This window comes from Humulus lupulus, chromosome 6 (assembly GCF_963169125.1).
Source record: "Humulus lupulus chromosome 6, drHumLupu1.1, whole genome shotgun sequence".
Taxonomy (NCBI): Eukaryota; Viridiplantae; Streptophyta; class Magnoliopsida; order Rosales; family Cannabaceae; genus Humulus; species Humulus lupulus.
The window spans coordinates 207936036-208007524 of record NC_084798.1 but is presented as its reverse complement, the minus strand read 5'-3'; the positions used below and the strand labels follow the sequence as shown (position 1 = coordinate 208007524).

General features: G+C 38.8%; 5 protein-coding genes and 2 long non-coding RNA genes across 7 annotated transcripts; 2 read left to right on the top strand and 5 right to left on the bottom strand.

The window, feature by feature from the left end:
• Positions 1-3360: 3360 nt before the first annotated feature.
• LOC133784433 (uncharacterized) lies at positions 3361-5690 on the top strand. The gene is made up of 3 exons (XR_009871344.1): positions 3361-3736; positions 3844-3942; positions 5458-5690. It is a non-coding gene; the product is annotated as an uncharacterized LOC133784433 (long non-coding RNA).
• A 5672-nt stretch (positions 5691-11362) lies between these two features.
• On the top strand, positions 11363-12853 carry LOC133784432 (EG45-like domain containing protein). The gene is made up of 2 exons (XM_062223781.1): positions 11363-11468; positions 12576-12853. The coding sequence occupies exons 1-2, from the start codon at positions 11363-11365 to the stop codon at positions 12851-12853; spliced, it is 384 nt and encodes a 127-aa protein (XP_062079765.1).
• Positions 12854-45094: 32241 nt separating this feature from the next.
• LOC133784431 (uncharacterized) lies at positions 45095-46512 on the bottom strand. The gene is made up of 2 exons (XM_062223780.1): positions 46013-46512; positions 45095-45348 (listed from the first exon to the last, which is right to left on the bottom strand). Exons 1-2 carry the CDS (start codon positions 46241-46243, stop codon positions 45250-45252), a joined length of 330 nt encoding a protein of 109 aa, XP_062079764.1. The 5' UTR covers positions 46244-46512; the 3' UTR covers positions 45095-45249.
• Positions 46513-51251: 4739 nt separating this feature from the next.
• LOC133784430 (uncharacterized) lies at positions 51252-53525 on the bottom strand. Its single transcript, XM_062223779.1, has 8 exons — positions 53345-53525; positions 53075-53222; positions 52755-53009; positions 52343-52680; positions 52091-52261; positions 51908-52012; positions 51647-51815; positions 51252-51567 (listed from the first exon to the last, which is right to left on the bottom strand). The coding sequence occupies exons 4-7, from the start codon at positions 52567-52569 to the stop codon at positions 51659-51661; spliced, it is 660 nt and encodes a 219-aa protein (XP_062079763.1). The 5' UTR covers positions 52570-52680; positions 52755-53009; positions 53075-53222; positions 53345-53525; the 3' UTR covers positions 51252-51567; positions 51647-51658.
• LOC133785916 (uncharacterized) lies at positions 52755-55059 on the bottom strand. Its single transcript, XM_062225130.1, has 6 exons — positions 54914-55059; positions 54546-54705; positions 54382-54434; positions 53398-53502; positions 53075-53222; positions 52755-53009 (listed from the first exon to the last, which is right to left on the bottom strand). The coding sequence occupies exons 1-6, from the start codon at positions 55057-55059 to the stop codon at positions 52755-52757; spliced, it is 867 nt and encodes a 288-aa protein (XP_062081114.1).
• A 233-nt stretch (positions 55060-55292) lies between these two features.
• LOC133784429 (uncharacterized) lies at positions 55293-56910 on the bottom strand. Its single transcript, XR_009871343.1, has 3 exons — positions 56841-56910; positions 55573-55618; positions 55293-55482 (listed from the first exon to the last, which is right to left on the bottom strand). It is a non-coding gene; the product is annotated as an uncharacterized LOC133784429 (long non-coding RNA).
• Positions 56911-57140: 230 nt separating this feature from the next.
• LOC133784428 (probable isoprenylcysteine alpha-carbonyl methylesterase ICMEL1) lies at positions 57141-60015 on the bottom strand. The gene is made up of 6 exons (XM_062223778.1): positions 59453-60015; positions 58572-58648; positions 58400-58469; positions 58229-58309; positions 57853-57927; positions 57141-57241 (listed from the first exon to the last, which is right to left on the bottom strand). The coding sequence occupies exons 1-6, from the start codon at positions 59740-59742 to the stop codon at positions 57211-57213; spliced, it is 624 nt and encodes a 207-aa protein (XP_062079762.1). The 5' UTR covers positions 59743-60015; the 3' UTR covers positions 57141-57210.
• Positions 60016-71489: the final 11474 nt, after the last annotated feature.

Here is a 71489-nt window from a genome sequence, read left to right as displayed (position 1 = left end):
TACTTAGCATCTCCTCAAAACTAAATAACACAACTAAATTCCAATTCATATACCTTACTAGAATCAGGAATAATTCACAAGTCATACACTTCGCCTTGAACATGAAACCTTAAAGAAAACTAGATTGGACTAAACTTGGAGAAATCCAGACATCGGATTCCCATCCTTCTTGGTATCCATCAATCTCAAATTGAGCATTTTCTTGGAAGAGATAAATAGTGGTGAGCTTATAAAGCCCAATAGGAAGACAACTATTCACAAATGACCCATAGTTTTAATAAATATCTCTCCATGGTTAGCTTTTAAAACAAAACATATCATCATCATGTGTAAACAAAAATGGAGAGACCAAAAATAATCACAAGAGTCAAACTACACATGCACATCACACCGTCCACTAGACCCCTAGTTCCCGATAACCACCATAGAAAAACCGACATCCTAAACCAGGTAGTCGGACCTAATAACCACCACGAGAGGGTGCCTCAGACTTCATGTATACAGATGCTAGGTCTTTACACCTACATGTGTGTGGATACCTGACCTACCTATGATGACACAGAGACTAGGTCTTGAAACAACAACATGCATAAATCATGATCAGTGTGGCTTTCATCAATATAACCAAATGCAGGTAAACGTGAATAGCAAGAAACATATTCCCTTAAATTTTAAAAAATTGTGCAGTATAGCGACTGCATTAGAATAAAACTCAAAAATCATAACCTGCATCAATATGTATATAAATATATAATTGGCACACAGTGCCCTTAGAATAATCTAGAAAAACACGCAGATTATGTTTTCAATTTTTCAAACATTTTATAAATATCAAAATTAGAATATGTTTAATTGAATTCAATACAAATAAAATAAGTACAATAATCTATTTTGTTGACTGTGTTTTTAGCCAACGACGTGAGAACGTCAATAATGACAAGCTTTCAAGAGAAATAAAAACGACAACAGACGGTATAAACAAGAAAAGTAAAGAACACAGGAGATTTTTATAGTGGTTCAGCCCCGATTGTCGGTAATAGCCTAATCCACTTAGAGTTGTGATTTATAAATCTATACTCAAGATCAGATGGACTATGCCAACTGAGTTTCTTCAGTATAAATTGTGAAAATACAAGAATTCTCTCTAATTTCAGCACTTTCTCTCTCTAGAATAGACAGACCCAATTTTCTCTCTCTAGAAAGAAGAAGCCGAAGAAGAAGCTCTCTCATCCCATAAGTTCTCTATTTATAGACCTGGGATCCTCAACTGATATCCCCTTATAATAGGGATATTTTATTATATTTATTACATTTATATTACAAATAAACATTCAAAATTCGAAATGTAACAAACCCCCAATTTGTGGGAAGAATGAGAGATTCCCGCGTATGTTGTTGAAGTTGTGTCTGACTTAGTCTCCTCTAGCTAGTTGGTCCACCTCCTACTCACTACCCATGCAAGTGCTGGTTGAACATGCATGGTGGAAGGATATGCATGGTGGTAGGACATGTTTTTGGTGGGTTGAACATGCATGGTGGTAGGAGATGCACTTCTCTCCTCTAACATGCACTCTCCTCTAGCATGCCATGTTCCTCCTTGAACCAATCTCCTTGGCTTCTCCTCGGACCAAGGTGGTCCGAGGCAACCTCCTTGGCACCTCACATTGAACAACATTGAGGCAACCTCACCTTGAACAACATTGATGGAACCTCACCCTGGACAACATTGAGGGAACCTCACCCTGGACAACATTGAGGCAACCTCACCCTGGACAACATTGAGGGAACCTCCTTTAGCATCTCCCAAACATGTCCGATCGAACATTGTATAGACTTTCCTTATGAAAGTCTAAGTCTCCATTCTCTTGCATGAGACTCCTCCTCCTTAGCTATTTACCTTGGACACGTTCGAGCCAACACTTAGAAAACCTTGGGAGGCTTACCTCCTACACACCCTTGGGGTCTCCTAGGACCACACCCTCCTTGGGGTCTCCTAGGATCATTCCCCTTAACTCTCCTAGAATGCACCTTCCTATTTTTTGGGTATAACATATTTGAGTCCCTACCTCCTTATAATTGTCAATCTGAGTCCAAAGCGACACTCCTAAGCTTAGCGATGATCCTAGAGTGATTTAGTCCAATTTTAATATCACGTTTTTTCTACGCGCATAAAATGAGAAACTGATTATCATCAATGCATTCCTTATTTAAAATTATGTCCAATGATATATATAATATAACTATATTTATAATTTCAAATTCTGAAACCTCACCCAAACGTTGCATAGTGGCGCCTGGTGGCGGCAGTGAGTGGTGTCGTCGGAAAACACTCCTAAAGGGGCAGAGATACCCAAAATATCACCAGAGAAAAATAGAGAGTTGACCCAAATGACTTAGTGGGCGACGTTCCTTTCTTAACGCTGATTCCAATCATGCCAACCAGTCACTGAATGGTGGTCGGAGTAAGCTGGAAAGCCACCTCAAAGTTTTGACGATGAAACTTCGACGTGGTCATACGTGCAAGTTCTTGCTCTGATGGTCACTGAATTTTGGGGTTATTGTCATCGTCGACTTGTGATTCTAAAGATCCGGCGCGTGTAAAAAAAGGTGGTGGTTGGGTGGTTCATTTAACTACTACAAAACTGGGCTTTCCAAACACCCAACCACGACAGTCAACTCTGTTGACTGTCGTAATTGCTTAGTGTGACTCTACGCCGATAGTTAATAACTGTCACTGTTGTTTTTACTGTTGCTATTGACCTCAATGCCGACAGTTAATTCGAGATCAATGCCAACAGTTAAAAATTGTTATAGTTGACCCCAACGCCGACAGTTAATTCAAGACCAATGCCGACAGTTAAAAATTGTCGTTGTTGACCTCAATGCCGGCATTTTGTGTAAGGTCAATGCCGACAGTTATAAACTATCATCAAAATCCAAATAAAAAAAACCTAAAAAAATATAATTAATCAAATATATTTTAAAAATAAACTAAATTATGTAAATATATTTATAAAAATATGTATTAATCAATTTTTAAAATTAGATTTTTTCCTAAAATTCTCTCTCAATCTCTTTCAGAATCACTCTCATTTGTAATAATTATTTAAAAACTCTATATGTTTAATAGTGTAATTTTTTATTATACTGTAATTTTTAAATTAAATATATTTCAAATAAATAGTAAAAAAAACTTTTAAAAATTAGACTTATAATAATATTTTTTTCATAGTTAATTAAGATATTATAATGCCTGTAAAAATATATTATAATAAAATGATTTTTAAATATTTTATTCAAGACTTATAATAAAAAAAAGCAAAGCTTTGTAAAATAAAAATAAAAATAAAAAAACAAAGCACTAGTGAATTTTAAAAGGCCACCCGACTCCTTCAAAAAAAAAAAAAAAGAAACACACCCGACCAAACAAAAAAGAACAGAATTTTAAAAGCCTAAAAACATATTCTCACCCTCTCTCTCTCTCTTTCCCCCGTATACCAGCCGCCTATCCCCCCTCCCCTCTCTTCTCACCATTGCCTTCTCTTCTGTCGTCTCTCTGCCTATTCTTAAACTTCTATGCGCACAGAGGTGCTTCTCCTCGGTGCACAACAGAGGCACTCGGCCTCTCCTCCTCGGTGCACGGGCAGCTTCGATGGCGTACAACAGAGGCGCTCGGCACACAAGCACACCCAGTTTCTCCTCTGTCACAAACAATAGATATACTTTGGATCTTTGGGTGGGAGTCCTCCACTTTTAGTTCAGACATATATTTATATATGTGTGTGTCTACCCTGAAATCTTGTTGGCTTGTTCTCAATGCCTTTTTGACTCTCATTTTTACAGATCTTGTCCTAGGCAGAGGTTCTTGGTGGAGACGGGGGTGCTCGATAGAGATGTCGTCTGTGGGGTTCAACGGTGGGGGGGTGGCCGTGGGGTTCAAAGGTGAGGCTGGTGGTCGTGGGGTTCTTGTTTGAAATTAATTCATTTGATTTTGTTTTTCTGTTTTAGGTTACTATTTTTATGTTCACAAATGCAACTTTTGGATATATTTGTATTTACATCATGTGCATATATGTATATATATATATATATAAATTTATGTATATCTGGTTAAGAAATTATATGTGTATATATATATATATATATGTAATTATTCATAAGGTTAAGGACCTCTGCTCTTGGAGTAATTTTACAGAATATTGAAACCGTTATAAATGTTTCGTATGTGTCTCAGCTTACAAGTTAGTTTATTTCTTTATTATACAATATGATGTTTGTTATCCCCTACCTTGTGGTCTATATGTTTATTAAGTTTTTACACACACTTTCTATTTATATATTATATATATTGAGACATATCACAATATTTTAGTCTATAATATCATCCATAATCTCTACATATATATATTTATACTGATATGAGATTTGAAAGATTTACTGTTTAATTCATAAATTTGGCTATATTTATCTAGGTGTTTTTGAAATTGGTGGAGCATTATATATAATATGTTTCTCAATATGTTGTACTCTTATTTTTCTGTAGTGTTTGATTATATTTCTCATGGAGTATATTGCTGACTAAAACTTAAGTTCTAGATTATGGGCAATGAGCTTACAAACCAATAATGACTATTCTCAAATCTATCAGGGTTAATAATATATTCAGCTCATTAGGCACACAAGACTCATTCCTTGTTCTGTTAATGAGTTGTTTCAATTATTAGTGTGTTTATATATATATATATATTTATTTAATTATAATTGATTTGTTGTTAATATGCAGCTAGATTCTGTTCATTAATATGCTCTGCCACTAGATATTTGATTTTGGACTAGCAAAATGGCTGCTATCTCAATGGACTCATCATTCAATTGTTCCTATAGATCCAATAGCTCCAAGCATGGTTTCTTTGCCAATAGTTCTGTAAAAAAAAATGCAGTTTTAATCTCCAAACCATTTTTTTCATTGCTTAACTTGTATTCCATGCCCTATTGTTGCTGCTGCCTATTAAAAAATGTTGCACGATTGTGTGCAAATATATTATCTGATTGCTGAAGTATGTTGCACAATCCAAGCATTGGGAAGCCTAGTATCTCATCATTTGCTTAATTTAGAGGCCTAATGTATGGTCAATAAGAGAATCCGAGGATCATCTCTTTAATTTAGACTTTGTTATTTATTTATTTTTTGTAATTATTAGTTTAAAATTCCTTAGACTTATGTTTAGGGGCTTAGTTATTATTCAAATGTAATGCAAGTGAGGTTCATTTCATATGTTTTTCAAGAGACCAAAAAGCTGTCAAAGTTCAAAGAGAAAACTCAGTAGATCTAACTACAATTATTTGACATAAAAAAGTCTCACTTTTGTAAAAATATGGAAAATGACTTATGCTCATTTCTTATTAGTTGTTTTGGAATATAGTTCTGATTTCATATCGAATGTTCAATTTTTGCAGGAGTTGGCGAGTGATGTTGCACACTAAGTTCATGATGTCAAATTTGCACAAGAACTTGTGTTTTTGAGATCTTTTGTGAAGTTGTACTATTTTTTTTTATCATACTTGTACACACTTTTCTTTTAGGGGATACGTTCATTATCTTATTACTCATGATATATGATTAAGTATTCTATGTTTACACAATTTTTTTTTAATATAAGTAGCTGAGTTTAAGGATTACCTTTGTCGTATTATTTTCTTCTGTATTTCTGTTATGCTATTGAAGCTTAAGGATTACTGAATGGTGTGGAGGATTTTTAAGCGATATTTTAAAAAAATTTGGTATGATTTTTAACGACGGTTAAAAACTATCGCCATAGAGAGCCAACCACGACAATTATTAACTGTTGATGTTGCCAGCAACGACGACAACTCATAACTGTCGGCGTTGCCAGAAACGACGACAGCTAATAACTGTCGGCATTGCCAGCAATAGCGATAGTTTTTAACTGTCGGAGTTACTACCCCTACGCCGGCATATCCAAATATGATAGTTTGTCGACTGTTGTCGTTGCTTAATAGCGATAGTTAAAAATTGTCGGGAAAGCCTATTTTTGTGGTAGTGTTTGTGTCCTAAGAAGAAAAAAGAAAGAAGATGGCCATTGGGGAAGAAGAAGACTAAATCCATTTTTTTTTAATAAATAAAGAGTGGACCCCACCACTTAAAATAAAACAATATTTTATTATAAAAAAATGATGGGTTTTATAGGAGGGGTATGAGCTGAATTGTTGGTGCCAAGGTATCACATGAACAATCTATTGATTTGCAGGAACTGATATTTGATTTGGAACGCGCTCTTGATTTAGGTTTACTTGGTTTCGAGCATTTTTAGCCAAAGGTCCAGCTCGGATGAGTGTTTCAATTTCATCTTTTAACTGACGGCAGTCATTAGTGATATGTCAGATGTCATTCTGGAAACGACATAACTTGGTCGAATCGCGTTTAGCCCGTTGATTCTTCATAAGCTCAGGTTTCTTCCATGGTAGTCAAGCTAAATTCGCCAGGTAAATATTTTCCCGTGTATCTGTCAGTTCAGTATACACAATGAAGACTGAAACATACTTCTCTCCAACCTGGTTGCCCTCGACATTTCTTTTTCTTTTATTATTCCCAACCTGATTGTTACCAGTTGTAGGGGCACACTTACATGTGTACAGGGAGTAGTGCCCACAGGCTGAATGACAATTTTATTTGATGCAACCATCGTCGATTGTGCTTCTTCTAAGTTTATCCATTTTTGAGCACGAGATAAAACCTCGTGTGTATTCTTGATTCTCTTCTTCTGGAGTTCTTTCCAAAATTTCCTACTAGAGTGATTCCAGTTCGCATCGCTATAAGCTTAGCATTGTCATCAAAATCTGCAGCTCGAGTTGCAGCGTATATAACTTTGCTCGCGATAGAGATTCTGTTGCCTCCTCTGTGAATTAAGATTTTTCGTGTATGTCTGTTGGAGAGCTGTTACGGTAACTATGGCCCGAGTTCAAGTTATCAAGTAGGTCGGACTCTTACCTTCTTCGTAATAGAGTGTTATAAACACTCTCTCGTTTATTCTCGTGATGACTCTCCGTCCAATAGCTACCCTCTGCAAAACTCACAACTTGCTGATGAGGGTAATGATGATGATCATTCACTTGAACTTTGATTCTAGCATGGAAAGATAGTGTAACATATGTACCTTCTCTTGAAGGTGCTTGATTTTTTCGCTCGTTTCCTCGTAAGGAAGCATTTCCATGAGCTCTATGTTGGGATACTCGAGCTCGAGGAGGTGATGGATGACGAATAAGTGAAGGAGGATAATATATAGGGGAGCAGCTCGCCGACCGTTTCTCAATACAGTGTGAGGGCGTTCCACATCTATTTCTATCTCTCACTATACCAATTTTTACTTTTGATGACTTCCTATTATGTCTTACACATATGGTGTAAGATATTAAAAATTAGAATGAGTATTTAATGTATTATGGTGGAAGACATTGAAAGTTTTTGTTTTTGACTTCAATTGTAAGTCATTAAAAATTTGGGGAAGACGTTGTAAATAGACTGGGTGGACCCAATTTGACATTACTTCTAACGTCTCCCTAAGGGAGACGTTGAAAGTCTTTTTTTCTAAAAAAAAAATAAATTAAAATTGCTACGAACATCTCCCTTAGGGAGATGGAGAAAAGTCTTTCTAAAAAAAAAAATAAATTCAAAAAGGAAAGAAGCTAGCCCACAATTTTAATTGCTCATCACACAACCAATTCACTTCATTAATTATTTTATGTAAAAAATAAATAAATTAATAAAAAGTAAAATCCTTAACAAACCCTAATTAGTTGCCTTTTTCTATTCCATTCAAACCCTTAACTTCTCTCTCCATATTTATCTCGGCTTTCTTCTCAAAACTGTTCGTCTCCTACATATAACAAAAAGAAAATCCATTCATCTTCTTCACTTCTCTTGTCTCATTCTTTTCCAATTGATGACGACTGCCTCCCAAGACGCACAGCCTCCTACGTCGCGACCTCCCTTGACGCCGCCTCCTTTTTGTCTCCATGCTGCCCTCAACGTTGCCTCATTCGTCTCGGCCTAGCTCCCCTGACCCCGGCTCTGCCGTCACTGCACCTCCCTCATCAGTGTGCCTGCGCCTCCTTAATGTCGCCTCCCTTCAACGCCACAAGCCAAATGTCGTCAAAGACTCAATAGCTTAACAATTTTGGCCATTTTGTTCTCTTTTTTTTTTTTGTTCATAATCTATTTTTTTATATATATTTTGGAAAACTCTTTGTATAGATCTGAATGTTGGTGTTAATAAATTATTTTTGTTGTTCTTTTGACTTTTGGTTTGAATTTAGTGTTGATGCGAGTTTTCTTTTCAGATTGTATAGAATAATATTTTAGAAAAGTGTAAAAATATGTTTTGGCAAAATGAAAATTACCAAAACACTGAGAAAAATAAGTCAATATAATAAATTTATTCTATGAATTAATATATTGAAAATATAAATAATTAATTTTCTATTTTTTTAAATAGAAACCCTACGATGACTCATAGGAGAAAACTTTGAATACATTTAACATCTGCCCCCCTGGGAGACGTTGAATGTATTCAAAGTCCCTTGCAAGTCATTGTAGGGCCACATAAGATGGCTCCTACAACAACGTCTCCCGCAAGGGGAGACATTGAATATCTACAATGTCCTCCCCATCTAGTCATCAAACCCCTATTTTGTTGTAGTGTTTCTATCCTCTGGATGGGGTGCATCATCCTGGTTTTCTCTAGGTGAAGGGACCTGAGCTAAGGATCCCATTCTTGTTTTCTCGAGCAAAGACAATCTTAGTTCAAGGAACTCGCTGTCGTTCATTTTGGGGAACTTGACTTGAAGGTAATTGCATGCTGGGAGTAGCATTCCTGACACAACGAATGACACTCGTACGAGAACGTCTGTGATATTTGGTCCCATGAGATTCATTCGCCCTTCTCCATGTGTATGGATTAACTCCATGAGGCAACCTTGCCATTATTTCATCAATGCGCCTGTTAGCGCTAGCTAGCTGGCCTCTAAGTTGAGCATATTCTGTGGCTCAACTTGGCCGACATAATACGAGGAAACACGTGCTTTCCTCTGTGGGTGTGTTGATGAGCTCCTAGTGTCTTGGTTATTCCTGGCATTATGTTGAGGATGCTTATCATCACATCGAGATGCCCTTTCCCCTGTTGCGATAGGAGGCCCTACTGTTTGTAAACGTCTATTTCTTTGTAAACAGGTATCATCCATTATGAACGAGTTCAACAATATTCTCAAGAAGATTTTTCCAAGACTTTCTTCGGGAGAAAGAAAACACTCATTAACCTTTGAAAGAATTTCAATAGCGTTGGTGTTTCATCATCAAGAAACTGGACTTGTTGAAGGGTGTACAAAAACTTTCGGCATACGTATAAAGAAAGTCTATCTATGTATCATTAAATTGTGATTTTTTACTTTGTGATACCTGACCAATCAATTTCATCTATGGGTATGGCCCCGTGTACTAGATTTTTTGAACCAAGTAAAAAATCTCTGGTGTTAATTTTTTAATACTCGTTTTTATTTCTGTAATAATCTCTTCAGACAACTGACTTAGTTGATATATTAGATTTTAATTATGTCAAAACAACTTAATTATTATTCCGTATTCTATTAACTTGTTTAATTTAATCAATTGGTAAACATTAAAAACAGAATTTTCAGTATATAAAAGCAAAATACATCAAAACAGAACATGAAATAATTGATGATATTAAGAATGCAATAATATCTAGCATAGCACTAATTTGATGTGTACTTATAACGGATGATATTAAAATAATACTATGAAAAGCGTTTTTTTAAAAAAGGCTTTAATTAATAACGAGGGTTGTTATATAGTATATAAGGGCAAATGCTATAAAAATATATATATATTTATATCAATAATTTGCCCACTCTTCTCTCTCTCTTTTTTGGCTGCAGTGATGGCCTGTTATATATGTTGGTTTAGCTTTGTAGCATTTATTTCCGTCATTGACAAGAACATATATATTTTAGATGGTAATAATATTGACAACTAAAGTTGAAAGATACTTTGATATTTATAAAGAAATTAAATGTATATAGGCGATAGAGGACAATAAATTTAACAATATTATATATAAACATTGCACAATTCTTCTAAAGGGCCTTTGCATTAAGCTCTATTGGTGGGACTCTCGGTGTTCTCAACCCGTGAACAGTTTTCAGCGCGATTATTTTTTATGACCGTGTATATTGTAACTATTTAGAGCATCCTGCAAATTTTCAAAAAATTCTAGATAATTTACAGTACCAAAAACTAGGTTCAAATATATTTTCAACGCGCATAAAAAAAAATTAGTCACATGTGCAACAACATGTTTGAACTTAGTTTTCGGTACTGTAAACTATTCGGAATATTTTAAAAATTTATAGGATGTTCTAAATAGTTACAATATATATGGTCATAAAAAATAATCGTGCCGAAAACTGTTCACAAATCGAAAACACTTAGAGTCCCACTAGTAAAACTTAAAATAAAGTCCTATAAAAAAATTCTCCAATAAGTATATATATGGCGTATATATAAGACGAATCAGCCATCAGAAAAATAATTAAAAAGATGAAGAGTGAGACAAAAGATGAGATTACATATATATACTATGATCCAAAAAGTAAATTTCTGAGTAAATTAAATTAATGCGGTTACATAAGGAACGCCATTTCCCTACTGATCATATTCCAATCATTGTCATCTATTTAGATTTGCTAGTAACTTTCCTCATAATAATTGGCGCATTAAAATAATTGGAATTGAAGTTTTTTATACTAGTGGTTTACAGTTATATTAATATCAAAGGTTCTAATACATGTACGTATATATATATATATATATATATAAAGATCTAGAGAGAGAGATTCAAATGAACGTCTTTTATGATAGTATTGTTACTTTGGTTTACTATGTACTGTTAACCAACACGTTGTACTGATTTTCCTAGAATGAGTTAATTCATTAAAAAAGAAAAATTGTATTTTTACCTTATGGGAAGGCACACAGGACATAATTTGTTTTTTATTATAAAAAAATCAGATTAATGATTATTAAATTATCCAGTTGTCCTAGAAGATTTTACAGTCTTAAATTAATGTAATATTTGTCTACGTGCAACTCCAAAACAAAATTATTAACAATGTGTAGTTTTTGGCCTCCCAAACTCACTAATGATTGGCTTAATATTTCTTCCCTCTATAAATTAAGAGGAAACTTTCGACTTGTAAGTACCACACAAGTAAAAAGAAAGAAAACATTATAGTGCTTTTGTTTTTGATATATTGAGCTTAAAGTAAAATGGAAATGAGAGTACTAATAGTTTGTGTAGGCATGCTCATATGCCAGTTCTTAGTCGCATTTGCTCACAAAGGAACCGCAACTTTCTACACACCTCCCTATATCCGTAAGCATATATTATAAATAATATATATAATGCCAATTATTAATAAGTTCTCTTTGATAAGTTTTATTCACATTATTGTTTTATATACATGACCAAGTATATTATAATTATATAAGATTTTTTACAAATTTTTGAAAAATTATGAATAATTTAAAGTGTTGAAATCAGAATTCAAATAATTTTTTTACGCCATTATAATAAACAAAACTGATACACATACAACATGTTATTTGAATCTTAATTTTTACATCTTAAATTATTCAAAATTTCTTAAAAGTTAGTAGGAGTTTTTGTATAACTACAACGCACACCATTATGTAAAAATATTTGGGTTACAACTTATCCATGTGTCAAAAATAAAAAACTTATCTTCTTATTGGTACAAAAAATAAGGTCCCTCCTATAATAGAACTATAATATTAGCCCCATAACACTGCTGACTGCATTTTATAAGCAGTTATGCTGAACCAAAAATATAATTTTTTTTTTGGTGATCTTCCATTCCAAATTTCAAAGTTAATTACATTTTTTCCCTTCTTCTTCATAGGTCGGTAGTTTACTCTACGGAAGGATTTATTAACTAATTGAAAATTAATCTTAATTTTGAGACAAGCTAACATTTCTGTTTTGAGGCCTTTGTTAGAATAACCTTTATATTATTTTATAAAAAAAATGTCTCTCGTCGTTTATATTACTTGGCCTACGTAGAGAGAAGTTTCATCAAAGTGTGGATCAAATAATAAGCTAGCATAGTAAAAATAAAGAAAAATGAGATGATTATTTTTCCTTAATATATATATATATATGTTGAGTATCCGTTAATGTAACGTGTCCAAAATATTGTATGATATGATGACTCAAATTTTCTTGTAAAACTTTTTTCTTTAATTTGTTAAAATTAAATCCATATAATGTGGATTTATGTTTTATTTTTTTTTATCTCTATAACAAGTCTACAACAATGGATTTTGGCCTAGGAAGATAAATGGTATGGCATAATAATTACCTAATAAAGCAAAAAATTATAAAATTTATACTTTCTATGACAATCCCAAATTAAAAAGAAGAGCAGGTACTAAAAATATTGGTATTAATAATTAATTACAGCGTCTGCATGCAACGGAAAGAAAGAGGAAGGAGTTATGATCGCAGCAGCAAGCGAAGCCATATGGGATGACAAGGCTGCATGTGGAAGAAGGTATAGGGTGAGATGCATCGGCGCCACCAACCACGGCGGTAACCCATGCAGAGGTGGCTCCGTCGTCGTCAAAATCGTCGACTTTTGTCCCTCCGGTTGCCAAGGAACCATTGATCTCTCTCAAGAAGCTTTCGCTATGATCGCTGATCCTGACGCTGGCAAAATCAAGATCAAGTTCACTCAGTAAGTAAACTACCTAATATATATATAATAATTTTGGAATTATTTAATAGTATCGTATATATTAATTTTGTTTTATATGTTTCTTATCTGTGAATTTGTAGGGTTTGAAGTTTCCAGATATATCTTATTATGACAAGGGTACGGATCGAGCTTATAATTAGAGATATATAATATAGGAATAATATTAATAATATAATAAATATCCATGAAGTGCTATACATCAATGTATAATTATAGCACAGCACCATATATGTAACACTTTCGAAGTTTCTGAAACAAATAAAGGACCCTTGATTTATTTTCTTTTTTTTTTGTTATTAGTTATTGAAAATGTGAATTTTGAGAAGTTATATGTAAAAAGAAAAATATATGGGTTATTTGAAAGAAAATATAAAAATTGTACACCTTTAAGGGGTTTTTTTTGTTAAAATTTAGAAAGAATTGGCGATTATTTTGAATAAATGAAAAAAATAATTAGGAGCTACTGTCCCTAGGGCCATAAGTTCTTCCCCATCTACTGACTACTGGGATTGTAATTATAAAGGAATATGTTTCTATCTAAAAAAAATATTAAAAGATTTATTTTTTTCTTGTTTGGACTCAAACAAAAAATTAAGAAATCTTTTCTTTGGATAAAATAAAACTTAAATTTAATATATTATTTTATGTAATTTAGAACAATTATAAATATATTACAAAAAATCTTATAGGAAAATACTTTACTCAATCTTTCCTTACTAATTTCTATCACAAAAAAGTTCCAAGCCTTTAACATATCGAGTAAAAATTGTTAAAAATTTCTTACTAATATAAGGTGTAAATCCTAAAATTGGCATATTTTATAGAAATATCATTTTATTTAAAAAATAATTTTTATTTTCATATTATTGTAATTTCGGAATATTACTTTCCCATTTTTGTAATTTTCGGAATATTATTTTCCCATTATTGTGATATTAAGTTTCATATTATTCCTTATTTAGCTTAATTTTGTCACAATATGATTATAAACGGAAAATGTATCTTGTTTATATAAAGCAAATATTCTGTATTTACTCAAAATCGTTTCTGGAATATTTGTTTTTAATTTTTCGTGCAGCTCAAGATAATAAAATTTTGGAAACTGAATCTTTGATGTAATTAATCATTATTTCTATATTGAGAAATTTGATATGACACAGGTATTAGCTGTCCCCACCAAATTCGTATCTGTCGGATCTGAATCTTCTAAAAAAGAAAATTTTTCATCAATCAAGAATATCTTCAAATATTCTTGCTTTTTTTAGAAGATTCCTCTATAAATAGGTCTATAAGACATTGAGAAAAAGTGAACTCGTTGGTGCATAATTTGTCAGTGTAATGTAATATCAGTGAGAGTTCCTTATTTGTATTCAATATCATTGTATTCATGTGATCTTGTAGAAAAATGAGTGTTTGGTTTTATGTGGTGAGTTTATACCACGTTCATGAGTGAATACACATTATAATTTGAACACAACTTTTATAGTCTTCGGGAGGATGCAAGCACTCGCTGGCCATTGAAGGGAGTTCAAGTGGTTGAGTGTTTCAATCCGAATCAGATTAGTGAAGAGAAGTGCAACAAAGTTGCGACAAATCTCAAGAGGGAGTCTTGTTTTGTTTAAGTCAATATTTTGTACTTGTGATTCTTTATTAATTAGTTTTATTCTCTGGGCATGGCCCCAAGGAGTAGTGTTATCCCAAAATTTGAAAATGATGATGTGGCATTAGAAATGACAAGTGGCATGGAATAGTTGGGTGATTTGGCTTAGCAGTAGCCTAATACATCAGTGAAGAGTTTGGACTGCTTGAGAGATGTCATAACCAAGCCAAGTGCACCCGAGGAGAGTACTTGGGCTAGGGTATACCCGGTCGGACCTTGGTCCGAGGAGAAGCCCCAAGAGGTCCGGTCGGACCTTAGTCCGAGGAAAGCCCTAAGAGATGGGGTCGGACCCTTGTCCGAGGAGAGCCCCAAGAGGTCTGGTCGGACCTTGGTCCGAGGAAAGCCAAGGAGAGTGTGGTCGGACCTTAGTCCGAGGAGAGCCTAGAGGTGTGTTCGGACCTTAGTCCGAGGAGACCTAAGGAGGGTGTGTTCAGACCTTGATCCGAGGAGGACCCAAGGAGGGTGTGTTCGGACCTTAGTCCAAGGAGACCCAAGGAGGGTGTGCTCGGACCTTGGTCCGAGGAGGACCTAAGGAGGATGTGTTCGGACCTTGGTCCGAGGAGACCCTAGGAGGGTGTGTTCGGACCTTGGTCCGAGGAGAGCCTAGAGGTGTGGTCCATATGCATGTGTCCAGCATGCATATGTCCGACCAGCACTTGTGTGTGTCCAGCATGCAGGTTTTCGACCAGAAGATGATATTCATCAATCAAATGGACCAGACTACGTCAAATTCCCAGAAACGACTTCAACAAGAATCGGTCTGGGCATCGCGGGAATCTTTCACTCCTCACTCAAATTGATGATTCTGTTGTATTTTGAATATTTTGTGTAATTTAAATATAATATGAGTAATGAAATATCCCGATCCTAGTGGGATATCAGTTTCTGATCCCAAGCCTATAAATAGAGGGTTAATGGGATCAGAAAAGGACTTTTGGCAATTTGAAATTTGGTCTGAGTTTCTAGAGAGAGAAAGTGCATTTTCCTTGAGAGAGAACCCTTTTTGTATTCCTGAAAATTTACACTGAAGAAACTCAGTTGACACTGGTTCATCTGATCTTGAGTGTAGATAAAGTAATAAAATCTCTAAGTGGATTAGGCTATTACCGACTGATCGGGGCTGAACCACTATAAAAATCTTGTGTGTTATTTACTTTTCTTGATTAAACTGTCTGTGTCGTTTAAATTCTCTTGAAGGTTTATCGTTTTTGACGTTCTCACATCGTTGGCTAAAAACACAGTCAACATTTTGGTGCTTTCATTGAGAGCCTGAAGAGAAGAATAGACAGTCCCTGAAGCAATATGGCGCCTAAGAACACCACTGCAACCTCCAAGAAGACGGGTTCCTTTAAGGAGCATGCTAGATCAGAAGGTCCCAGCGTTCAAGATCGTGAAACTGAGCCTAGAGTCGTGCTCGAGGACGTAGCTCCAGAAGTTGAAGAGCTCCAGGAAGCCATGAGCGCATTCCAGGAGGAGATGGCTCAGTTCAATGCCAGGCAGGAGGCCTTCACTGAGGAAATGGCTAGGTAGAATGCCGCATTCGAGCAGCAGAAACGGGAGATGGCCGCTAGGAGTGAGGAGATCCGTCGACAGCAGGAGGAGGCGACATCGCGAAGCTGCACTCGCTCTGGAGGCAGCTACACAACTGACCCGAGCCAATGCCCAGGCGGCACCTGGAGTGGCAGCCACCCTAGAGGCAAGGACCACAGAAGCTGGTCGTAAGAAAACTGATAGACCAGGCAGGGGTGGTAATAACCCACCTGGTCATGAGGAGGATGGAGTCCGATCGCGCACTGCCTCAACTTAAAGGGGGAACTCCAAAACCCCCTCAAGGAGCCACCGATCAGAGACTTCCAGGTCAGGGAGTCACAAGTCAGGCAGCAAGAAAACACCTTCTGAGCAGGAGCACAATAAAGCTCCTTGTGGCAATGAGACTTCCCACTTCAAAGATGGGCATGGACGTGATGAAGCTGATAGTCATCACACTAACCATTCGAAGGAGAAGAATAATAATAACCATCGAGGAGGAGAGGACTTACCAGCTCAGACAGGAAGGCTACCACGACTTCCTAACCAGCGCAAAGGCAAAGAGCACGTTCCACCCAGCAAACCTTCCGAGAAGACTCGGAGTACGGTTTTCGACCGGTTGGGAAAGCACACTGCTCAGAAGGACCTGAGGGACGTCATTGACGATAGAAGGAGGACCGTCCCGGTCGAAGGGCAAGAGCCAGTCCGTCCTACCAGTCGAGTAGAAATACTCGATGATGGTTTACCGGATAGGAACACTCGACCAGGCGGTCCCGAAAGTGACTCCCCAGCAGTGGCCCCAGGCATCCAAGCCCAGCTTGATGCTTTGACAGCAGCTGTCCAGAGTCTGTCAAAACGACCAATGATTGATCCAGTGGACCACAGGAGTGGCAGCCCTTTTTGTGCTCGGAGTAGAGCAGCTCAACCACCAGCAAAATACAAAGCACTGGTACTGCCAGTTTATACAGAAAAGGCAGACCAGATTAGACATGTTGGGAAGTTCGAAGATTAGATGGAGCTGCTCGGGATGAGTGATGACTATCGCTGTAGAGTCTTCCCCACCACATTATCCGACACTGCCCAAGAGTGGTATTGGAAGTTCAAGTCAAACTCCATCACTTCTTGGGAGAGCTTTAGAAAGGAGTTTTGCAGGCAGTTTAGTGCTGCTCGAACCCCTCCTGTTTATGCCAATCACTTGGAAGATATAAAGCAAGGGAAAGATGAGTCTCTCAAGAACTACATACAAAGGTTCATGAGAGAAGCTAACCGAGCTAATGCAGTCAGAGATGAGGGGAAGATGGTGGCAATTTCTTCTGGCATCATCTACTGAAGTCCTTTGTGGGACAGCATCCATCGTCATCCAATTTCAACTTTACAACAGTTTTTAGATCGGGCGGACAAATACATGAAGTTGGATGATGCTATTGAGAAGGGAGAGAATGGGTTGAACAAACCGAGTGGATCGGGTGATACCCCCAAAGTGTTGACCCAAACTCTTAAGTCTCCTTGGTTTTGATGATTAACAAATATTTGATTATTATTTGTTACTAATGATTTGTTGATTTTGTAGCAAAAACCAAAGTGAATTAGCATTTCAAAGTCAAACTTATGACCAAGGGAAAAATGGTCATTTTACCAAATTTTCCGGAAATGACCCGAAATGGATTTCAAGACTCAAGAAACTCAAGATAAAGGTTTAATTTCATTTCTTAGTCTTGTAAAGTGATTGCAAGTTTACTTTAAGTCATAAGTATAAAATTTGGCTCATTCACGTACTAAAAATGGTGATTTTTCAAAATGAAAACTAAACATCCTAAATTCACGTTTAAGAAAATACATCCCGATACGGTCGTAACGCAATTGGAATTTTTGAAATCAGATAAACGAGCTAAAAGTTATAAAGAATTGAAAAACGGGAAAATAGACATTTTCGAACTTTTGCTCTCTGTTTGCCATCCGGAATTCCGGTTGCTCCCAGACCGGAATTCCGGTTCCCCATTCGGACTTCCGGTTTGCGGCAGGCAGCATTAAAAATTAACCCCTAACGGCTATAAACGACTAGTTTTTTCCCAAACTCTATATAAACTCGTTTTTCACTCAAAATTGGTGGTTGGCTGAGCATTTATTACATTTATCAATCCTAATCCATTGATTTCAAAGAGCTCTCAAAGTTTATATCATCCAAACACATATTCACACACTTGAGCCAAGATTTGTATTTATTTCTTCTAAGTGTGCTTGCTAATCACTCTAGGTTTCTCATTGTATTATCATACTTCTAGAGTGATTTTTGCTTGTAATATCAAACAAATTCCCATATTGTGATTGAGGTGAGGTTGGCACCGGTTTTGTAAAAAACCCGGTTAGAGTGAGATTGGCACTTCAACAATCCGAAAAAGAGGTTGATAGTCCTTGGTGGTGGAAAACTATTGTAAGAGGTTTGGAAATATCTTGGTGAAAAATTCCCGGTTGTAAGGGTTATTCAAGCCCATTAACTTGGCTCGATAGTGGAACTCAAAGCTAGGACCATAGCTTTGAAGACCAAGGACGTAGGTGGCTTAGTTCTACCGAACCTTGTAAAATTCGAGAGTTTGCAATTTCTTAACCTTAAACTCTTTACATTACAAGTTTGTTTATTTGCTATATCTATTTGATTGCCATATTATTTGCTTTTACTTGATAAATTTAATTTATTGCATAATTTGGCATATAAAGTTTTAAATTTCCGAAATTAGTTTTAATTTCCAATTCACCCCACCTCTTTGAAACATATCTTGGGTTAACACAAAGATGGCAGAAATGATCAAGGTGGTGGTAAGAAACATGGGAATAACGGGTCTGACCGCCGCAATGAGAAAAAGGCTAAGTTGGGATCAAACGACAAGCCAACGAAGTATGAACCTCGATTCACCAACTACACCACTCTTTTGGCGAGCCGGGAGAACAATCTATTTGGCTAGTCATCAAGAGGTCCCTTACCGGAAACCCCCACCAATCAAGAAGGAGATGAGTAAGAGAGATATGAACAAATTCTGTCGCTTCCACGAAGACTATGGTCATGACATAAATGAGTGTAATCATCTCAAAGATGGGATAGAGTTTCTCCTCCGGTCGGGGAAGCTAAAAAAGTACCGAGCAGAGAAGACCCAAGGAGAGGGAAGCAACAACAATCCCGGGTTCAAGCTGCAGCGGTCCCCACCTTTGCAACCCGAACTTGTGGACTTCACGCTAGATACTATATGTGGAGGACCACATCTTGCTGGAGACAGCAACAAGGCAAGGGAGAGGTATGCTCGCACCCTTCGTCATGAGTTGGGTGCGGCATCCACCTCCGAAGTTATGACGGTGGAGGAACGAACACCAAAGAACCCAAGATATGAAAGTGAGTCCCTCACTTTCACTGAAGAAGATGCTAAACACGTGAGGTATCCTCACAATGACCCTCTTGTTATGACAGTCCAAATTGCAAATATGAAGGTGAAGAGATGTCTGGTCGATACAGGGAGCTCTGTAAACATTATTTATAAGTCCTCCTTCGAGAAAATGAAACTATCTATCAATGACTTGAAGCCATGCTCTCAAGTCATTTGTGGGTTTACTGGAGAAGGATTGTCACCAGCTGGGACAATCAAGCTGCCAGTCACGACGGGGGAAGCCCCCAAGCATGAAACCGTAATGACTGAGTTTTTGATTGATGACTGCCCGTCCGCCTACAATGTGGTTATTGGTCGACCACTACTCACCAACTTGCATGCGGTAGTTTCAATCTGGCACCTTTCCATGAAGTTCCCGACCAGTGCTGGCATAGGCTGTGTCCAAGGAGACCAAAGGGAGGCTAGGGAGTGCTATAATGCCTCGGTAGCTAAGGCGAAGAAAGGCGCCAAGGAGAACAACATGATTGTATGTGTTGAGAGAGAGGAGGTGGATGAGATGGATGTAGACCAGAGTCTTACAGTTGTAACCGATGAAGAGATGTTAGAGGAGTTTGGCCAGGAGAGCACTCTTGGTTTAAAAGAGCAGAAGACCCCATCCGGTGATGAAGTCATCAAATAGGGTGTTGCCCAAGGTGAGGGAAGGGACTTTGATCCTCGCTTTGGGGATTATGAAAGTGATGTGGGACCGTCCGAGGAGTTAGAGGAGGTCCTTATAGATGAGAATGACCCGACGAGAGGGGTCAAAATTGGGAAAAAGTTGAAAGCAGAGGTGAGAGCACAGCTAATTGAATTCTTGCGAAGAAATCAAGATGTCTTCGCCTTGTCTCACAAGGATATGGTGGGTATCTCACCAACTGTGATCAGCCACGTGCTCAACATGGATGAAAGCTATCTAGCAGTGCAGCAGAAGAGGAGATTGCTTGACAAGGATCGAGCAAAGGCACTTAAGGAGGAGGTAGAGCGGTTGAAGGAGAATGGGTTTATCAGAGAGGCATACTACCCTGCTTGGGTTTCAAACCTAGTGTTGGCGCCCAAACCCAATGGAAAGTGGAGGACTTGTGTAGATTTTACTGATCTGAACAAAGCATGCCCAAAGGATTGCTTTCCTTTACCAAGAATAGACCAGTTGGTAGATGCAACCTCTGGTCATGAGACCTTGTCCTTCATGGATGCATATTCAGGGTACAACCAGATCAGCATGCATCCTCCTGATGAAGAGCATACCAGCTTTCGAACAGATATAGGGCTATACTACTGTAGGGTCATGCCCTTCGGATTGAAGAATGCAGGAGCTACCTATCAGCGCTTGGTGAATGGTATGTTTCGTGACTTAATCGGCAAGAGCATGGAGGTGTATGTAGACGATATGCTGGTGAAGTCAAAGGAAGCTGAAGGGCACATGCGAGACTTAGAGGAGTGCTTCACAATACTGAGAAAGTACAACATGAAGTTAAACCCCCTCAAGTGCTCATTTGGAGTGGGTTTTGGAAAATTTCTTGTGTTTATTGTGAACTCCCGAGGAATAGAGGCAAACCCAGAGAAGATCAAGGCCCTCGTTGAAATGAAGTCTCCAGCTAGAATAAAGGATGTGCAAAGCTTGACTGGGCGGATTGCAGCTCTAAGCAGGTTCGTTTTGAAATCAACGGACAAGTGCGTCCCGTTTTTTAACCTACTTAGAGGAGGCAAGAAGTTTGAGTGGACTACAGAATGTGAACAAGCTTTCCAGGCCATAAAGGAGCATTTGGCCCAACCTCCTGTTCTTTCTAAGCCAGTTGATGGAGAAGACCTATTTCTGTACCTAGTAGTCACGGAGCATGTTGTTAGTGCTGCCTTAGTACGCGAGGAGGATAGAGTGCAGCACCCGGTGTATTATGTTAGCAAGCGATTGATAGGAGCAGAGTCCTGGTATCCCGTGATCGAGAAGTTGGCTTACTGCTTGGTACTTGCATCACGAAAATTGCGGCCATACTTCCAAGCACACCCCATTAAGGTCCTTACTGACCAGCCTCTACGCCAAGTCTTACAGAAGCCGGAGTCGTCCGGCCGGCTACTTAAATGGGCGGTTGAGCTAGGCCAATTTGAAATCAAGTACCAGCTGAGAACTGCTATTAAAGGTCAAGCTTTGGCAGATTTCATCGCTGAATGTACCGGAATCGCTGATGTTCCCGACCAGCAAGAGAGTGTTACTGGGCAGAAATAAGAAATTCCTACTTGGCAACTTTTTGTTGATGGGTCGTCGAATGAGCATCATTCAGAAGCTGGAATTATATTGGTCACACCAGAGAAGCACCGAATTCATTGTGCACTGAGATTCAGATTTAATGCTTCTAACAATGAGGCGGAGTATGAGGCCCTCCTAGCAGGCTTGCGACTGGCTAGAGATGTACGTGCCCGGTCGGTGGAAGTAAATAGCGATTCCCAATTGGTGGTCTACCAAGTATTGGGGGAATACCAGGCAAGGGGCCTACGCATGGTGGCATACTTAAACAAGACCAAAGATCTGTTGGCACAGTTCGAGGAGTATACCATCAAGCTAGTACCGCGGGAGCAGAACTCTAATGCAGATGCTCTAGCAAAGCTTGCTAGTGCAAAAGATGCCGAAACTCTGAATATAGTACCGGTAGAATACTTGGCGGAGCTGAGCATTGATAAATAAGAGGCCATGCCAATCATGATAGTCGACACCTGGATGACTCCCATCATTGCTTATCTTGAGCAAGGGACCCTCCCAGATGATCGTAATAAAGCAAGGAAGGTTATGAGGCAAGCTGCTAGGTACACCATGATGGATGGAGTGTTGTATAGAAGAGGGTATTCTCTAACTCTACTCAGATGCATAACCCCCGACCAGTCAAAGAATTTATTAGCTGAAGTGCATGAAGGGTTCTGTGGAGATCATGCTGGGGGGCAGAGATCTTGCGGCAATGATTTTTCTGGCCTACCATGAACGAGGACTCTATGGAGTATGTGAAGATGTTTGACAAATTCCAAAGATTTTCTAAAGTGCCCAGAGCACCCCTAAATGTCCTGAAGCAAATGCAAAGTCCATGGTCTTTTGCAATGTGGGGGATTGATCTGATCGGGAAATTTCCCAAAGGGAAAGGAGGAGTGCAGTTTGCAGTAGTTGCGGTAGATTATTTCACTAAGTGGACTGAGGCCGAACCATTAGCCACGATCACATTGAAGAAAGTGTTGGACTTTGTGGTTAAGAACATAATATGTCTCTATGGTCTGCCTAAGAAGATAGTGTCTGACAATGGCACCCAATTTGACAGTGACGTATTTACCAATTTTTGCGCTTGGCATGGCATCACAAAAAATTTCTCCTCGGTAGCCCATCGCCAAGCCAATTGGCAGGTTGAAGCGGTAAACAAGACACTGAAGGACACTCTGAAAAAGCTTCTGGAGTGAGCTAAGGGTGCTTGGGCAGAAGAATTACCAGAAGTCCTTTGGTCATATAGAACTACTACTCGGACGGCAACTGGACATACCCCATTTTCTTTGGCATACGGGTATGAGGCCATGTTACCTGTGGAGATAGACCCACCATCTCATAGAAGGACCATGTACAACCAAGAGGAGAATCATCAGTTGTTAGCAGAATCCTTGGACTTCCTTGAGGAGAGTAGAGAGGAGGCAAACCTGCGAGTTTCTGCTCATTAGCAAAAAGTGGCGCGCTACTTCAATTCCAAAGTGCGAGATCGAAAGTTCCTGGTCGGAGATTTGGTCCTCAGGAAGGTGTTTGTAAGAGACCCAGCGGCTGGTGTGCTAGGACCAAACTGGGAAGGACCATATCAAATTGAGCAAGTCTTGCTACCCGGCACCTACAAGCTTGCTCAGTTAAATGGAGAGCTGATCAGGAACTACTGGAATGGCGAGCACTTGAGGAAATATTATCAATAAATACTGCGTGCAGAGTAGTAGCTTTGTATCAAGTGCTTAACTTGTTATTTAAATTTTTTGTTTGTGAACTGGTTATTTGCTACCCAGTCACATTATTTTGAACAATGTTATTTTGTTTGAAACTCATTGTTAGACATGTTTTGTCATTTATTATTACGAGTAATAAAAGAGATCACGCGCAGCGTGGTCGAATCTTACTACAAATTTTGTATATGTGTTGATTATTCTTGCTTGGCAGTGTTCAACTGTCAATATGATTTAAACAAAACAGGTCTCCTAAAACTAAGTATACAAATATACTGGACAGTGTTCAACTGGTCGGTATCATGAGATGAATGACCAACGTTTAAATAATTGCATGTTTTTGTAGTGGTCAACTGCTAAAATATGTTTGTATATTTTATGTGTTTCACGAGTAGTAACTGCTCGGACAAATTCGGTCAAGTAGCAAGTGATCAAGGATTTTTCAACCCTCAATCACTTGGGGGGCACATAGGGTATACTGGTTTGCACTTCAACACAGGCAATAAGAGCACGAGCAAAGATATCTGTTTTTGGGCTGACTTGTAAATTTGGAAGTCTAAAAAGGCCATTAAGCTAACTTGTTTGACAAAGCTTAAGTAACTTAGAATTTTTTAAAATTTTAAGTTAGAAACAGATATTTGTGTGATAATAAAAAGTTATGCTCATAAAATGTTAGAGCAATAAGAGCATGAGGAAGTATATTTAGTATGGACTTATGAAATGTCTAGAATTTCTAAGTTAGAAAACTAAATACTCATGTGAAATTGAAGGCATATAGGAACTTTACTATTCACAATAAAGACTTAAAAGTTTAAAGATAGTCAAAAAAGAAAAGTAAAGTGCAAGTGTCAAACTGCTCAATCACACGAGCAAAAGTATATAAAACAAACACAAATTATGATAAAAACTAGTAGGACTAAGACTGGTCATGCAGGAACTCTCTGGTAGGATGAGGGGTCACTGGCGTGCTGCTCTGGTAGGTTGATTGTAACGCCCCAAACTTCAGGGACTGTTACGGTCTGCCTTGTAAACAGTGCTAAACTCGCTAACCGAGTCATTTGACCAAAATCGTGAACTAAGTATGATTAGCGGATTAGGGATTAAAAACTTTGGTTAAGATGTAACGTCTCACTAGAACGTTTAATATATACATTGGGATCCCGAAAATATAATTTCAGAGTTTATTACAGAAAATATTTACAACAAGCCGTTCTAAGCGGCAAAACAGGGTTTAACCCTAGTTCCACTTTAAACCTCGGCCGTGGCGGACGAGCAGCTGCATATGTACATGTCATCACCTAAGATCTCCAACTCAAGGATGGTCCAGCTTCCTCTTGCCTTTACCTGCACCACGTAGCACCCGTGAGCCAAAGCCCAGCAAGAAAATACAATAAAGCATGATATGATATCAACAATGATCATAATAACCATTCAGGACTATCAGTCCAAGCAAATAGGTGACAATAGCCAAAAGTCACAATAATGAGAATCGCTCCTTCTAGCCGTGTGACGATAGGGTCACCAGGGCTTAACTGATAAGTGGTCCTTTCATAAGTTTGATTAGGACAGGTGCATGGTGAATGGTCACCAACATAACCTTCCTCCCGACTCTAGAGTCGTGCCATGGACAGCGTCCCTTGGCCGTGTGACAAACAGTCACCAGGGTCATATACCTTGGCCATAAACATCTGGTCATAGACCAGGCAAGCGCTTATAGTTCTCATTGACCTTCCGGTCGGTCCAGCATTAATACCCCATATGAGTCATTCACGCCAACCTCAATTAGATCTAATCTTTACTTGGCCCGGCGTTCACAACGCACTGCCATCTCTGACCCTTGGGTCGGTAAAACACGACCAGTGCTCAGCCCGTGGTAAACTTAACTAATAAGTCACAGCTTCACAGACGGATCTGACACCATTGTCGATTCTGACTAATAAGTCAGCGCCATACACAGGTAAGCCATGCCACCAAACATATATCACATGTCCAATATCCATAAACAAGGTATTCAGCATGCTTACTTAACATATATTAGTACAATTAGGACTATGCATTAACACAGAGGCTCAAGCTCTGAACGATATCACACCCAGTATACAAAGCATGTCCTAATCACATGTTTCCTATGCATCATATGCAATACATCCAACAATCCATCATGCACCAATAACAGCCATGCATGTCACGTTTAATAGTCAACCAACATGCATCAAGAATAGCCATGCATGCCATACATAATAATCAACCGACATGCATCAATAATAACCACGCATTTCATACTCAGTAATCAACCAACATGCATCATAATAGCCATGCATGTCACGTTTACACATGGTGCAGTTTTCTTACCTCAAAGTCGAGCTAGAACGATTAAAAGAACGACCCTTGAGAACGATCAACTTTTAGTCCTTTAGCGGTCACCTAGTCATAACCAAATATAAGGTACCATCAATAAAAATGATCAACATAAGTTCCCAAATCAATATCCAGCCTCCAGGACATCAATCCCCACTTAACTGGGTACTAGGTACAACCCCGAGGCCTATGGCTTGAATCCCCAAGCTTAAAAACATGTTTTTGGTAAAAATGGCCTTAAGGGCCGCGGCCCTCCCCTGCTGCGTCATGGCGCGCCTTCAAACAGAAAGGCTCCCCCCTGCCAGACGCCAAGGGTCGCGGCGCACCACAGCTGCGCCGCGGCGCTCAGCCCAGACCAGGCAAAAACCAGCACGCGAACTCAGAATTTGCCCCCTGTGTTTTCCCTTAGAACCAGCCCCTCAAATTAGCCCAAAACATCTTCCAAAAACTCATTCAAACCCCTAGACATCACCCATAGCCTCCCCTCATCAAAACCCAATCTTATCACCCATAAAAACCCCTTTAAATCCAAACTTCCAACAAGAAATCAAAGCTGAAAAACCAAAGAAGAAAACAGAGTATCACCTGAGTTCAAAGGCTAAAACTCACCTCAAACACAGCTTTGAATCCCCTTTGATGGTTGTTACAGGTTCCCTAGCTGCCACCTTTAATCCCCTAGCTCAACACCTCCATTTGAGCTCTCAAAATTCAAAGAAAGGTGAGGGAGGAAGCTTGTACGGGATGGAAGGGAGAAAGAGAGGATAAGCTCTGTTTTTGATTCTGCCTTCTACAGCCTACTAAACCTCATGTATATCCAAGCCAAATGACCTAAATGCCCCTAGGTCATTTAAAGGCTTCTAAGCACTCCCAAGGGTAAAATCGTCCTTTACAACCTATACCGTTAATCATAATTAACGCTCTCCAATTCCCGCTAGTCTCAATATTCCCAAACATCAATAAATCATATCTCATTACCCTTTAATTCCCGGTAATGCTCTAACCATTGATATCACCCCGAGCCCCGAACTTAAACCCGTTATGACTAGACTGAACACTTACACCCCATGATCGTCTCATGTCAAATAGCTCGAACCAATCCACCTTATAATGTGGCTATATTAATTAATCACAACCATGCACCCAAAATATACAATTACGCCCACAGTGGCCAAATTACCAAATTACCCTCACAATAATAAATTCTCCCATATGCATGCATTCACCGTCATATAATCATATAATTCACGTAAATATGCATATAATCATTAAATATTATAATAAATCAATTATGGCCCTCCCGGCCTCCTAATCAAGGTCCTAAACCTTATTGGGAAATTTGGGGCATTACAGTGATCAACCCCCTCCTCGGCATCAGCTCCTCCTCTCGCTCGTAATGATAGTGTAGAGGAGGCAGGTGCAGGACCGGTGGGATTAGCAGCTTCCTCAGCAGCCCTAGCCTCACATCTGGCGAGCTCCTCTGCCTGGAACTCATCGGTCAGAAAGTCGAGCTTGAGCAGTTTATTTAGCTTCCACACCTGGTAGAAGCAGTTGAAGCAGGTCTCCGTGTAGCGGGTCAGGTTGACCTCCTTCTCTTGCTTCAGCTCCTCATTCTCGCTGATCAGTCCCTCGTTCTCGTGAGCTAATCCCTCATTCTCATGAGTCAACCTGTCTACCCGATCAGTCAAGCATTTGTTGGCTTGAGTTAGCTGATCATTTCCATCAGCCAACCCCTTGAGAGACTCCTTTTGCTCAACTACAGTCGTCTTTGCCTGTTCCAATTTGGACTGAAGGGTGTCCGCTTTCGCTCGGGCCTCCACGAGTTGATCATTTATAACCTTGATCAACTCCTTGTAATCAACTGATCGTTGCTGGGCGTGACAGAAGGTCATAAGCGTCTGCATGAAAAGCAAAAAGTTACTACAAAGCATTAACGTAAGTAACAATCTATCTTATGATAGAGTACTTACATGTGTCAGCTGAGCAATCCCTCTATCCAGGACAACATCAACACTAAGCCGAGGAAGAGATACAAAGCTTTGAATTGTGGATGCGTCACAGAGGGTCTGATCAGTTGTCCCCCTAAGTTTAGTATCGGCAGCTCACAGTGCCTCGCTCGTGCCAGACGGGCCTGGGGGAGTTAAGCTCGCGGAAGGAGGAAGTGAGGAAGGGGTCAACTGCGGGATCGTAACTGACCCCTCATGTTGTCTCCCCTAGCTCAGAGGCACTACCCTCGGAACCTTCCTCGGAGGAGTGAGACCACTTCCTTCACCAGATTTCCTCTTTGGAGCAGGAGGAACGATGCAATGTCTGAACATATCTGGGTCTGCAAAAAGGGAAAACATGAGACTCGTTAGAAAAAATACATATATAATAAAATGTAGATAAGCACATGACTACTACAACTTTATTAGTATCAAATCACCAAGTTATTAAAAATATTCCTATGACTATTAGACCTGTGTTGAGAATCTGATCGATGAACTCATCCTCGTCGTCCGAAGATGAGCTGAGTTCTCTCTCAATCTGGATAGCCTTTCCTTTACCGAACCGAGCGGGAAGGGCAGATCTGCGCTGAGGCTCAGGCTCCCTAATGACAAGGTCGCCAGGTCTATGAGAAAGTGGAGAGGGACCAGGAAAAAACTAGTCAGTCATTATCTCTGTGCCCGCATTGGACTGATCAGTTGTGTTGTTCTCCCCAGTGGTACTTTCCACCGCCATATCTTGGTCACACGGTATCAGGCCCACCATCTGAAGGTAGTCTACAGTGACCAATCTTTTCACGTCTTTCTCCTCAGTACTCATGCCGGCAAACGCCTCTGCTCGTTTGAACATCTCTTCAGTAGGCAAGGGTCACTGGAACGGACCCGCATGTGTAAACGCCAAGTTGTTGGCCTGGATATCTGATGTGAGAAATATTCTCTGTAATATTTCCCGGGGTTCGACTTGTGAGAGATACTGCTAAGGTATGTAATCCCCCTTTGCTTGTGATAAAGGTGAAATAAGCCCGTGTTGTTGTGGGTGGGATTGGTCCTGAAGTTGAACAAATAATGTACCTCATGAGGGGTGGGCTCGTCCCAACCTTGCAGAAAGTAGAGAATGTACAATGCAGACAATGCCTAAATCCCATTCGGTGCAATCTGGAATGGGGAGACATTGAAATAGTCCGCTATAAACCAGAAATAGGGGTGTAGCGGAAGTGTTGCTCCGGCGTGGACATGATGCTTGGACTAGGCGCAGTATGCTCCACCGGGCCTATTGGCTCTTTGGTGAGGGCCCGGGCATATCACGTTCGCCTCACTCAAAACTAAAGCCTCAATGTGTTTGTGGAACGACCCGGGATTGAGCTTTGAAGCTTGGGAAGTGAACCAGGAAGGTTCTTCTTCTCTCCCCTTTCGTGGCTTTTGAGTGGCCAAGTTCTGAATCACGGTGGAAAACTTCTGAGAGGGTAATCCTGAAGGAGTTGCAGTGCGGGCATGACTGCGCTCCACCACCTTTTGCACCGCTCTGCGGGCAACTTGTGGATCTTGGTCCTGGGGAAGTCTGTTAGATTTCTTCATCCTCATCGTCGACTGTGAAGCTTGTTGAAGAAACTGTTCCTCGTGAAGAAGGTACAATGCTGAGCGGGGAAGGATCCGCTTGAAGCGACGAAGGCGATCCTCAGGAGTGCAGCTGGTGGAAGATTTTGATGAGGAATCGCTGTTTTGAGGAGTCTCGATTGACTGCGGGATGGATGTATCAGAGTCCGTATGGTTGTCACCTCCCCTATAATCAGAGCGATTCATCTACAAAAATAAATAAAAAATGGGGAGGTGAGTAACCATACAAAGAAAATTCAAAAAGAATAAAATTTGTTTTTATACTTAGAAAAACTTATCTAAGTGGTAAAAATATAGCATGTATGGAAAAAAAGGTTTTTAATGCTTGAAGGTGCCTAAAAATATTTGAAATTTCCTAAATGGATAAAATTGCCTAATACCAATGAAGGCTTGTGCATCCTACGAGACACGTACAAAGCTAGAAGTGTGTGTCCGGTCGGACACCAAAGGCCCGGGGAGAGGTGTGCCCCAGCCGCATGCATCCAAGTGTTAACTTGGACTAAGGGCGTGTCCAAGGAGACGCTTGGCCAGCATATGGAAAGGGTCATTAGGCATCCGATCGGATGCCATGTGACCGAGGAGAGGCCAAGGGGTGCCTAACGTAGAGTGGTGTGCCTAGTGCCTAGAACGTGTGGGTCCGAGCGGAGAGACGTCCGAGGAGAAGCGTGCCCAACGGTCCTAGCGGAGTGGCGTCCGAGCGTCTGAGCGGCTTGCGCTGCCTTGCACCTCCGAGGAGCCCAACACCAAGCAACCCAAAGAAGCCCGATCGGACATGGAATGTCCGAGGAGAGAAGGCACCTAGGGCATCCGAGGAGTGTACATGTGGTCCGATCGGACCACATGTTTGCCCAGAAATTTAAGTGGCTGATCGGCCACTTCCTTAACTTACCCATTTTTCATGCCCCAAAAACTCTAACCATAAAACCTAATCCGAGAAAGCAAGGCCCTAGATTCCCTAACATAAACACATTTCTTCATCCAAACATACAAATACAAGATCAAAACATGGAAGTGGAAAAGTTTTTTTCATGTTCTTGAAAACCCTCTATGCTATCAAAAACCCTAAAGCCCACAATCATGGTTTATGCTAAATTAACCTATTTTTCTTGAAATTCCTATGAAATTGAGGAAAATGTTGGGTTACCCATAGCACAAACATCATCAAAACAGCCACCCAACACATTATACAAGCATTCTTATGGGATTCATGAACAAATTCAAGAAAAAAGCTATCAATGGGGTTTCGGCCATGGCATGGGTTTTTCATGAAATTTTTTGAAAAATAACAACAATGTAAAGGCATGGAGAAGAAGACTTACTCAAGGTTGGAGAACCTTTGACTTGCTTGGAGATTTCTTGAAGAAATGGAGAGCCTCCCTTGAAGTCCTTGAAGATTTGGCCAAAGAGAAGGAGAAGCTTAGGGGTTCGGACAAGAGAGAAGAAAGAAAAAGGAGGGTTTTTTTAAAAAATGTGATTTTCTTGTGTAAAGAAAAATGTGTAAGAGTAGGGGTTATTTAAAGGAAAAAAAAGTGGGAATTATTATTTATTTTTGGACCCTTGGCATTCCGGGGCTATTTTTTCTCCCCATGATCATGGATAGTTTTTTGCAGTGATCGTGGCCTAAGTTGTGGTCGGCTGCATGGCGGGAAGATGAACAGTTATTTTTTTATATAATGCCGTCAATTGTGGAGAAAAAGTTTATTATGTGAAAGTATCATATAATAAACTTGGGGGGCAAATGTTATCCCGAAATTTGAAAATGATGATGTGGCAACAAAAATGACAAGTGGCATGGAATAGTTGGATGATCTGGCTTAGCAGTAGCCTAATACATCAGTGAAGAGTTTGGACTGCTTGAGAGAAGTCATAACCAAGCCAAGTGCACCCGAGGAGAGTACTTGGGCTAGGGTATACCCGGTCGGACCTTGGTCCGAGGAGAAGCCCCAAGAGGTCCAGTCGGACCTTAGTTCGAGGAGTCCAAGTGGTGTGCTCGGATCTTAGTCCAAGGAGTCCAAGTGATGTGCTCGGACCTTAGTCCGATGAAAGCCCTAAGAGATGGGGTCGGACCCTAGTCCGAGGAGAGCCCCAAGAGGTCCGGTCGGACCTTGGTCCGAGGAAAGCCAAGGAGAGTGTGGTTGGACCTTAGTCCGAGGAGAGCCTAGAGGTGTGTTCGGGCCTTAGTCCGAGGAGACCTAAGGAGGGTGTGTTCGGACCTTGGTCCGAGGAGGACCCAAGGAGGGTGTGTTCGGACCTTAGTCCGAGGAGACCCAAGGAGGGTGTGTTCGGACCTTGGTTCGAGGAGGACCCAAGGAGGATGTGTTCGGACCTTGGTCCAAGGAGACCCTAGGAGGGTGTGTTCGGACCTTGGTCCAAGGAGAGCCTAGAGGTGTGGTCCATATGCATCTGTCCAGCATGCATATGTTCGACCAACACTTGTGTGTGTCCAGCATGCAGGTGTTCGACCAGAAGACGATATTCATCAATCAAATGGACCAGACTACGTCAAATTCCCAGAAACGGCTTCAACAAGAATCGGTCTGGGCATCGCGGGAATCTCTCACTCCTCACTCAAATTGAGGATTCTGTTGTATTTTGAATATTTTGTGTAATTTAAATATAATATGAGTAATGAAATATCCCGATCCTAGTGGGATATCAATTTCTGATCCCAAGCCTATAAATAGAGGGTTAATGGGATCAGAAAAGGACTTTTGGCAATTTTAAATTTGGCCTGAGTATCTAGAGAGAGAAAGTGTGTTTTCCTTCAGAGAGAACCCTTTTTGTATTCCTAAAAATTTACACTGAAGAAACTCAGTTGACACTGGTTCATCTGATCTTGAGTGTAGATAAAGTAATAAAATCTCTAAGTGGATTAGGCTATTACCGACTAATCGGGGCTGAACCACTATAAAAATCTTGTGTGTTATTTACTTTTCTTGATTAAACTATCTGTGTCGTTTAAATTCTCTTGAAGGTTTATCGTTTTTGACGTTCTCATGTCGTTGTCTAAAAACACAGTCAACAAGTAGGTTATCCGAAAGGGTTTCTGAACCTTGTAAAAATTCATTGTGTTCTTTATTGTTTTTGCACTGTGTTGACCCTTGTTTTGGTCAACTGACACGAAGTCAAATGCTTGATGTGATAGAAGGAATTGAAATACATCTAATGGAAAGAACAGTAAACAACACAACAAATTATAGTGGTTCAGCCCCACGAATTGGTAATGACCTACGTCCACTTAAGCTGTTATTGATATTGATTCTCAAAGGAGTGATCAAAGAACTACGGTTCTTCGAGTTTCACAAGCCTTAGAGGGGTGAATAATACAATCGAAAGATAATAGCTATAATTCTTTTGTAAAGCATAAACTCAGAATTAACCAAAAAGTCAAAAAGTCCCTCCCTTGAGCTATTTCTTCTCTATTTATAGGCTCAAGGAGGATTACATAAATTTGTTACAGATATTCTTTCATAAATAATCAGATACTTTGGAATTATGGGAGCTAATCTCGGATATGATTACAATTGCATAAGATCTTCTCAAAATATACGGAGTATACGACCAAGCTGATCGTATATAAAATCCAAATGTTATGCCAGGGGAATCTCCCTGGTCGATAGTCGAACAGGAACCTCTGCCAGGTGTCAGCCACGTGTTAAAAATGTCTGCCACGTCATCCACGCCTATTTTTTGGATAGCATTTGCCCCCCAAGTTTATTTATTGCAACCAGCAATAAGTAAACTTAGGAAAACAACTTTTCATATGCCCCACGAAATCTGTCAGAGCCCTCGTGCGTTTTTGAAAACCGTGACCTAATCATGTCTAATCAAGCCTTTTCAGTTTTCAATAAACCACTTCGATGGCTGTTACACTCCCCCATGCTTCGAAAAAGGGAACTCATGATTACTACTTTTTGTCACACCTCGATTTCTATAAGTAACCCTCTCATTCACCTTTTAACCTTTTACTCGCCATTTCCTGCCAAGAACTCCATCCCAGAACTCAGAACTTCGAAGGTCTCCCGTCACTTTGCTTAAGGGTTCTTTGTTTGCAAGACCAAAGTCGTCCCGTTTCAGAATCTCCAACCTTCATCCAGGTAATTTTCTTCGTCTTTTAAACTCTTTCAGATGCCATGCATACTGCTTTTGAGTTCTGAGACTTTTTGTGTTCTTGGGTAGATGTTTGTAGAGATTTTGTATAAACAGTTTGATGCTTGATAGGGTAGTGTACTTTTGCTCTATATAAGTTAGGAATTAGTTTGATAGTCAGGATCATAGGTTTAGGGCGTAAAATTGACGTAAAAATTCAAATTTTAGGCTAGTTGGAAAACTGGGTTTTTCCCGCCCTTTTGGAGTTGAAAAAGCTTCTTTTCAGAAAACTTTTTACTTTCACTTTTTGATCCGTTTTTCAAACTGTTAGCATAAAACTTAGTGTTTCGGTTAGAATGCTGCTGGTCGATAGACGCGAGCAACGTTATTCCAACTTTCAACATAAGCTTCCAAGTTGTGTGTCTTATCTTCTCCTTTGTCTGTTTGTAGTTCATATGCAAGACCCGTGGGGAGGAGAAAGACCCATAGACGACGATCTCTTAGTTCAACTGCTTGAAGACGAAGAACAACCTTCGACCTTGATATCAGATATTCCTTTTTCTCGCGTTAACCTAAACACTTCCCCAGTTTTGACTCAAAATATGGCTCGTACCAAAACCAAAGCTTGAAAAAGAAAAACTTCCAACACTTCTCATCAGCCTACTGCTAATGCTCCCTCGACCAGTGGTCGAGATGAAAATGCCCCCAATCCAAATGTCCAAAGGCATGCCCGCCCTCGACACGCTATTCAGTCGGATGTCGAGTGGCATGTAGTCGCTGAGAGTAGGGTGATGATCAGAATGATCGCCAACTACTTAAATAAATACAATTTGACAAGGGTGACCCTAGTCAAACCTAACCCAGACCAAAGGGCTAATCTACCTGGAGGTACTTACAGCGCCTGGTCGCAGTTTCATGTTGAGGCAGGAGCCACTTTGCCTCTTCATGCATTCTTTCAGGGGGTGGCCAACTATTTTGGAGTTTCCCCCTTCCAAATTACCCCAAACGTATATAGAATGCTCACTGCACTCTATATCCTGTATAGCCAGAAAAAATGGCCTGTGCCGTCGCCACATGAGGTAAACTACATGTTCGACCTCAAGTCTAACCTCAACCAAGAAGGCACGAGGTTCTTCCATCTTTGCCATCAGGAAACCGGGCGCACTTTCCTGACTGACACAACCCACATCTCGAACGTGGGGAGGTACCACCAGGAGTACTTCCTTACGCCCGACCTGGTCGCGGAAAATCTGGCCTTCGTTCGTGGAGGTAAAACTTTCTTATCACTAGCTGAATTCTTCTCTTGGTGTTTTTCTCCGCAATATCTTAAACTCTTGATGTATTCCAGGCCCGTGGTTGCGACCAAACCCAACTCCGGGAATGGTGTCGAGGGTAGCACTCTTAGCTGGCATGCCAGATGCTGAAAAAAGTGTCAAGGCTCTGGTTACTAAGGCTAACCTTAGGTTGGCCGGCCTTGGGCCCCCCAATCAGAGATGAGGGGGCCTTCAATAGGGAGTGCTCGCGTCGAAGGGGAACCCGAGTAGCAACCTTAAGCGTCTCCTCCACGGAGGAGACCAACTGGGTTCATAATTAGGGAACCTACTAGCACTCCTCGAGCAGAGAGGCCCTCGGCTCCCAAAGGAAAAGGAAAGCAAAAGGCCGCCGAGCCTACCGAACTCTCTGACGAAAACGGTATAGTAATTTCACTTTTAAACAATTTGCCAATTCCCTGTCATCTGTTTGACGGGGATGGAAACTTTAAGAATGCTCCAATCTTAAATTCAGATTTCTTCCAGGCAGTAAGTAGTTCAGTAAATAATGTAGCGACCAATAGTTGTAGCGCGGGTACTTTACTTGTAATCTCTTTACTTTCATTTTTTGGCCCTGTGTGACCATCTTGTCTTACTGCCCGCGTTGTTTCCTTTTGTGCAGATATGGACTCTGAGGATGTGTTCGAGCATTACAGGGATGCTGCCGCCTCTTCTGGCCAGAAGAAGAACAGCAAGAGGGCTCGAGGGGAGAGCAGTAAAACTTCCTCGAAGAAGGCCCGAACTGACGATCCTTCGGCTACCGCCCCTTCGATGGAGAACTCACCACCTCCATCGCTACTCGAGTAGCCGACCTCAACTCCTTCGGTCGGCCAAACTTCTAATCCTGCAACACTCGTCGACCAGCAGCCTTCTCCTAAGGCTCCTAGCAGCCAAACCCTGCGCACTCCGCTCGAAGGCTCCCTGCCCAGTATCGTGGTCAGCTCTGCCAGGGAGAGAATATACAAGCTCTTCAAGCATAAACGCAGTCAGGCCGCTATTACTGAAACTACCTCTATGGAGGCTGATCGAGTTCTCAATAGAGGACTGAACGAGATAGTTAGCGTAAGTCAAACCATGATGATGTAACATTTATTTTTGATTCCCTGCCTTTACCTTATCTTTTTCTATCTGACTTCAGGGGCTATTGACCATAACCGCTGGTTGGCGCCATGCTAGGGCGTTGGTGTCTCGGGACAGGAACTTCGATGCCAGGCTCGGCGAGGCTAAGAAAGGAAGCTCAAAAAAATGAGCTTACCAAACAGAATGGCGAGTTGCTTGATGAGAATACAGAGCTGTCTAAGCAGAAGGAAGAACTGCTCGAGTAAAAAGCTACTCTGACTGAGGAGCTGCTGGAAACCCGGAACGCCCTGAAGAAATCTAACGAAGCCCGAGAAAAATTCAGGGAAAGCTCCACACTCAACTACCAACAAGCTGTACAACTCGAGCTTGATCTGATCACGAGCAGCCAGGAGGCGGAGGAACTCGGAAGACGAGTGAAAACGCTTGAGGAAGTTGGAGCTAAAAACTTAGAGAAATACAAGGAAGCCACTCATCTTTGCTTCTACGAGTTCTGGAAGCACAACCGGGAGGCTAACTTTAGCTATTTGTCCGAACACTTGAGGAGGACTTTAATGGCGCAGTGTGCCATTTGCCTGGAAGAAGAAGAAAGGGCTGAAGTGCCTGCCTCCCCAGAGATTTCCCTGGCAGCAAGGATAGATGATACGGACACTGAAGCTGGCCCAGCCGTCGACCAAGACGTTCCTCAAGACCCTCCAGCTCCTTAACCTTTTTTTTCTTGTTATTTCAAACACACGACCCACGGGTCGTGATGTAAAGACTATATTTTTTATTGCTGCAAGGGCAACTATTTTACTTTTATTTGAACAGTTACATCCGAGCAGTACTGCTCTCGGTGTAAAAGGATTCCTTTGACATTATAATATTTTTGCTTTATTATAACATCTGTTCGCATAACCGAACCTAACATAGTACTTTGGCTTGATTTAACAAAATATAAAATTTGAAAAATACTCTAAGTACCGTAGTATGCTTTCACTTATTTTGGTCATGTGTTTACATACCTCTTGGTATGCTTTGCTTTCTATGTGCCTTATATGCCCCCAAGTGATCGAGGAGCTTTAGCTCCTTGGTCACTTGCCTTGACCACAACCTGTATGAACATTACTGCTAGGTGTCAAATGCAAAACTTATAATACAGCAAAACAACACACGTAATGAAAAAATACTTGTAAAAAATTACAAAATTTGGCAAGAATGACTAGCTGTGCACAGTCCCTTATAATTCTCGTATTTAAATGGACAAAACATGTCTTTACGAGTGATCTTTGAAAGATCTTACACTTATAAACAATTAGCCATATAACATGACTAACCCTTTTTCAAAACTTGTAAAAAGTAAAAATTAATACAAGCTAGTCCTTTAAGAAGGACTGTTTATTGATAATACTTGCGCAGGTGTTCTCCATTCCAATAACGTGGAACGAGATCTCCATTTAAGCGTGCATGTTTATAGGTGCTTGGATGAAGGACTTCTTCAATCTAGTAAGGTCCTTCCCAGTTTGGTCTGAGTACTCCAGCAGCTGGGTCGCGGGTGTTTAAGAAAACTCTTCGAAGCACTAAGTCTCCGACATTGAACTTTCTTTCTTTTACTTTGGAGTTAAAATACCGAGCGACTTTTTGCTGGTACGCAGCTACTCGAAGTTGGGCTTTCTCTCGTTTCTCCTCGATCAGGTCTAGGGACTCCATCAAAAGTTGGCTATTTTGGTCTTGGTCGTATGTGATTCTGCGATGCGAGGGCGGATCTAACTCGATAGGAAACATAGCATCATACCCATATGCCAATGAAAATGGGGTATGACCTATTGCTGTTCGGTGAGAAGTTCTATACGACCAGAGGACTTTAGGCAGCTGTTCTGGCCATGCTCCTTTAGCTTCTTCGAGCCTTTTCTTCAGAGTATCCTTCAATGTCTTATTTACTGCTTCGACTTGCCTGTTTGCTTGCGGATGAGCAACTGAAGAAAAACTCTTGATGATGCCATGCCTTTCATAGAAGTCCGTGAACATGTCACTATCAAACTGGGTGCCATTGTCTAAGACAATCTTTCTTGGCAATCCATATCGACAAACAATATTCTTGATGACAAAATCAAGCATTTTGTTCGTCGTTATGGTTGTGAGTGGCTCAACCTCGACCCATTTGGTGAAGTAGTCGACCGCCACCATTGCATATTTCACCCCACTTTTCATGTCGACAAGGATCCGATTAAATCAATACCCCATACTACGAAGGGCCATGGGCTTTGCATCTGCTTTAACTCATTAGGAGGTGCCCGTGGAATCTTAGAAAATCTCTGATACTTATCACATTTTAGCACAAACTCCATCGAGTCTTCGTTCATTGTTGGCCAGAAATAACCCTGCCTTAGGATTTTCTTTGATAAGCTCTGCCCCCCAGCATGGTCTCCATAGAAGCCTTCATGTACCTCCTTCATCAACTCTTTAGCCTTTTCTGGTGTAAGACACCTGAGCAGTGGCATTGAGTATCCTCTTTGGTAAAGAACACCATCGACCAGTATATACCTAGCATCCTGTCTCTGAAGGGTCCTAGCTTTGTTTCTATCTGCTGCAGTATACCGCTCGTGAGATAATCCAAGTATGGTGCCATCCATGTATTTGCTAACCGGACCTCCATATTGGTTTCATCTACTCGTATGCTTGGCTCAGGCAGCCGTTCAACTGGCACTATATTTAAAGTGTCAGCATCATTTGCACTCGCGAGTTTGCCTAAGGAATCTGCGTTTGAATTATGATCTCGAGGTATTTGCTGGAGGGTATATTTCACAAATTGTGCCAATAAATCTTTTGTTTTGTTCAGATAGGCCACCATTTTTAAGCCTCGTGCTTGATACTCCCCTAAGACCTGATTCACTACCAGCTGTTAATCACTGTAAATATCCAGCACTTTTATGCTCATGTCTTTGGCCAACCTTAACCCAACGAGTAGGGCTTCATACTCGGCTTCGTTGTTCGAAGCGGTGAAATCAAACCTAATTGCGCAGTGAAATTGATGCCCTTCCGGCGTTATCAATATCACTCCTGCTCCTGCGTGAGATTCGTTGGACGATTCTTCTGTGAATAGCTTCCACGAAGGAGCTTTAACTTGAGGCTCAAGCGCACTACTCTTTTCACCCTGCTCGCTGTTTGGGAGTTCAGTAAATTCAGCAATGAAATCAGCCAAGACTTGTCCTTTTATTGCTGCTCGCGGTGAGTATGTGATATCGAACTGCCCGATTTTGACTGCCCATTTCAACAAACGACCAGCAGCCTCTGGCTTTTGCAAAACTTGCCGAAGGGGCTGATCAGTCAAGACTGTGATTGGATGGGCTTGGAAGTAAGGACGTAACTTCCGTGAGGCCAAAATTAGGCAATAGGTGTTATATTATTTTATAATATAATGTAAAATTATATTATATTATAATATAATGTTTTAGATTAAATAAATGTGACAAAGTGTGTCACATATTGTAACATATAATAGAGAGTTACAGTATTTAGATATATGAGATATATCCAAATAATGTAACATATTTGGTGTTACAAATTTGTAACTTCCAAATATTACCCTTTATTGTGTAAATTGTTGTTACACAATATTGAGATGAATTTCATAAAGCCATATGTGATATGGCTGTTAGAGATATGATTTTAACCCCAATAATGTGTTTTGGGAGTTACAAAATCATTTGTGAGGGTTTGGAACTGTTTGGAAAAACAACACAATTTTTGTGCTGAATTTGGTCAGTGGCTGCAGCCACCAACATTCAGTGGCCGCAGCCACCAACATTCAGTGGCCGCGACCTGTGGGTCAGAGACCAGTGGCCGCGGCCACTAATGTCTCTGACCGCGGCCACAGGCCAAAACTGACCAAATTTTCAGTTTTTTCAATCTTTGTTGAACGGCTCAAAAAACCCAAATAACTCCCAAATCTCTTTTTTAATTCCATATTAATCCAATTAAACATTGGTAACAGCCATGGGGGTTGGTGGAATTTGAAATTCAAAGGGTGTCTCTAAACTCTATAAATAGGAGCCTATAGGTCACTTGTAAGACACAACATTTCTATCCATTAGAGCTCTTGGCTAGAAACACCTTGAGGCTTGATAATTCCAGAAAGCTTTTCCTATATCTGAGAGAGATCCCTTAGTGCTTGAGTTAGGGGGAAATAAGCTTTTGGACAAAGGTTTCAAATCTTGTTCAAGTTGGTGATCCCCAATCCTCTTCACTTAGGTTGTGTAAGTGAGAGTTTGTTTGTGTTTCTGTTCTTCCTTTTATTCTATTGCTTTTCTTCTTATTCTCTTGTTCTATTCACTTGTATATTTTGTTTAAGAGTTGTAATCTTTTCATTTGGTCTAAACACTTTATTTTACTTGTAATCTTTTGCTTAGAGTTATATTCTCACTATTCTCTTCTTCATCATTATCTTCTTCCTTTCTTTAGTTTATTTGTATTTTCAGTTATAGAGTTGTAACCTTATTTAATCAATCTATATTTACTTGCAATATTATTGCATAGAGTTGTAATATTATAATCATTTCCATTAAGGCAAAACAATATTTTCCTAACAATAGGCTAATCTTTCAATGGGAGGATATCTCAATTCGGCCCCGATTAACCTCTTGATCACATAATACACCGCCTTTTGTACGCCTTCTTCTTCTCTTACTAATATCGTACTAGCAGTATATTCGGTGATCGCCAGGTATATGAACAAAGTTTCCCCATCTACAGGCTTTGATAAGACGGGAGGCTGCGACATGTGGGCTTTTAAGGATTGGAAAGCCTGTTCGCAGTCTTCAGTCCACTCGAACTTCTTGTTTCCCCTAAGTAGATTAAAGAAAGGGACGCACTTATCTGTTGATTTTGAAATAAATCTATTGTGTGCGGCAATCCTTCCAGTCAAACTTTGCACATCTTTGATCTTTACTGGCGATTTCATATCGATCAGGGCCTTGATCTTTTCGGGATTAGCCTCGATTCCTCTCGAATTAACGATGAACCCCAAGAACTTTCCTGATCCTACTCCGAAGGAACACTTGAGAGGATTTAGCTTCATCTGATATTTGTTCAGAACATTGAAACACTCTTGTAAATCCTTCACGTGTCCTTCTGCCTTTTTTGACTTTACCAGCATGTCATCAACGTACACCTCCATGTTTACTCCAATTAACTCCTTAAACATGTGGTTAACTAGTCGCTGGTAAGTCGCACCAGCGTTTTTCAGTCTAAAGGGCATTACTTTGTAATAGTATAGTCCTGTATCGGTTTGAAAGCTAGCGTGATCCTCATTAAGGGGATGCATACTAATCTGATTGTATCCTGAGTATGCATCCATGAAAGAGAGGATCTCATGGCCTGCAGTTGCATCGACCAGCTGGTCGATCCTTGGGAGTGGGAAGCAATCTTTAGGGCAGTCTTTATTAAGGTCTTTGAAATCCACATAGGTTCGCCATTTTCCATTCAGCTTGGGAACCAGTATAGGATTAGAGACCCACGATGGATAAAACGCCACCCAGATGAACCCATTCTCCTTTAGTTTTTCAACTTCCTCCTTTAAGGCTTTTGATCTGTCTTTATCGAGCAACCTTCTTTTCTGTTGCACGGGTGGAAAGTTTTTGTCGACGTTCAGGACATGGCTGATGACTGCAGGATCTATCCCAACCATGTCTTTATGTGACCAGGCGAAAACTTCCTGGTTCTTCTTCAAAAATTCCACTAGTGTGCGTTTGGTTGTTGCTTCTAAATTTTTGTCGACCCTTACAACTCTGGTCGGAAACTCTTTGTCAAGCTGGACCTCCTCAAGGTCCTCGACAGGCCCTACATCTTCTTCAAAACCCTCAAAGCGAGGATCTAAGTCTCTATCCTCACTTTAGGTAACACCCTATTTGGTGACTTCATCACTTGATTGGGCTTGTACATCAATGGCCATCTGCAACTTTTCTGGGGGAGCGCTCCTCAACATACCCTTCTTGGCCTTAGTGATTGAGGCATTGTAGTAATCCCTTGCTTCCCTCTGGTTTCCCAACACGCGTCTTACCCTTGCGTCTTTTGGGAATTTCATGGCTAGGTGACATATAGAGGTGACGGCCCGAAGGTCAACTAGTATGGGCCTTCTGATTACAGCATTATAGGTCGAAGCACAATCAACTACTATGAAATTAGTGAGTAATGTCCTGGTAGCGGGCGCTGTACCTGTTGTTACTGGAAGCCTGATTGACCCTGTTGGAGCGAGTCCCTCACCAGAGAAACCATAAATTGTTTGGTTGCAGGGCTCCAAGTCCTTGACGGACAACTTCATTTGTTCTAGTGAAAATTTATACATGATGTTAACTAAACTTCCTGTATCGATCAGCACTCTTTTCACCATCATGTTGGCAATCTGTACATCCACAACCAGCGGATCGGAATGTGGGAACCGGACATGCTGGGCATCGCAATCAGAGAAGGTTATTTCACCGTCCTCTGTCTGAGCCTTCTTTGATGCCCGATCCTCCACAGTCATCATCTCGATGTCTTGGTTGTGGCATAGGGTCCAAGCATATCATTCCCTTGCCTTTCTGCTGATTCCCGCAAGGTGCGGGCCTCCGCAGATGGTGAGTAAGGTGCCAGCCACTGGGTCAGGCTGTAAAGGTGGCGAGCGTTGGCATGTAGGAGTCTGCTCATTGCCACCTGGATCCTCTCGTTGGGAAGCTCTCGAGGCCCGCACGTATCTCCTCAAGTGTCCTTGTATAATAAGGAACTCAATTTCATCCTTCAGTTGGTTACACTCGTTTGTATCGTGTCCGTAGTCATTGTGAAAACGACAGAACTTGGTGGTATCCCTTTTCGAAATATCCTTTTGAATGGCAGCGATTCTTTTGTAAGGCACACTAGAACTTGTGGCCTGATACACCTCTGCTCGAGACTCGACAAGGGCAGTGTAGTTGGTGAACTATGGATCATAACGATTTCCCTTAGCGTGTTTGCTCTCGGAAGTAGAGGGTTCGTTATGGGGCCTTTTCCCCCCATTCTTGCCGTTGCCATTCCCATTGCCTTTGCCGTTGCCGTTGCCGTTTGGCTTTGACCCATTGGTGGCTTTGGCGGGGTCTTCCGTCCCCTTATCTTTATTTGGGGTCTTTCTCTTGCTGGCAATCGCATCATTGAGCTTGATGTATCGATCAGCTCGATCCAAAAATTCTTGGGTAGTTTTAACCCCATGCTTCCTGAGGCTACTCCAAAGAGGCGTACGGCGCCTAAATCCTGTAGTTAGGGCCATCATTTTGCCTTCGTCTCCCACTATTTTGGCCCCAGCTGCAGCTTGCATGAAACGCTGGACGTAGTCTTTCAGTGGTTCTCCTTCTTGCTGGTTTGGCTCAGTTGGGTGCACACGACCCGCATAGAATTGTCCGTAAAACTCCTTTACGAACATCTACCAAGATACAATACTTGCAGGAGGGAACTTAAAGAGCCACTCCTATGCAGCATCAAAAAGTGTTGCAGGGAAGATCCTGCACCGAGCGTCTTTGGACACCTTCTGAATGTCCATTTGTATCTCAAATTTGTTGACATGAGACACCGGGTCACCATACCCGTCAAAGTTCGGAAGTATGGGCATTTTAAACTTACTGGGAGTCTCTGCCACATCGATCCTTTGAACGAAAGGAGTGCCCCTTCTCTTGTCATACTCGATGTGAGATGTTCTTCCCCGACCAGCTGTTGCACTGCTTGGTTCAGGGCATCTATTTTGGCCTGAACGGCTTCAAGAATTGCCAGTGCCTCTGGTGCCGGGGGAATGTAATCGTCGTGCCGTTCTCGATGATCGTTGATTACATCCCTTAGATCTTCGTCTCTTCGCCGTTGTTCGCTGGCTCCAAGTCGGCTAAAGACGTTGTTTTGTCTGTGCTGCCCCCTAGCATTACGTCTCGCTTGTTGGTCTTCTCTAGGTGGTGGGCTTCTGCCTTCACCTCTCTCCTCGTTCCTCCGACCAGCATTCCCTCTGCCTGAGTTGGCCTCATTGTAGCCATGGCCATCTCTGAACCTCGATTGGCTATGGTGGGACCGACTGTCTCCTCGGTTGCCTCCTTGGGCTGGAACTTCCCGAGTGTTAAGGGGAGCCTTGCGCTGGTTGGTAGGTCCCCGTGCATTATCATGCCGTGGGGGGACCCTGACCGCAGAGCCTATCTCCGAGTTCCTTTTGTTGCCAGAATGACGCTGCCTCTTGCTCGATGGGTGCGGTTCTTCACCCCTCGGGTGTCTAAGGCTGCGGGGCTGCTGCCTTGGATGTGGGGGATTGCCTCGATTAGCCTGGGATGGAGGCTGCATCTCAGGGTCCCTAGGTGGGACATCATCCTGAGGCATTGGTGGGTGCTCCGGTCTTTGAGGGCTTGTTGGCTGCATTGGAGGGCTAGGATTGGGACCCCTTCGAGGTGGCCCATTCACTACTACAAAAACGGGTTTTCCCAACAGTTTTTAACTGTCACTATTGAGCAACGACGACAGTCGACCCACTGTCGTATTTGACTATGCTGGTGCGGGAGTAGCTACGCCGACAGTTAATACATGTCATTGTTGGTGGCAACGCTGATAGTTAATACGTGTCGCTGTTGCTGGCAACGCCGACAGTTAATACGTGCCGCCATTGCTGACAATGCCGACAGTTAATAGGTGTCGCCGTTGCTGGCAACGCCGGCAGTTTTTAAGTGTCGCCGTTGCTGGCAACACCGATAGTTTTTAGGTATTGTCATTGCTAGCAACACCGACAGTTATTAGGTGTCGTGATTGGCTCTCTATGGTGTAGTAAAGAAATGCACATCAAAAATTAAATTAATTTAACATTGGTAACATTAAATTTATATTCGATTAGTTCTAACAATTTCTAATAAAAGAAATAACATTATAAACTTTTTTATTCAACAATTTTATAAATTTATTACACCAATAACAGTCAACAATCAAAAAATAAACCAAATTTACATATTACAAAGACAAAAATTATATAGTCGTATTTTCTTTGCCAGTCCACAGATTCTTGCTTGGCGGTATCCAGTGCCTTCAACAAGCTAGACTACTTCTCACCCAGTGAACTGCAATCACTCTGTAAGTTTGCTATACGAGCCATATATTCATCAGCTAGCTGCTTCTTCTCATCGATAGATTCCTCATAACGCTTCAGATATTCAGACTTTGACTTATCACTTGCTTCTAGCTACTTGTTAAGTAATGCCAACTTATCTTTGATTGACAGGCATTTTAACAGAAGTATTTTTCTCTAATCCAACTTGGTCAATTAATCTCTTGGTGAGATCAAGTAGTGGACCTTCCAAACTGGGATTTTCATTGAATTCAAAAGACATCAAAAGGCATGCCCATATACATACTATTCACATCTACAAAAGGAAATGAAAAAGAAAAAGGAGGAAAAATCATTGCAAACCTTTTTTTTGTAACAACATAGCTAGCTTCTGCCATTTTCCTGGACCATGACTTGATTTTTCATACTCTGATACAAGACCATCAAGGACCTAGAAAACAAACCACCACTGAACACATAAGACAAGTTTCCTTTTTAACTTTTTACAAGAATATGAAGGTCAAGTCTACATACATCCATCAATCAAAGAACATTGCAAGACAAAAACAAATCAACAAAGTAATGTAATTTATATGGTAATTGCAAGAAGGACTCTACATGAACTCCAAATGGCAATCATGTTTACTCAAAATACAAAAACTTCAAATAGAAACCAAAGCATATAAATATAAAAGACCAACTCTACTCACAACTCCAATGGTTTCCATAATAGCTAAAGCTCTATTTATTTAAATGTTTATTTTTGGAGATAAAGCACTATTAGTTCCTCCAATGAGGATATCTGGAAAAGGGGAGCGAGAGGTCAAGATCTCAAAAAGTATGGTTGTTCACACTGCTAATAAAACCAGGGCAATTGTTTGCTAAAAGAAGATATAGAGTGGTTCATATCATTAGACTAGTTTGCAGAACATAGCATGGCTTCCTAAACCTTCGAAATTTTCATGTGTTATTCAATAATTATTGCAAAGAGGAGATTGGGGGACAAATCTCAATAAATTTCTGTGCAAAAATACAGTAAAGTAATTAAATTGATATATTGTTGAAGCTACACTAAATAAATAAGAATAAGAACCACACTTACCGAAAATGCTTACCTTCACAACATTGTCAAACTTAGCATTCGTAGCATTGCAAGCTGCTCTAAGCGTCCTTTCCATGCTTTTTGAAGCATTTGAACATTGCATTTCTGCCTCCATATATTCGTTCTTCTTGTAATCCTGCAAGTTAAGCCAATGAAAATAATAAGCATGGTGGGTGAAAAATGGTCTAACACATGAGTATGCATACAGAGACAGCCATTGCAACATAAAAAGGTGCATATTCATGGGTGCTACTGTGCTAAAAATAATGCAAGAATTAAATGCACATGATTGCTGGTTGTTGATATCTGTCTACATTTAGTGATTTTTTATGTTCTTAGGCTCTGTATTGCTTACACGTAATTTTAACCATTGAGCTCAAGTATTCATTTAATTATAACCACTAAGTTCAAGTATTAATATAATTTTAGCCACTGATCTCAAGCATACAATTTAAAACCACACTTAAATTGAAAATAAATTAATCTACATGAGATTGAAGTCATTTTCATGAAAACCACACTTTATCTAAACACAATTTAAAAAGTTATCATAATACCAATTGAAGATGACTCATTTTTCTATTAAAACCACAAATACATCATGAAACTTACTAATTAATTTCTATTCAAACCAACTACAAGAACATCGACAAGAAAGCACAAAATTGTTATAACATCATTTTCAATCTTGTCAATTAAATCTAAATAAGCCTCCTTCAGTTTTGCAATAGTTCAAAAGCCCAAAAATACCCCAAAAATTCACCAGAACAGAAAAAGAAACTAATTTTTTTTTTTTTAAAAACAACAACAAACACTTACTGTAGTTGGGTTTGGGCATTCCATGACCACGACTGTAATGCCCCAAATTTCCTAATAAGGTTTAGGACCTTGATTAGGAGGCCGGGAGGGCCATAATTTATTTATTATAATATTTAATGATTATATGCACGTTAATGTGAATTATATTATTATATGATGGTGAATGCATGCATATGGGTGTATTTATACTTATAAGAGCATTTTGGTAATTTGGCCTGATGAGGGCATATTTGTAAATTGGGTGCATACTGTAATTTGTGAATGAGATTTCATTATTATGGAGATATATTCGAGCTATGCTGCATGAGACGATCTTAGATTATGAGTTAGCGGTTTTGTCATAACGGGGTCAAATTTGGGGTAATAGAAATGTTTACTTAGTGATAGATTGGGAATATTTGAGATCAGGATGGAATTCTGGAAGTTTTGACTATAGTATCCCCGGGGGTGTTTTCGGGACCCCGAGCACTAGGTATTATTTGAGGTTACTTAAGCTTGAAGTAGCTTGACAGATAAGAACGTACGTTAGAAACTTCTCGTTCTCTCTCAAAACAGTCCGTTTTACCGTTTGAGCCTTTTTGAGGGAATCTTGAGTTCTAGGAGTCGGAATCAAGCGAGGGTCGAGGCATAGCGATCCTAGGAAAGATTAGAAGCTTCTTAACCGAAGGATTTGACGAGAAACAACCCCAATTGAAGGTAATCTAAGTTTGAAGTTTTTAAAGTTTTTAAGCTTAGAAGTGGACTTTGTTGATTGTTGAGTTTTTGGTTGGTTTGAGCTTTGGGTTTTGAGGGTTTTGGAGTATTGGGAAGCTTGGGAACTTTGATTTGATTATTGGGGAATGTTTGGGTATGTTTTTGGAAGATTTGGAGTGTTTAAAACGCGTTTGGGAATGGCCCAGGGTTGGGGGCCGCGACCCTGTTCTTTGGCGCCGCGGCCCTAGTTCGAAGAAGCAGGTGTCAGGGAGTTAGCCTTGCTGGGTGCCGCGGCCCTAGCCTCAGAGAACCCTGGGGTCCGCGGCCCAAGGTGCTAGGGCCGCAGCCCTTGCCCTGTTTTCACCCCGTTTGCTCGTTTTGACCCCGGGAACTTAGTTATGGGCCTCGGGAGTGTCCCTACTACTTGGATTAGTTTGGATTGACCTCTTGGGGGCTAGATATTGGTGTGGAACCTTTTATTATCATGTTATTGATGGTGTTCCATATTTGGTTATGATTAGGTGACCGCTAAGGGCTTAAAGGTTGATCGTTCTCAAGGGTCGTTCTTTAGATCGTTCTAGCTCGACATTGAGGTAAGAAAACTGCACCCTGTGTATATGAGACATGCATGGTTATTATTGACGCATGTCGGTTGATTATTATGTATGACATGCATGGTTATTATTGACGCATGTTGATTGTTTATTATGTATGACATGCATGGCTATTCTTGATGCATGCTGGTCGACTATTAAATGTGACATGCATGGCTATTACTGGTGCATGTAGAATTGCTGGATTTATTGCATATGATGCCTGAGAAACATGTGATTGGGACATGCTTTATATACTGGGTATGATATTGCTGAGAGCTTGAGCCTCTGTGGTTGCGCATGGTCCTATTTGTACTGGTATTCGTTTAGTAAGCATGCTAAATACCTTGTTTATGGATATTGAACATGTGGTATACGATTGGTGGCATGACTTGCTTGTGTATGGCACTGACTAGTCAGGGACCGACTCTAAAGTTGAGAATCACGCATTGAATGGCTCTATGGCATAAATGCTAGACCGACCCTAGGGTCGAAGAACTTATAAGCGCTTGCCTGGTCTACGACCAGATGACTATAGCCAAGGTATATGACCCCGGTGACCGTTTGTCACATGGCTAAGGGACGTTGTCCATAGTTTCGACTCTAGAGTCGTGAGGAAGGTTATGTTGGTGACTAATCACCTTGCACCTGTCCTAATCAAACTTAAGAAAGAATCACTTATCGGTTAAGCCCTGGTGACCCTATCGTCACATGGCTAGAGGGAGCGATGCTCATTATTGTGACTTTTAGCTATTGTCACCTATTTGCTTGGACTGATAGTCCTGAATGGTTACTATGGTTATTGTTGATATTATATCATGCTATTCTGTGTTTTCTTGCTGGGCTTCGGCTCACGGGTGCTACGTGGTGCAGGTAAAGGCAAGAGGAAGCTAGATCATCCTTGAGTTGGAGAGCTTAGGTGACGACGTGTACATATGCAGCTGCTCGTCCGCCACGACCGAGGTTTAAAGTGGAACTAGGGTTGAACCCTGTTTTGCCGCTTAGAATGGCCTGTTGTAAATATGTTCTGTAATAAACTCTGAAATTATATTTTCGGGATCCCAATGTATATATTAAACGTTCTAGTGAAACGTTACATCTTAACCAAAATGTTTACTCCCTAAACCGCTAATCTTACTTAGCTCGTGATTTTGGCCAAATGACTCTATTAGCGAGTTTAGCACTGTTTACAAGGCACACCGTAACGGTCCCAGGAGTTGGGGCGTTACAACGACAAATTAGTCGTTCAAATCTAGAATTTAAAACGTTCTCATTTTCACCAAACCAAGTATTTTCAGAACCTAATATAAGCTCATAGTATGACCTCTGTCAACAATCAATTTTTCTTACAGTTATACCCAATAACTAATGGAGTGCAACGACTCTCTGTGAAAAATCTCTTCGAACATTTGGCGAGCAAGTTCATCCAAACTTTCAATTGAACAAATCAACACTAAGAAACAAAACCCAGTAAGCACGACACTTACACGGAAAATTAAAAAAAAACACATACATTGAGAGAGAACGAAATAGGGAGAGTAAAAAATGAATGAGATAGATAGATTACCTACTATGTTTAAGCCTGTGAACCCGCGCTACCATGTGCAGTCCAGCCAGCCCCGTCCTTGCGCGGTCGATCCCAACCCCCGAGACCCCCGCGTCGTCAAGCCTAGCCAACCTGGAGAACCCCACTCACCGTCGAGCCCACCCCCTGAGCCCTCAGCCGCTGCCGAGCCCTTGAACCTCCAGCCATCGTCGAGCCCAACCCAAGCGAGAGATGGGAGGACGAAGGAGTGAGAGAGCCGAGCCCCCTGCCTCTGCATCGAGCCCGCCGCCGTGATCCGACCATCGGCCACCCACCTCGCCTGCGCGCGAAGATCTCCATGCACACTGTCAAAGAGGGATAGAGGAAGGATGGTTGGGTTTGAGGAAGAAAATTGGGGCTGGCGGCTAGGGCTGGTTGGGTTTGAGGAAAAGAAGAAGAGAGAGTGAGATTGAGATTGAGGGTAGATAGGGTTTAGTTATTATTATTATTGATTGTTAAACAAAATATAGTTATTATTATAAAAATATATAAATACAAAATATAATGATATTAAGAAAAAATAATTATATAAAATATTAATGATATATTATTAGTTTTTATTTTCTAATTATATTTAAAAATTAACAACTTATAATTTTTTTTAAAAAATTATTAAAACATTTAACAAATAACTTACTTATTTTTTTCAAATATTTTAAACATGGATTTTAAAAAATAAAAACACCAATATTATTAGTGAAATTTTAAAATTATTTTACAATATTTAACCAATCAATAAAATAACTCTTTTTTAATTAATTTTTTCATAAATATGTTAAATAAATAAAATTTAAGTATATTATTCATTATATCATAATGAATTTAAATTCTGATATAGAAATTATTATAAATAAAAAGTTAATATAATATTAAAAATTTAGTAACAAAAGAAAATCTAGCTTTTAAAGTTTTTAATTAATAAATTATTTTTATAAATATATTTACATGATTTAGTTTATTTTTTAAATTATATTATTCATTAATTATAATTTTAAATAACTTTTTTATTTAAATTTCGGCGACATTTTATAACTGTCGGTATTGAACTTTTATTAACTGTCGGCATTGGGGTCAATAACGACAATTTTTAAGTGTCGACATTGGTCTCGAATTAACTGTTGGTGTTGAGGTCAATAGCGACACATTTTAACTGTCGGCATTGGTCTTGAATTAACTGTCGGCGTTGGGGTCAATAGCCACTACTACAAAATTGACATGAGACGATGGTTTTAAACCGTCGTATGGACTCTCATACGTCGGTTCTAGTACCGTCGTCCCATGCAATGTCATGCCATGTAAAGCATGAAATGACGGTTTAAATAAAAGTGTCATCTCTTGTCATACATTAGACGATTGTTCCTATACAAATGTTGTCTCTTGTAGTACATAAGACAACAATTTATGTGCAAGCGTCATCCACTGCAGTAAATGAGACGACAGTTCCTACTCAAGCGTCATCTTTCTGCAGTACATGAGATGACAATTTATGTGCAAGCATCGTTCCCTGTAATACATAAGACGACAATTTTGTGGAGACCGACGTCCCATGTAAAATATGAGAATTTTTTCATTTCTCTATTTTCAACCACTATATTCCTTTATAATTTCCTGTGTAATTACAACATAGTTCTGACAGAATCAATAAGCAGACAAAATAATCAATAGAACTCAGTATGTTCCAAATTTAAAAATTACAAGAACAAAATATACACTTGGAATAACTATGTAAGTGCTAACTAAAAACTACAATTAGTATATTTTTTAATTCTAATTTCAAAAGTTACCATAGCTATGACTCATCCGCTCAAGAAGCCTGGCTGCCCATTTATTTCGAGTTTCATTAATTTCACCAAGTATATATATATTCTTCCCACCATACTACAAAACACAAAATAAAAAACTAAGTTAGAAATTAAATTCAATAGAATTGTAGTTCAATAATAATAAATACACTTACATTACAAGTTAATCATCGCATGAGTGTCTCATTCAAGCAATAGTCCTTCATCATCCTTATGATATAAAAGCCGCACTCTACTGAAGATGTTTGACGAGGGAAATTGACTATTTTCCACTTGTACTTTTTTTCATTCCTTCCTGTCTTTTGCTTAATGTGTGAAGAGACACTATATATACATCAATATCATGAGCATATTAATTTTTTATTTCCATATCAGATAACCATATTATATTCTAAAATGAGTTTCAAATGTATTACCTATTCATAAGGTTCTTCAAATCATTTGGAGGGGATTTTTTAAGTGGATCAAGATGGTAACATGTATCGTCATCTGGATCAATGATCACTAACATCCAGTGACGTCTGCATTTAAAACAAAGCTATTAAAATAAACATCATAAGGTATAAGTATAATTGATATTAAATGAAAATTTTACTTACAATAAATGGTATGGCATTAACCAAGTTTGACCCATCACTGTGTTGTTGATACGCTCTAAGATAATTTCAGCCCGATTATCCATATTTGTTCCAATTCTCAATGACCACGATGGCTCAATGAAACCAAAAAAGTGGGATATATATCTATCGCACAACTCGGAATATATTATACTACATACAGAAAGTTAATGATATAATATTTATACTTAAAAAGAAACAAAAATATATAATGTTTATTAATTTAAAATTTACCTGATATAGAATGAAATGCAAAACGCACTGATTTCTTCCATAAGTCCAAAGTGTACTATATCCTCATCTGAGATATATAAGTTATATTGTTCACCCATAATATTGGTCTCCATAAGAATGTCAATCATGAATCCTGGTTCTACGTACTTAACTGAACCCAAAAGTATCTTCAAAAACATGGGAAGTCCAATGGAAACCTTGAAGATAATCGACAGCTTACTAGCCATACTTGATCCTACCTCTTCTTGAGTAGTGGGAAGCTGTTGTGGAGGATGTTTTAGGTCTTGTGTTGGCAAACAAGCTGCTGAAATCCTCTTTCTCTTTAGTCTCTTGGGTTCCTTCACAATAAACACAGAAAAGTTAGATAAAAAATCACAAAATACAATCAATTTTCTATCAAAATTTTTGTTACCTATTCATGATCATAAGAAATGATCAGATGCGATGGCCAAGCAACAAAACTGTTGACCGCATGAACCACAAGAGTTGTCCCATCCCCAACTGAGACAGGTAGTTTCGCACTCCCATCTAGACATTTATCAATAACCACGCGATAGTTACCAAGTGCTAAAATTTTCCCATGTACATTGCCTTTGGTAGCCACCACCCATCTAAGAGCCACAACAACACCACCTTGCCCAACGTATAATTTGCACTTAACATCTTTCTACAATGATGTTATAATCAGTATAAGTTAAATAATCATTTCTTAAACAATATAAGAGAATTTACCTTCAGTGGCTCAGGATGAATAGAAAGTGAAAGTGTAGGTGTCTCATGCAAAGTACTAGTGTTAATAGGTGCCTTAACTTCTAGAGTAGTGTCCATCAGTGCCTCAACTTCTGGAGCAGTGTCAACAAACATTTTGACATTCTGAAACCTAAAAGTAGTAAATTTTATGTGAGACAACTATGAAAGCCAGCTTCCTGCTAGCCGGAAAAAAAAACATAAAGAGCAATAAGGAGAAAAAAGACAACAAAGAATTTAGCCACATAAACATACCAAGCATATTAGAGACATGATGGACTACTACAAGTTTTGTTTTCGTCAACAACATTTCCTTCAACACGTTGATATCTGGAACTTCATCTTTACTTAAGCTCACAAATTTCAAAATAGCACCAGTCTTTTGAGCAACAAGTTGCCAATGAACAATGGAACTGTGATGTTCAGCAAATGTCAGCAGAATTTGCAAAAAAAAAAGATGGGAATAGTCAAAACTACTTAACTAGGATAAGCAGGTAATGGGGTCAAATTATAGTTCATACTATACAATTTATCAAACAATGTAGCAAAGAAGCCACAACTACTTAAAAACAATTTGTAATATTAATATTCTTCACAAAAAAGAACATAATAAAGATCTCACAGAGAGAGAGTACCATAAAACAATATCAAATTGGTTGGATACAGAGAAAGCTAAATGTCGAATGAGAACTGACAGTATTAAAATCATATTCTATACCACTCTCCTAATTAACCATTTTGTTATGGGAATATGGCCAAGCCCTGGTATGGTTCTTCGCTTTGCATCTCTGTCAGGACATTCTTCAGCAAGTGAAGGGTCTAGGAAAATTCAAGGGTGTTTATGAGAGTACGCAGAAGATATTATGAATATATTGAAGATCAGATCATTCTTTCTAGCAAAAAGAGGAAGATAATTTGGAATTATGGTAGATTGGCCATAATGTGGGCAATTTGGTTTCAAAGAAATGATATGATCTTTCTCAAAAGGAAAACTAGCTAGATATATATGAGAAATGATAAAAATTTGAGTTGTTATTGGGCTCAAGTGTGTGAAAGAGTTTAATTTCTTTTCCTTTTCTGATATTTATGAGAGAAAATGTTTTACTTTAGTTTATTATGGTTTTTGAGTCTTTCAGTTTGGTTGTTTATGTGTTTAAGCCTTTTATATTTTCAATTGCTTGAGTTTGATTTGGAGTATTTGAAATAATGATTTGGTTGTAATGATTTTTCACAATCATAATAAAGCTACTTTCATTTCTTATAATAAAAACAAATATATATAAATAAATGACTTAGATAAGGCAAATATCATGATAACAATGAAATTTGCAGATAATGTTTTGTTCTGTATTCATGAATGTAATGCACATAGCAAAGCATGTGAAGTCACTTTCATAAAACTATCAGAAAAAATAGCATAAAAATAGAAGGGTATAGGGAAAGAAAAAAAAATCACCTCATCTTCTTGCTTTAAATTTTGGAGGCCCCATGAATAAGCTACTAGATTGATGGCTTCTGTAGCATTTCTTGTAAATACAATCTCACTAGAATTTGATAAATTGATAAAAGATGCAATCTTCTTTCTTGCCAACTCATACTTGTCTGTTGCCCTTGCACTATTTTCATGAAAGCGAAAATGGAAGTCAATAGCATACATAAGTTTTTCTATAAATCATAACACATCCATTTTTTTTTCTCCTTTCAATCAAGCAAAGTACAACTTTTGTGGCATAACTCACACACATAAAGTAATATCTCCCTCTATCATAACTTTGCAATATAGTCTATTACTGCTAGTTTTCATACCAATCAAGCATTAAGTACCTTAACGAATGGATTCCACGATGCACATTTGAATTGTAATCTTCGTAATAGTTTTGTGAAGCTTTCATGACAGCTATAGGCTTCTGGGAAGTTGCAGCATTATCTAAATAGACAAGTTTACAGCCATTTACTTCATGCAAAGCCATAATTATATATATATATATAAATCAACAAGGCTTACATGTTATTAAAATAAATAAACAAGTAACTAATTTTGCACAGAAGAGGACTTCGAGAAAATCAATGGCAACTTTATATAGTAGACTAGTAGTCCACCACAACTCAATATCCATTTCTAAAGCAATGGAATAAATCAGTACCCACAAACATACACAACTTCTCCAGCTAGTCTACTACATAAAATCAACTTCTAAAGCAATGCAACAACTCATCTACTTATAGGCATATAAAATCAACATTCAATGAGTTCTCCTACATGCTATCCAAAATGTACTCAAACCAAGCAGTCGAAATAGTAACTGTAAATTAACTCAACATACATGCTATGCTACGGGAACAACACTGTAAGCCCCAATCAATCCAAATAGTGACATGACCATCATTTTCCCCTGAAAAAGAAAAGAAGTTACTAATGAGTGAGAGGGAACGATTTAAATAGCATATACATACAAATATAAGTTGTTTTTATGCATACTTACGAATTCATCATCAGAGTTATGTTGTCTCCTTTCAAAAGTATCCTCCCTAAAGAACAAGGGAAAAATCAATATAGTGTATCTCTAGCTATTGATCTTGATAATTTCAAACTAAGAAAGCATATTAAAAAAGATGTATCTATATATACTTGTAATAATGTTTGATTTTCACTACAATTTATCAAATATATATCATCATTAGTTCTGATGATGTTGTTTTTTCTGATGATGTTGCTACTTTGTCAAGTTCCTATGCACCTGAGAACTTAAATGTTCATCATCATGGCCTACAGCAGTTCGAAAAGGAAAAAGGGATTCTGGGGTGTACTTGACAGAGCATCATAAACAGTCCATAAAAAACAAGACTTCCAGTTTAGAAAGAAAAGAACACAGCATCATAAACAGTCCAGAAAGAGAATTCCCATTTTAGAAAGAAAAGAAAAAAACAAGACTTCCATTCCATGTAGTTCTAGAAGTTGAACACAACCAAAACCAGAATTTTACCATGATGAATCCATGATGAAAAAACAAGAACACAACCAAAACCAGAATTTTACCATGATGAATCCATGTAGTTCTAGAAGTTGAAAATTTGGATGAGAAAGTCAGAGCAATGATCATCTAAGAGAAAGAGGAGGAAACTATAATCTAAGATACAAATACTAATTAATAATCTCATTCTCTCTAAGTTCTCAAGATCACTCAAACAAAATACACAACTCAACAACAAAACATAAACTGATTTTCATCCCAATCCTAGTTGAATATTGCTACAAACAAATTGTTCAAAACTATCTCTTTTTCAAGTTCCTCTACCAGAATTAGATACTATATGACCAAACCAAAACAACACTCAATATTGATAACCTTATACTAACAAGTCTATGCTCCTTTCTGCCTCAATTCAATATATGACATATCATATTTGACAACCACTGTCTTTTTAAGCTGGTAAACTTTGATAACCTTATACTAACAAGAATGTATCTTCTTATCTCTTCTATATACTAATGTAAACTTTTTAAGCTGGTGACAACCACTGTCCCTAACCATCTCAGCGAGCATACCACTGTCTCTAGCGTGCATACAATATAGCTAAGACTATGTTTAAGCAGAATACCAAAAAGGATAAGTAATTTGCAAGCTATGAGTGCTAAGAGAAGTTTGGCTCAAAAGGACACTGACTATATACACATTGCATCTTTTTGTGTCAACATATTTCTTTTAATTTTAACATTATTGAAACTAAAAAGAAAGACAAAACAAGTTACCTTAGGATCTGTATCGAAGTATAACTCTACAATCTCGTCATCATTAGCCCATAAGTTGTAGATAATAACTTTTGTGCCTTGAGACCCAATGCCATCAAACTATCATAAGATCAAAGCTAATATAAGCAAGCTAGAAAATAGAATGATAAACACATCACTTTGCACAGTATAATATATATTTATATATAAATAAATATTAGACAAACAATAAGCATATGTATTTCAACAAATATATATATTTATTAATATGAAACTGAAATCTAAAAACCATAGATGAGGTTTTGAAAGACGCACAGAGAAATCGTCAAAATCATGAGAGAAATCGTCTGAAGGGCTACAAGCGCTTGCTGAAGCAGGTTCTTTGTACCATTCATTTGCTTCTCGAGTTAGAAAGTTGGCCTCTGCATATAAGAAAACCACTTATTTCAAAATATATATTTTTAAAAGAAAAATGAAAGGAAATTACTCTAAACAGTAAACATTGCATTGGCAATATCAAAATTTTGAGGGAAATCAGTAGCTAGAGAAATTAATTAAAATAGTTGGACTCCATTTCTGTCATAGTTCTATCTCTCCAAGTGTTCCCTTATTCTTGTTGTGATGAGTGTTGTACCAGTAGATCCTCAAAGGTCCTTTTCAGTGGCTGACTCCAACAAAAGCCTCTAGATCTCAAATGTGGACTGCATTTGAGTTGATACTTTATTTGTTTTCCTCTTATTCTCAGTGGCTTCACTATGGATATATAAATACTATCTAATACATATTTTTATCAGAGTCATGCTAATTCTTGCCTTTGCAGGTAACATGAGACTGAAGGGTATTCGAAAATCATAAAAGATTGTAGCATATTCAACCGTTATAAATAATACCCTTTTATTATATCACTAATAGTTCCTTGAGGAAAATTTCTACATGAAGATTTCAATAACAAAAGTTAGCATCACAGGCAGTCAACGTCCACAATGGGAATTTTATTTGTATAGTACATAAACATTTGAAAAGAATACATTACATGTAATCTATGCACGCCACAATAATGTCCCCTTCTGATAACTGTTGACCCAGAAGAGAACCCCATGCTTTATAGCTGCATTAGCCAAGAGAGAGAGAGAGAGAGATGTTAAGACATAAAGTAATTATGCAACCCGGAATGCTACTTCTATTTTTAATTGGCAGATCCAGCTGTTCTTCACCTCCACATTTCTTTTATTTTTCCTATCTATCTAAAAATACATTGTTTCATCAGCTTGAACTCATAACCAGAACCAGATGCCAGAATACATTCTTTAATATTTTTTAATTAAAAAAAAAAAGCCAACATAAATGTTACAGCATACTAACTGTGACCAAGTGTTCAATAATATTAATCAAGGGAAAATCTAACTCACCCAATAATCCAGACTCCACCAGTTACAAATGCAATGACTGGTTTTGGCCCATCACTATTTTTAGGTAGATACAGATCCAGCCTGCAAAACAACTCTCAGTATCAATGCGACAAATCTTGAAATCAAAAGATTCAGAATATCAAAAATGCACAAAGTTTCTAGATATCCTACCTATTCCTTGGTTTATCGCCGTAAACAATACTCCTGCGTATCTGACTGGAGAAGAAATAGTTGTAACCAACTGAAATGAAAAGGCACGCTAGTTATTCTCCCATACACTGAATTTTCTTATTTCTACTTTGATAACAATATTTATAAACAGACAAATATAAATGTTGCAGACCTTGACAAAAGCCTGGTACAAGTAACAATGCATAACAACCAAGTGCAAGAAATCTTTTCATCCATCTGTAGCCTACCCTGAATATAAGAAAAATGGTTAGGGAACATTTCTGAAAGAGGGAAGAAGACTTAAAGAAGCTTTAGAAGTACCTATTTAAGCTACTAAAAAAATTATCATGATAAAACAGAATTGTACCAATTAAAACTGGCCAATTTTATAATTTTCCATTGATGGCAAGAATTACCAGGATTGTTATAAAATGTGCCTGAGTTCTAATGTAAACTATTGAATAATCCAACAATTCAACAACTTGCAATTGCTTTTATCATCACTCTTCCATACAGTTTATCTTTCTTTCCTCTATGTTGTTTTCTACCTAAGATCAATTACCCTCTAATTTACCATCAACTTGATACATCACACTCTAACAAGTTAAAATTTAGCTAAACACATGTTAATCAGGACACTCTAACAATGTCCATCAGTACCATTCTTTATGAAGTTGATTGTATTGTGTGTGTCTTCTATTCAAAATGATTTGAAATGAAAAAGAAAGTCTACTCCTCAGAGGAAATTACAACAAACTTTAGACAAAGGCTAACTACATCTCCTTCATAAGACCTTAATTTCATCCAATTAGCACTATGTCCTCCATTCATCATTATACAACTGATTGTCAAAGAAAAAAAGACAAGGCCAATTTTTGCAGCTTGATTACATTAATCAAACAAATAAACTACAAATGAAGCTACTCAATAAACAGATCGAAATTACCAAAATGGATGATCTAAAAAGAAACAAGAATCACAAACCACAATACACGAAACCAATTACCATATTAAAAAACAAAAAGCAACAAAACTTGATAAAAACTTACTCACCCAAGATATCTCAAAAGCTTTAAACTCAGACGAGTGAGCAAGAACGTCTCGGCCGCGGCGTGGCCAACATCACGCCTCAAAGATCGACGGCCTTCGATGTCAGATAACGAAGATATAGAATCTTCACTATTGGTTCTGCGTCGCCGGTGCTGGTAAAACGTCTTAGCCATTTTTATCTTGGGAAGAAGGGGCTTAATGGGCTGGAAGGAGGCCTTTTCATTTTCAAACGACGAAGAAATGAGAAGCCTCGTAATGTTATCTTGAAGCTTTGAAGCAACGTACCTGGCCATGCACCCGGAACAGTAAGAATGGCTACAACCCTTGATGATAAACAACTCACTTCCAGACTTGGGTTTCGCGCATATCTCGCAAACGAAAGATGGGTCATTGTTGGAATTTGAAGACTGCCCGTTTTCGGAGCGTGGTGCGGCTGAGGCGCTCTAGGGTTAGCCACCGCTTGCAGACGAGGGAACAGGCGTCACGGCTAGGTTTAGAATCAAGCAGGCCGAAGAAGAAGAGGAAGACGGTGGCTAATACTGAAACCCTAACTGGGTATCGCTTGAGGGATAGAAGTGTGTTAGAAAAATGTTTAGAGCTTTGGAAATAAAAAAACAGAGGCAAATAAAAAAGTATAGAAGATAATTTGGCTCCAAAATTTTGGTACCGCCAATTTTGATACGGCCAATTTTTTTCCCCCCTGATATTTTATTATTTGATGCGTTATAATACTTTCTCAATATTATTATATTCATGTTTTATGGAAAGGGGTATTTGGTGTAGTGAGAAAATGGGACGAGAAATTAAAGACACATACCCAGTATCTTGCTGAGGGGTATTTAAATCAACACCTCATATTGTTAAACAAAAAATAAAAATAAAAGTTAATTTTTATTTTTATTTTTGTTTAACAATATGAAGTGAGGTGTTGATTTGAAGAAGAGAAGAAACAAAAAGTCGAAACGGTTTAAAAAAAAAATTAAAAGTGAACAAATTCTATTTTCAAAATTTAATGAATTTTAAATAAAAAATTTTAAAATAATAAATAAAAATAAAGTTACCAAGCACTGTTTTATGTTTAATTGTCAAATTTTTAATTACCTAAATAAAAAACTATTTTTTTAAGTATTACCAACACCATCATTAATGAATTTTTAATAAAAGAAATCTTTTTTTATTAAATATATAATAAGTAATTCAATTAGCAATTAATATTACAAAAAAGTATTAAAAATTTAAACAATTATTTGAATAACTCATTTAAAAACAAAACTCATTTTTTAACTATTAGTTATTATGTGTTGCAAATTATTAATTAATACTTTTTTATTAATATATTTACATAAAATATATTAAATTATATTAAAATAATACAAATTAAATTAGTAAATGATTAGAAAATTTGTATTGCATTAGACAACAGTTTAAGTAGAAATGTTGTCTCATGTTAAAAATAGGCATGCTACAACAGTCTCATTAGAACTATCGTTACATGTGAGTTTTAATTTACATGGCACAACAGTTTGTGAGCGACTGTTGTGTCATGTATATTTTTAACATGACACGATAGTTCTACTACAAACGTCATCTCATGCATGTCATTTAAGTACAATTTTGTAGTAGTGAGCGACAGTCAAAAGCAATGGTGACAGTTATTAGCTGTCGGCGTTGGTCTCTATGCCTACAGTTTTTAACTGTCGGTGTAGAGTCACGCTAAGAAATTACGACAGCCAACAGAGTTGACTGTCGTGGTTGGGTGTCGGGAAAGCCCAGTTTTGTAGTAGTGATTTGAGGGATGATTGGGCTGTGAGGTAGGTGCAGCCTGATTCCTAGCCAATTGGAGGGCTGCTTCGAGGGCTGCCATGGCGCCCCTCTGACGACGGTCCATCTCTGCCTGTCTTTCACTCAGCTCTTGGCGCTGAAGCTCTATTTCTTGCTGCTGTCGCGCCATTGTCTCCGCAACACTTTCTTGACTAGCCCTCAGATTGGCCAATTCATCTTGCAATACCCCCAGAGTATTTCTTAGCGTTTCGGAGTCCAGCCTCGAATTAACTGTTGGTGTTGAGGTCAATAGCGACACATTTTAACTGTCGGCATTGGTCTTGAATTAACTGTCGGCGTTGGGGTCAATAGCGACAGTCAAAAGCAATGGTGACAGTTATTAGCTGTCGGCGTTGGTCTCTATGCCTACAGTTTTTAACTGTCTGTGTAGAGTCACGCTAAGAAATTACAGCAGCCAACAGAGTTGACTGTCGTGGTTGGGTGTCGGGAAAGCCCAGTTTTGAAGTAGTGATTTGAGGGATGATCAGGCTGTGAAGTAGGTGTAGCCTGATTCCTAGCCAATTGGAGGGCTGCTTCGAGGGCTGCCATGGACCCCCTCTGACGACGGTCCATCTCTGCCTGTCTTTCACTCAGCTCTTGGCGCTGATGCTCTATTTCTTGCTGCTTTCGTGCCATTGTCTCCGCAACACTTTCTTGACTAGCCCTCAGATTGGCCAATTCATCTTGCAATACTCCCAGAGTATTTCTTAGCGTTTCGGAGTCCAATTCCTCCTCATCAAACTCCAAGTGTGGCTCATTCTCAGCCGTGTTCGGAGGAGGAGGTTGAGATGATGCAGCGTCAGCAACCTGTCCAGTCCTCCTTGTTGTCTTTGCCATTAGTACTTCAACCGCTTCATATCAAGCTCTCAATGAAAGCACCAGAATGTTGACCCTTGTTTTGGTCAACTGACACGGAGTCAAATGCTTGATGTGATAGAAGGTATTGAAATAGATCTAATGGAAAGAACAGTAAACAACACAACAAATTATAGTGGTTCGGCCCCACGAATTGGTAATGATCTACGTCCACTTAAGTTGTTATTGATATTGATTCTCAAAGGAGTGATCAAAGAACTAGGGTTCTTCGATTTTCACAAGCCTTAGAGGGGTGAATAATACAATCGAAAGATAATAGCTGTAATTTTCTTGTAAAGAATAAACTCAGAATTAACCAAAAAGTCCAAAAGTCCCTCCCTTGAGCTATTTCTTCTCTATTTATAGGCTTAAGGAGGATTACATAAATTTGTTACAGATATTCTTTCCTAAATAATCGGATACTCAGGAATTATGGGAGATAATCTCGGATATGATTACAATTGCATAAGATCTTCTCAAAATATACGGAGTATACGACCAAGCTAGTCGTATATAAAATCCAAATGTTATGCCAGGGGAATCTCCCTGGTTGATAGTCGAACAGAACCTCTGCCAGGTGTCAGCCACGTGTTAAAAATGTCTGCCACGTCATCCACGCTTATTTTTTGGATAACACACTGTCTTTTTATTATGCTTAGTTTCTGTCGTGACAAGATCGGAATCTATCTCGACAAAACTAAAACCTGTTTAAACATTTAATTACCATTCCACACTTTAATTAATTCACATGGTTTAATTAATCTGGTAATTACTAAAAATGAAATTTCAATTGGTATTAGAGTGGGTCACTCATTTTTTAGTGTGATCTTGGTTTATTCCGTTTGTCGTTCTTGTTCGTGCAATGTCTTTTTTCACAAAAGGAGGCTCCATAACTCGCCCCCCTTTACTCAATGATTCTAACTATCCATATTGGAAAGTTAGAATGAGAACCTTCATCAAATCTCAAGATGAAAAGGCTTGGAGAGCTGTTTTGAGTGGTTGGACTCCTCCAGCATAAAGCAATGATGTAACTAAGGTAAAGATTGAACTTGATTAGACTGATGCCGAAGATAAACTGTCCAGTTACAATAATAAATAATTATGTGCTATTTTTAATGGTGTTGGTGAAGGTAACATTAAAATTGATTTCTTCATGTGTTTCGGCCAAAGATGCTTGGCAAATCATTCAAACTCAATTTGAAGGAACTGTTGATGTCAAGCGTTCTAGGCTTGTTATGCTCACAACAAAATTTGAAATGAAACCCTCACTAAATTTTATGAGAAATTGTCATATATTGCTAACGAATATTTTGCTCTTGGTGAGAAACTTGAAGAGAATGTTTTGGTTTGAAAAATTGTTAGAGTTCTCTTTGACAAGTTTCAGACTAAGCTAACTACAATTGAAGAAGCAAAAGATCTGGACAAAATAAAAGTAGAAGAATTGATGGGTTCACTCTGAACTTTTGAACTAAACCAAAAAATTAGACAAAAAGGTAAAACAGAAGAAATCAATGAGAAATCTATTGGCTTGAAATCTTCCAGAGAAAAGAAGGAAAGTTTGGATGATGAGGATGATGAGATGGCTTTGTTAACAAAAAAATTTCAAAAGAACATAAAGAAATTGGGAAACAAAAAGGCCATATCTAAAAACCCAAAAGGTAATTTTTCTAAACCCTTTGAAACTAATAAAAAAGGTATTCAGTGTAGGGAATGTGAAGGATTTGGACACATTCAATCTGAGTTTGCAAATACTTTAAAGAAAAAGAAAGTCATGGGAGCCACTTGGAGTGATCAAGACTCATAATAGAGTGATGAGGAAGAAAATAGTGTTGCCTTAACATCTGTTCACAAATGTATGGTTTTTTCTTCTGTTGATTCCAAGGATTTGTTATGCCTTAATAATTATATTCAGAATAATGAGAAATTTGATATTGACTCTGATGATTCTAACTTAGATGAGGAGTCATTGAAAGATTCTTATAAAATAATGTATGATCAATGGCTGAAAGTTTGCTCTGAGAATCGATTAATGACTAACAATAATAAAAAATATGTTGAAAAAATTGAAGAACTTGAAATGATTATTGCTTCCAAAAATGATGAAATTAATTATTTGAGTAAAGAAATTGATCTTATGCAAAAAGGAGTCAAAATGCTTAATCCAAGATTTGGAATTTTGGATGATATTCTCTCTGTAGGAAAAATGGTTGGTGATTATAGTGGATTAGGATAATAGATCTGAATCCTCAAGAAAAACGGTTTTTGTAAAATCCATGAATTATCCGACCGTTGTGACAACTAACTGTTTTGCAAGAACAAGTAACTCTTTAGAGACCACACAATTATCATCTATTTCAACAGATCAACTAAAGAAAATTTCTGAAGAAAAACATTGGACAATTTATACCATTTTGTCATTTTTGTGGTATTAAAGGACACATAAGACCTAAGTGTTTTTCACTGTTAAATTTGTTTAAAAAGAATTATGTTAAACATTTTGGTATCATGAATCAATTCTTGACCGAAAGAAATTCAAAATAAAAAACAATATGGGTCAAGAAAAATAACTATGTTTGCTTGGCTACCTTTATTTGTCATAAAATAACAATATGGGTTTAGTTCATGGTACTATGATAGCGGTTGTTCAAGACATATGACAGGTAATGCCAACATATTCACCAACTTCAAATCCTTGAAGTGTGGAGTAGTAATATTTGGGGATGGAATGACATGAAATATTTTAGGTAAAGGTACTCTAAACATTGAAGGGTTACCAAAACTGAAAAAATGTGCTTCTTGTTCATGGGCTGAAAGCCAACTTAATTAGCATAAGCCAAATTTGTGACCAAGGTTTCCTTGTTAATTTTTCGCATGATGAGTGTAATGTTGTAAATCAAAGTGGTGACATTGTTCTTAAAGGTTCTCGTTCTTTGGATAATTGTCACACACTTGCACAAAAATTCACATGTCATGCGCCATCATCAAGTTTTAATAATATTGATTTGTGGCATGAAAAACTTGGACATATAAATTTCAAAAACATGAAAAAGATTGCTAATGCAGGTCTCATTTGTGGTATACCCAAGCTGGGTAAAAAATCACTTGGTAAGTGTGAATCATGTCAATTGGGAATTTTTTTTTAAATTTCCCATAAAGCACTATCTGATATTAATACTTCAAATGTGTTGGAATTATTACATATTGATCTCATGGGTCCTATACAGGTTGAAAGTATTAATGGTAAGAGATACAATTTTGTATGTGTGGATGATTTTTCTAGATTTACTTGGGTAGATTTCTTAAGAGAAAAATCAGATACTTTTGAAGCTTTTCAAACTCTCTGTACAAGACTAAGAGTTGAAAAAAATTGTAACATTGGAAAAATTGTAAGAATACGAAGTGATCATGGCAAGGAGTTTGAAAATTTTGTTTATGATGAATATTGTAAATCTTTTGGAATTTTGCAAGAATTTTCTGCACCCAAAACCCCAGAACAAAATGGGGTAGGGGAGCGAAAAAATCGTACCTTGCAGGAAATGGCCAGAGTTATGCTGAATAGCAAAATACTCACAACGAAATTGTGGGCTGAAGCAATTAACACTGCTTGTTACACAATTATTCATGTTTTTCTGCGTCCAGGTACAAATAAAACTCTGTATGAGATCTGGAAAGGTAGAAAACCCAATGTCAATTATTTTCATGTATTTGGGTGTCGTGTTACATTCTTAGAAAACGTTAGAATCTGGGAAAATTTGATGCCAAAAGAGATTTGGGAGTTTTTCTTGGATATTCTACCAATATTAGGGCCTATCGTGTTTATAACATGAGAACCTAAACTATTATGGAATTTGCTAATGTGGTTGTTGATGATCTAAAATATTTTTCTGAGTATTCCCATGAGGAGGAATTGACAGGTTCATTGATGTTCAACAACATAAATAGATGTCAGATCTGTCAGCAAAACCTTCAGAGGTGACAACAGCAATTGATGATGTATGAGACACTGATTCTGTCGCGACAACAACTGAACAAACAGAGAAGGAAAATCCAGTTATTTCTTCTGACTCCGTTAAAAAAGAACCATCAACCAGAGTAAAAAGGAATCACCCTTCTAATCTCATCTTGGGAAATCTTGATGAAAGTATGGTCACTAGGAAGAGGTATGTAAACTTGGTTCAATTTGTTTGTTTAACTTCTACATTGGAACCAAAAAACGCGAAGGAAGCCTTAAATGATGAATTATGGATTAATGCTATGCAAGAAGAGCTAGATCAATTAAGAAGGAATGAGGTATGGATCATTGTCCCTAGGCCAAGTCATACTAATGTTATAAGTACAAAGTGAATATTTAAAAATAAAATTGATGAATACAGGACCACAATAAGAAATAAAGCTAGACTAGTTGCACAAGGGTACACTTAAGTTGAAAGAATTGATTTTGATGAGACATTTGCCCCTGTTGCAAAACTTGAATCCATAAGATTATAGCTAGCTATTTCATGTGTTCTTGGTTTTAAATTATTCCAAATGGATGTCAAATCCACTTTTTTAAATGAAATTTTGAATGAAGAAGCTTATGTGGAGCAACCCAAAGGGTTTGAGGACCCTTACTGTCCTAATCATGTTTTTAAATTGCAAAAATCTTTGTATGGGTTGAAATAAGCCCCACGGGCTTAGTATGAGAGACTAACTCATTTTTTGGTCTCAAAGGGGTACAAGAGAGGGGGAGTAGACAAAACACTTTTTTATCAAAAATGTTGATACAAATATTATGATAGCAAAAATATATGTTTATGATATAGTGTTTGATTCTACTAATGATTCTCTAGTGCAGGAATTTGAGAAACAAATGCAGGAAGAGTTTGAGATGAGCATGGTGGGAGAACTCAATTTTTTCTTAGGACTCCAAGTTAAGTAGTCAGACGAGGGAATTTTCATTTCACAAAGCAAGTATGCCAGAAGTTTGGTGAAGAGATTTGGACTCGATGCATCTAAACTTGCTAAAACTCCCATGGGAACTATTGTCAAACTATCTAAAGATGAGAATGGGAAGAAAGTTGATCCAACTCCTTGCAAGAGTATGATTGGGAGTCTCCTATTAACTGCTAGTCGCCCTGACATCAGTTATAGTGTTGGAGTGTGTGCACGTTTCCAAGGGAACCCCATGGAGTCTCATGTGACTGCTGTAAAAAGAATTATTTGTTACATAAATAATACTCTTGATTTAGGCATTTGGTACTCCAAAGATACAAATTCTAACCTTGTGTGTTATAGTGATGCAGATTGGGTAGGAAACACTGATGACCGCAAAAGTCTCAGGAAGGTTCACAGGTCGCGGCCCGCACCTCCCAGGTCGCGACCCATGAGCATGATTTCAGATGAAGGCGTCTTTTCAGGGCGCAGCACGCCTTTCCTTGGTCACGACCCTTTGTCTAAAAATAGCATCAGGTGTGTGCGTAGGCCGCGACACGCATTCCCCAAGCTGCGACCCATGATCGTTATTTAAAAAAAAAGAAGCTTCAAGTATGTGAGCGGGCCGCGGTATGCATTTCCCAAGTCGCGGCCCACGACCGTATTTAAAAAAAAAATTAAAAATAAAAACTCAATTTCATCCCTCTTTTTTTTTTTACAAAAACAACCAGTCCCCTTTCTTTTCTCTCCCATTACTCTCATCCCCAAACCTCCACACCATTTTCCTTGTTTTCTTCTTTCTTCTTCCATCACCATCACCCTAAATCATTCTACTTTTTTTTTTCTTCCATTATTCCCTAAAGCTTCCCCAAATCGAAAATGGGAAGTGTGAAAGTAAGTTTTTTTTCTTCCATCCCCATTCACACACACACACTAATTCGAAAATCCATCCTATCCCACTTTGTCTTCTGCACTCTATGTGTTTGATGTACAATTGTGGTGTAGTGTATTTTGGAAACATTGTGAGGTTGTTTACGTTGATGTACAATGTGTCTTGCATTAATTTGATTATTCGTTCGTGCACATTGTGATTTTTGGGAAGTTTCATTTTATGGCATACCTTTTTTGGAGTTGGTATTTTTTCTGCACTCTTTGTGTTTGATAAAAAGCTTGAGAGGAGTGGAGTATATGGTTGGTGTATGAGTGTTCTTGGTGTATGTTGGCAACGGTTGTGTATGATTTGAGTGGATGCATTGTGTCTTTTTGACATCGGAGTTGGTGGCATTTAAACTTTTTGGTGTGGTTCAATGTTGGTCATTGTAGTGATTTTCTCTTGATTATTTTGGTGACTCACATTGGTGTTTTTGAATTTTTGTTCTTCATTTTTTCTATTTTTTGACAGCCATGGCTCCATCAAGCTTCTTCATCGGCACCAATTCCTTATGATCCCCAAAGGTTTGTGTCCAACGAAGCCTATGAGAGATACATGAATGCCATTGCTCATGACAAGGCGTGGGTTTTTGAACGAGGATTTGATCTCCACATGCATCATGATCAACCCTTCCTTATGCATCAAATTGAGTCTCGGGGTTGGGAAAAATTGTGTGCACATCCTGAACCTAGCATTGGGCCTATTATTCGTGAATTTTACGCCAATGTTGTTGCTCATGAGAACTACAAAGTGAAAGTAGGAAGTGTGAAAGTGTCATTCAAAGCATCTGACATTAATAGCTACTATGAGCTTCCCCACTTTCAGCGTGATGAATACGACCATGTTAAAGATAATCTTAATCAACAAGCTATCCTTGATGAGATTGCAATGCCGTGAGCTGTATGGACCTTGTACAGTAATGGGGCTCCTCGCTACATCAAAGCCGCTTATCTGGATATCAATACCAAAGCTTGGCAGCAGTTCATGGGGGCAAAATTAATGCCGACTGCTGAACTTGGGCGAGTTGATATTCATGAGGCAATTCTTTTTCATGTTATTCTCACTGACAAGACCATTAATGTGGGGCAGGTTATTCATGGCTCAATCATCCAAAGTATGAGCCAAGTGACAAATGGTTTTAATGTTCCCACATTGATCACTGCGTTATGTAAGAAGGCGGGTGTTCCTTGGAATGAATCTAAAGACAAAGTGCATCCATTACACATTATTGATCACACTACCCTCAATTGATTAAAGGAAAACTTGTTGCTCAGGCTAATGATCAAGCCTAGTCTTCTATTCCGACACCTATACCCCCTCTAAATGATAGTAGAAGAACCACTCAACAGTGTTTGCAAGCTTTGGAGCAAGAGGTTTATCATGACCAATTTGATATTCAGGCCAATACTCAACATATCCTAGCTCATAACCAGAGATTTATTGAATATGTGAGCTATCAGGATTTTTGTTATGGGATGGACCAAGCTTGTTTGAATGTGGATATGTCTTGATATCCACCTGCTCCTACTTGGTTGCAGACATACCCACCACCGGTTCCCATGCCCATTGTGCCATATCAAGCCCATGATGATGATGACTCTGTTGGCATTGCAGACATGGATATTCCTGAGAAGTAACCTGTTTTGAGGGAGTTTTTCTTTTCTTCTCTTTCCACTCTATTTTCTATTTTCCTGAGTCCATTGAGGACAATGTACTGTTTAAGTGTGGGGAAGGACAAAACTACTTTACTTTGTTTACTTTTTGTTTTGTTATGTCTTTGTTAACTTTGTGTTATTTTTGTTTTATTTAGTGTCTGTCTTTAATTTTAGTTCAGTTGAGGCAGGTCTTGCTAAAAGCTGTAATGACCCACTAATCTAGACTATTTGGACCATTAACGAAACTATACATAAAACTTACATTTTTATGAAAATACCATAATTTTATTGAGTAACTTGTAAAATAAGAGTTACTTACAAATAAATAGAATACTAAGAAGGATATGGGATCCCATTGTCTTTAAAAACAAAACATGATTTAAAATAAAAGACATTACATAAATGGTGCGGAAAATACATGTAAAAAGACATAAAACAGAAACTACATCCTCGAATCGAATAACGCTCAACCCCTTGACTCCATTCACCATCGATACACATCCTCTAAGCGTCACGAATCTTACCGCCTCTAAAGCTTATTTTCCTGCACATAAAACAAAAAGGAATGAGCCTAATGCCCAGCAAGGAAAATCTAACACATAGTCATAAACATAACTTTATAAGAAACATAAAGACTTAACATAATACATGTAACATACACTTATTATAATGGCCATTATTACTTGGGGTCCCATAGACTAAACAAGCATATGCCCATGGGATTAGTGGGGTCCTACTAGCTAAGTAGGTCATATGCCCATAACCCATTTGGGGTCTTGTTAGTCATATGGGTCATATGCCCAAGCCTACAAACATACATGCACACATATCATAACACATTTAACAACATAAAACATAAGATAACATAAGCATATAACATATTGATTCTAGCCTATTTTCCTTACCAAAGTTACCGGGATATGTGGACTGAGTTAAGACTTTTGGAACACTCCTAATAACCATAATGAACAAGAGTGAGTTGAAAGAAGAAAAGAGATGAAAAGGAAAATGGGAAGACTAAACCATTTGAGAATCATGCTTACCGAAACTTACATGCTCAAGAACTTAGATTCCCTAACCAAAATGAAGATTAAGGTTAGAGATTGGGTAGAAGACTATGAGAAAGAAAATAACATAATACAGAAATGAACTAGAGTTTTGGTTACCTCAAAGGCTTGAAAGACCGATCTACTCCTCAACCGAAATACTATAGAACCTCACTTCCCAAAGAGTTTGATAAGCTTATGATGTTTAAGCTTATGATTTTCCCAAACCAGGTGTTTACACTCTCACACTCACTTAGCACTAGCAGCTTCTGAACTTAGAGTAAAAGGTGAAGAAATGGCTGGGTACTAGGTCCTATTTATAGAGTTTGGGAATGAAAGTATCTTGATTTTACTTGAATAAAAATAATGGCTTTTTAGGTGAAAATCATTTGAATAATCGTTCAGCAGAGGCTGAAGACTCGTTCAAAAGATGCTGGACTTTTGAAGAAGTTTGAATGGCTGAAAGGAAAAGAATTCAAAAGAGTTTGAATTCATGCTGGAGGAGGCGATATATCGCCCCCTGTAGGCGATATATCGCCTGGGCTAGTATGCCCGAGGCGACCGTGCATCGTCTCGTGTTTTCCGTATCTACGTGCTGCGATATATCGCCCCCTATAGCTGCGATATATCGGCACACGCTGAATAATTAAACACGAAATTACACATTTTTAGCTAAGTTTGAATGGAGTAAACAGCCTTGACTAAGCCCTCAACGTATTCAAAGCTGCTGACTGACCCTATAACATTCAAATTTTACTCCTTATTAAATTAAATCCTCAAAAATACTTAATCCTTAATCACCATTCTTAACATGTGCTTGA

What these genes read in the sequence shown, in the direction of transcription:
- LOC133785916 (XM_062225130.1), bottom strand. Translation starts at nt 55,059, where the DNA reads ATGGCTTTGCATGAAGTAAATGGCTGTAAACTTGTCTATTTAGATAAT. An exon ending in ATTTAAAGCAAGAAGATGAG is followed by an intron (nt 54,435 to 54,545) that starts GTGATTTTTTTT and finishes TCATGAATACAG; the next exon opens with AACAAAACATTATCTGCAAA. An exon ending in ATGATATTTGCCTTATCTAA is followed by an intron (nt 53,503 to 54,381) that starts GTCATTTATTTA and finishes TGAACATCACAG; the next exon opens with TTCCATTGTTCATTGGCAAC.
- LOC133784428 (XM_062223778.1), bottom strand. Translation starts at nt 59,742, where the DNA reads ATGGCCAGGTACGTTGCTTCAAAGCTTCAAGATAACATTACGAGGCTT. An exon ending in GGTGGAGTCTGGATTATTGG is followed by an intron (nt 57,928 to 58,228) that starts GTGAGTTAGATT and finishes TGGCTAATGCAG; the next exon opens with CTATAAAGCATGGGGTTCTC. An exon ending in GTGGCGTGCATAGATTACAT is followed by an intron (nt 57,242 to 57,852) that starts GTAATGTATTCT and finishes TCTTATATGCAG; the next exon opens with AGGCCAACTTTCTAACTCGA.
- LOC133784430 (XM_062223779.1), bottom strand. Translation starts at nt 52,569, where the DNA reads ATGGCTAGTAAGCTGTCGATTATCTTCAAGGTTTCCATTGGACTTCCC. An exon ending in TGCATTTCATTCTATATCAG is followed by an intron (nt 52,262 to 52,342) that starts GTAAATTTTAAA and finishes TTCTGTATGTAG; the next exon opens with TATAATATATTCCGAGTTGT. An exon ending in TTAATGCCATACCATTTATT is followed by an intron (nt 52,013 to 52,090) that starts GTAAGTAAAATT and finishes TTTTAAATGCAG; the next exon opens with ACGTCACTGGATGTTAGTGA.
- LOC133784431 (XM_062223780.1), bottom strand. Translation starts at nt 46,243, where the DNA reads ATGAATATGCACCTTTTTATGTTGCAATGGCTGTCTCTGTATGCATAC. An exon ending in AGTTTGACAATGTTGTGAAG is followed by an intron (nt 45,349 to 46,012) that starts GTAAGCATTTTC and finishes TTTGTTTTCTAG; the next exon opens with GTCCTTGATGGTCTTGTATC.
- LOC133784432 (XM_062223781.1), top strand. Translation starts at nt 11,363, where the DNA reads ATGGAAATGAGAGTACTAATAGTTTGTGTAGGCATGCTCATATGCCAG. An exon ending in CTACACACCTCCCTATATCC is followed by an intron (nt 11,469 to 12,575) that starts GTAAGCATATAT and finishes AATTAATTACAG; the next exon opens with CGTCTGCATGCAACGGAAAG.